We start from the raw sequence: 60,948 nt of genomic DNA, 5'->3' as shown, positions 1-60,948 counted from the left end.
TGCCCATGGCAGGGGGTTGGAATGGGGTTCAGGCTATGGTGGGTGTCAGACCCCCCGCATCTGTATTTGCCTCGTCATCTGCATATGCAAATCATATTCAAATCACCTCCTGCGCGCGGCCAAGCCCAGCTGGGCCTACTGCGGATCTTCCCCTCGGCCCCCGCGTTGCCATAGTTACCGGGCATGTCAATCACCGCGCCTTCTCCCGCCCCGACCAGGCAGCGCCCTCACTCATTGGACCGATGCCGTGCCAATCTCGTCCCAAAGGGAGCCCATAGGCCAGCGCTGCCGCATATCGACCCGCCCCCGCTGGCGCACGCTTCCCATTGGACAGCCGCGCTTGTCACTATACGCGGCCGAGCGCGGGGAGCTCCGAAGCCGCCCCATTCCCGTCTCCCATTGGCGGAGCCGCCTGTCGCTCCGCGCGGCGGGGGGCGCGGATTGGCGGGCGCCTCACGGGCTGTCCCGCCCCGCTGGGCCGCGCAGCGCAGGCGCGCCGGGGGCGGTGGCTGCGGCGGCGGCGGAGCGGGAGCGGGAGCGGGGCAGGAGCGGGAGCGGGAGCGGGGCCGGGTGGCCCATGGGGCCGGGCCGCGCTGCCCATGGAGCCGCCGCGCAGCTGCGGCGATGGCGCGGAGGAGGAGAAGAAGCCGCGGCGGCGGGGCGGCGGAGCGGACGCGGGGCCGCCTCAGCTGCGGCGGCGGAGCAGCGGCGGCGCGGACGGTGCGGCGGGGCCGCAGCCCCGCGAGCGCGGCGGGTCCGTGAGCCGGCAGCGGCGGGACTCGGTCCGCAAGAACCGCCCGCGTGAGTGAGCGGAATGAGGGGGGGGGGAGCGGGAGGGGGCGAGGGGCGGGGCTTGGGGCTGGGTGGGCGGGGCTGTGGTAATGAGCGAGGGGCGGGGCTGCGGGGGACGGCAAGGGTGGGGATGGGGACACTGGGACAGCACGGGGGGCTGGTGGCAGGGACACGGCGTGGCCGGTGCGGGGACAGCACGGTGGGGACACGGGGGAGTGGTGGCTTGTCCAGCATGGCCAGTTTGGGGTGGTGGCATGGGGACATGAACAACCTCGGGACAGCACAGTGGGGTAGTGGCGTGGGCACAGCATGGCCAGTCTGGGGACGACACCGTAGGAACATGGTGAGGTGATGACTTATCTGGCATGGCCAGTTTGGGAACTCAGTGTGGTGGTGACATGGGCACAACATGACCAGTGTAGGGACAGCACGGTGGGGACACAGTAGGGTGATGACTTGCCCAGCATGACCAGTCTGGGGACAGCACAGTGGGGTGGTGGCATGGGGACACCATGACCACTGTGGGAACAGTGCAGGGGGGCTGATGGTTATGGGCACAACATAACTAACTGGGGGCAGTACGGGGGGACACAGTAGTAGTGGGGTGATGACTTGGCCCCAGCATGGCCGGTTTGGGGACAGCACAGTGGGGTGGTGGCAGGGGCACGGCATGGCCACTCTGGGACAGCACAGGGGGGACACAGTGGGACAGTGACATGGGCTCAGCAGGTTGGGGCAGAGGGTGGGTCAAGCTGAGCTCCAGGCACTCTGGGAGTTTTAGGATGAGGCAGTGCCTGGCAAGGTGGGGCAGGACATGGGATGGGGCTGTAGCAGGTGCTGAGATGCCCAAATTGAATGGGAGGGAAGGTGACTGGTGACACAGAGGGCAAGGAGAAGGGCACAGAAGGACAGACGGAGGGATGGGGTATGAGGGTGTGGGGCTGGACTGGTAACTGGGAAAGCAAATGGAGAGCATAGGGAATGGTGTCAGTTTTGGGAGGGAAGAGCCCCAAGGGGTTGGCAGGGGTTGGGCGCAGACCAACCGAGCTTTGTGAGGAGGTAAAAACCATCCCTAAACCCAGGTTTTTAAATGTCCTATTGGAAACTGCAAAATGGATGGCAGCCTTCATTTTGGGAGCAGCAGGAGCTGCCGTGCAGGTGCCGTGGCTGTCACTGCCTTCAGCCATGTTTGAGGAGGAACCGAGCGATTATTCCTTGACTTTCGCTGGAGTCCTTCCCTCCTCCTGGAAGGGAACTGCCATTCCCTGAAAATGAAACAGCGTCAGTGTAATTCCTCAGTACCTGCACAGCTATTAAGAGGATGTGAGCAATGAATCCAGACTGAAAACAGGGATCAGGATTCTCCTACATCTCGTCTCCTGGCTGACAATGCCGAGACGTTGTTACCATATCTGTGTGAAGTTTTAATGGTGTTCTTGCTCTTTTTTGGGGTGCAGGCAAAAAAGGAAGCCTCTCTTTTTCCCTGTCTCAGTGTGAAAAATAGGAATAGGGATCTGTGGGGCTGTTAATTAGAGACCTGCTGGTTAGCAGGCTGCAGGGACATGAAGGAGATGTCTGGTACGAAAATGAGGGAGGACTCGGAGCTCTGCGTTAGGTGATGATTCTCCTCTGCCTTGCTCAGGGCAGTTTCTGTGTCTCCTGTGGAAAATATGGATTAAAGTTGGTCACTGAGGTTCTGGTTTGTTGTGGTGGAGTTAAATGCAGAGAGTGGTGTGGGATGCTTTAAAGAAAACAGGTGTTCTGGCAGCTTCCAAGAGAGGATTTGGATCCCGTCTGGAAGGTCAGCGTGGCGTGACTCGGGATTACAATGTAGCCTGTCCTTCCTAAATGATTCTTGGGATAATTGGAAGAGAAATGTGCATCCCTTAGCAGGGACAATGCCTGGTGTCAGGGTAAATCACATTTTGGAGTTAAAATGCTTGATCCCACCTCAAGGAGGACTTGAGCCGAAATGAAGGCAAAGCACTTAATGGGCATGGGATCAAAAATGTCCTACTTAAGCTCGCACTTGTCTGCTGCTGGCATGTGGCAAACGGGCTCAGTGACCTTGAGGCTTGTCTTGCCTGGCTGTGCTGGCAGATGCCCTGGCAGATGAGCCCCCACTTCCCCAGGAATGAAAGGATTTCAGCAGGCTCGTGATCCTCCTTCCTCGTCGTCCCTCTGTGCCGGGATGTGCAGCCAGGGCTGTTTCACTGCGGAGATCAGGGAAGGTCTGAGACCAAGGGGGGCTGGGTTTGGGATAGACCTGAAATAAGAAGTGCAGCCCATGTCCCAGTCATGTGCCTTCATGCACCTCGGGCTTTTAAATCCCCTGGAAATTTGAATTCCCAGTGATGTGGATGTGGCACTTGGGGACACGGTTTAGTGGTGAAGATGCCTGGGTTAATGGCTGGACTCGATGATCTTGGGAGGTCTTTTCCAACCTAAAGGCTTCCATGATTCTGTGAAATGTTTCTTGGTGCACTTCAGGAACTGAAGAGCTTTCCTGCAGCATTTTCCATGTGCCACAGGCGGAAGGGGCAGAAGTCAAGGACACTGTTGCTCTCAGAAGGGAGTGAGAAGTGTCCCTGAAAATGAGGAAATTTGTTGAAGCTTTGGAGTATTATGTTGGCAAGAGGAGCCTGACAGGGTTATTAGTGCAGGCAGATATTAGTTCTCCAAGAAAAAGTATTCTTTCCTTTCAACTGATCCCTTTTTTTTTGATAAGTTTTAGTATCTCCTGTCAGAATCATGCAAAGACAAAATGGACACATGGCTTTAAATTCTCAATGTAAACAGTATCCAAGCAGAGGTACAAATAAAATGCTGTTTTGACACCTCTTTTGTCATTCAAAATTCAAACTGATTTTTTTTTAAATACCTTTTTTCCCTTTTGGAATGGTGTAAGAAATATGAATTCCTATCAGAGCCTATTTTTAGGAATGGGAGGAGATGTAGACTTAGTGTCACTTTATATTAAATGCTAATTAATTGTATTTTTTTCCCAGCTGTAGAATTTCCAGCCTGGTATAACACTATTAAAATAAAATATTGAATATTTTAGAGAAAGCCTAGAGGTGCTGTCACATACTCAACTAAATCATCAGCTCCATGGGCTAATCTTTTTAGCTCCTGATATAATTGGCTCAGAAGTTAAGGATCACTCTGAAATACAACTTGAGCTGCTTGTTTTGTGAAGAAAATCCACCATGGAGATCTTTAATTATATCACCTCTTTCATCTTGACAGTTCTGCAGCTTCCAGAATAAGTCTGTTGAGGGTTTTTTTTTTTATTTATACAGTGTCCAATTTTATGAAGTAATTTACATATCAGACAAAGGCATTTTCTTTTTCTTGCCCCCAAGATCTTGCAGACTGCAAAGGGGATTTGAGGGCAGGGTGGCAGCTCTTGCTGTGGGCACACAAGTCTCCTTGAGCTTTTCTGTGATTGTTTAGTCTGAGCTGTGATTCCCCAGCTTTGCTGGCCTTTTGTTTGTTGATGTGTATCTGTAGATCTGCCCCTGAGGAGAAGGTCTGTTTTTAACACAAAGAGCTGTGTATATGAAAATATTTATAGAGAGATGCTTTTAAAATTGTCTGTGCTCAGGGAAATTGAGGCTTTGTCAGGCCAAAGGATGAAGAATTTTTTTCTTGGGGGAAAAAAACCCCCGTCTTCAAGACAGTTGATAGCTGCTGTTGGGATGTGTTTCCTTAGAGAAGGAAATGAAAATAAGGCTCGTTGTTGTGTGTCTGAGCAACACGGTCTGAGTGGAAGGTGTCCTTGCCCATGGCAGGAGGGTGGAGTGAGATGATCCACAAGGTCCCTTCCAACCCAAACCATCCCACGATTCCATGTGCTGAGCGGTGCCACGGTCCCTTAAGTCACATTCCTTGTACCCCATATGTTTTCCCACTGAATACCTTGGGTTCATTTTTGTCTTACACACAGAAGAGGTTGCTCCAAGCCCTGTCCAGCCTGGCCTTGAGCACTTCCAGGGATGGGGCATCCAAGCTTCTCTGGGCAACGTGTTATCCAATGTTGAGAGTGGGATTCATGGCTCTCATCCCATAACAGGGCAACAGGGGTTTCTTTAAGGAGAAAGACTGTGGGAAGTTTTGAGCTGAGAGCAGAGGATTTCCTATCTTTCTTGTAAATGCCCAAACACCCAGTGAACAACTAAACACTTCCCAGGAGGTGCTGGACAACGATGCTCTTCCCATGCCAGCCTGCAGGTTTGCCATGCTTCCCATCCCCGCTTGGAAAGGAGACCTGCAAGGCTCTTCCCCAGAACGGAGGGCTCCAAGTAGCTGCAGGGAGGAGGTGAGGGAGAGGCAGCATTTGCATTTCCTGCCTTGGCCATTAAAGCTGCTGTCTGGTTATTCCAGCAGAACCTTCTGACTGAGCACAATCAGCCTCGGGGATGCCCAGGGGCTCCGGGATGCCGCCAGTTCTGCTGCTGCTCCTCGAGATCCGCGGCAGCTCTCTTGGAAAAATTGCTTCGGAGGATTAAAAGGGAGAGATCTCTGGATGGCTTTCAGCTGCTGGGGAAAAAAAAATAAAAAATCAGTGTTTTAAGAGAAATCTCACTAGCAGATGGCGATGGCGTTCATCCAGGAGAGCTTCCTCCTTCCTCCTTCCTCCCTTGGATTTTTCTAGCTCTCAGACATGGAAGAGCTGTCGCTGCCCTCCATGTTGCTGTTGTCTGACTTCCTGTAAGAGTCAGGAAAAAAAAATGACATGGTTCTCCATGTCGTTGAAATAATTTCCTCCTCTTGTTTGTGTGCCACTCCCCTTTCCTACAAAAACAGGTTTATAGGGAAGTTTTGTCCCTGTCCTGGATTATTTGAGTTCTCTGACAGGTGTTACTGCACAGGGAATCCTTTGCAGGATGGGAGAGAAGTACTTAATTCTGAGCTCACACGCTGCTTCCTTGGATTCTTGACCTGTGGCTGGGATGTATATAATGAGAGATCCATAATTAACAATCATTTGGTGTGAGTTAATTACCTTAATAGGCTGTCTTTCAGAATTTATCCCTGGTGACTTAGGGAAGGTACGGCCGATCCGCTGGCAGATGGAGAACACCAGCTGCTCCGTGTGGAGCCTTTCCAGCTGGTCCCACAGGGGTGTGTGAGCCGGCTCTGGTCAGAGGTTCCATCCCAGCTCAGGGGGTCAGATCCTTTTTGGGGCCGGTGCTGAGTGGGGATAGCGAGCCCTGAGCCCAGCCTGTCTGCAGTTACTCCCAGCTCTGCAGGCACCATTCCTGTTTCCCTGTTTCTGGTGGGACAGACTGTGGATAACTGGCTGGTTTAACCCCACGCTTGGTGTTCTGCTCATTATAACAACAGCCAAATAGAACCTGTATTTATAGATATTAAAAAATGGAAGATCTCAGTGGCACTGAGGATGGGATGAAATTTCCAAGGAGCTGCTCCCTCTTTTTGTGGCTAGGAAGCTTCCTAAACAGATGGACCCAGCTGCTGCTCGCTCTAAGATCTGGAAGGTTTGAGTGTAGGAGTTTGGTGTGTGAGCTTCACAAGAGGCTTTAAAACAAACGTTTTACTGAACCCATCATGTGCCACCAGCTGGGTGCTGGGAAGCAGGAGCCCGTTAGCCTGTGATGGAGCAGCCCCTGTGGCATTTCTAGGCATGTGGATTCATGGAGCCACTGTGCCTTGGTTTTTGGATATTTGTCTTTTCTGCTGCACCTCAGTGATGCCATCTCCAAGTTCCATCCTCTGCTCCCTTCCTGGTTTTACCCTTGTGAGTTTGGGGGAAGGTTGTTGTCTGAATACAACAGTGGGGATGCTTTGAAAAAAAAAAAAATCTGATGTAGGCTTCATAATGCAGAAACCAAATTGCATGGCCAGACAGGAACAAATATGTTCCAGAAATCACAGAATCATGGAATGGTTTGCATTGGAAGGGATTTGAAAGAGCATCTCATTCCAACCCCTGCCATGGACAGGGACACCTTCCACTAGCCCAGGTTGCTCCAAGCCTGGTCCAGGCTAGCTTGTGCACTTCCAGGGGTGGGGCAGCCACAGCTTCTCTGGGCAGCCTGTGCCAGGGCCTCCCCACCCTCACAGGGAAGAATTTCTTCCCAATATCCAACCTAAACCTACTCTCTTTCAGCTTACAGTCATTACCCCTTGTCCTATCACTATCTACACGTGTAAAAGTCCTTGGATTGCTCTTGCTTTCTCCCTCTGCTGGGCTGCCATTCAGATTCCTTTCCCTTTCATTCATGAAAAGTTATTTTTATGTCTGTTCTTGTTTGCAGTAAATGCCTCGGTAATGGGGAGTGATTGGGATTTGGACGCGTCTCCAAAAATAGAGCTCTGCATCTCCTTTCAAGATTTCCTTTGGTGACGGTTGGGGGTGGCCTCTATGGAAATATGTAAAAATAACTCCGTGGGTTAAAAATACCGTGGGGAGCTGCCGGCTCCAGCAGCTCCTGGGAGCTGGAAAGCTCTGGAATGGGCTGTACAGCCACCAGGTGAACCTGCTGAGGAGAGAATACGTCCTCCTCAAGCCTGCTGGGCTGGTGGCTGTGCAAAGATCATTCCACAAAGAGCCTGACCCCAGGGATTCCCGCTGGAAAGGATGGGAGGAATGAGGGCTTCTTTGTGTTCCACCCTTATCTCTCTGCAGATAAGCAAACATATTGTGCACAAATAACAGCAGTGTGTTATCACCCCTGTCTCTGACCTGTAGGAGTTATACTAAAATGCAAGATCCTTCTTTCAGATCCTTCTTTCAGTTGGTAATGCTGGAGCGTGCCTGGGGGAAGGAGCTGGAGCAGCAGGAGCAGCTGAGGGAGCTGGGGGGGCTCAGCCTGGAGAAAAGGAGGCTCAGGGGGGACCTTCTGGCTCTGCAACTCCCTGACAGGAGGGGGGAGCCGGGGGGAGTCGGACTCTGCTCCCGGGGAATAAGGGATGGGAGGAGAGGAAATAGCCTCAAGCCGTGCCAGGGGAGGGTCAGGTTGGATATTGGGAAAATTTCTTCCTGGAAAGGGTTGTCCAGCCCTGGCACAGCTGCCCAGGGCAGTGTTGGAGTCCCCATCCCTGGAGGGGTTTAAAATCCCTGTGGATGTGGCACTTGGGGACATGGGTTAGTGGTGGCCTTGGCAGTGCTGGATGATCCCAGAGGGCTTTTCCAAACTTTATGGTTCTATGATTCAGGTTTATTTTCTAAGCATTCCTTTTTTCCTTCTGGAACATACTGTAAGGGTTTAATCCTGCTGCCGAGAGCCTGAACATGTGGCTGCATTTCTCCCTTTGCCGTGGAGCCCGTGCATCTCGTTAGCTCCAGCCTCTCCTTCAGCTCATTAATAGTGATATTAATCTGTTCCAGTTCCCAGCTCTAATCGCAGATTCCATCAGATCAGGGGTTTCTCTTGATCTTTTCCAAGCAGCTCATTATCCAACACAGCTGCAAATGTTGCTGGGCCTGACACTGATGCATATTTGGTACCATGGGGGAATTTGACTAATAAAATAATCCAATTAGACATTTGTTTTTGTCTCCCTGGGGCATCTTAGATTACTTGTCTACCTCAGCTCCGTGTTGTAATTAGGGAACGTTTGTACATCCCTTTGATGTAAAAGCACTGGTGTTATCCATGGCTCTGGCTCCAGTTCAGAACTTGGGAAGAGGAAGAGCTGGAGATTAAACCTGCAGCAGGATCTGGTGGTGGGGGCTATGGATACTCAGATCCTGGGTGGGAGAGTGTCAGTGTTTTGAGTGTTGTACAGCAAATATTCAGAGCTCCTGAACTCCAGGGATCTCCAAACAGGAGTTGTGCTCAACATTGGAGAAATCTCCTGTCAAAGGCATTTCAGGCTGCCAACATTCATGTCTTTGCTTTCCACTTGAAACTAAACAGACCCCACGGGTCCCTGGAGAATTCCATGAGTTAATTCAGTTTATAACTATTTTCACAGCATCGTGGAATGCTTTGGTTCGGAAGGGACCTTAAAGATCATCTAATTCCAGCCTTTCCACTGGAAGGGTGCTGCTGCCGTGGCAGCACCACACCCTGTTTCATTTTCCCCTTGTCTTCTCTCTCTCTAGTCTTTCCCTGGTTTGGCCTGGACATCGGAGGGACCCTGGTGAAACTCGTCTATTTTGAACCCAAGGACATCACGGCGGAAGAGGAAGAGGAAGAAGTGGAAAACCTCAAAAGCATCCGCAAATACCTGACATCCAACGTAGCCTATGGCTCCACAGGCATTCGGGATGTGCACCTTGAGCTCAGGGACCTTACCCTGTGTGGACGTAAAGGCAATCTGCACTTTATACGCTTTCCTACTCATGACATGCCTGCTTTTATCCAAATGGGAAGCGAAAAGCACTTCTCGAGCCTCCATACTACCTTATGTGCCACGGGAGGTGGAGCGTACAAATTTGAGCAGGACTTTCGCACAGTAGGCATTTTTGGCTTCTATACCGTTAGGATCTGGTAGTGACGTTCCTTTGAGGGCTTAGAACTAGAAAACTCCCTCTGCAGACTCTTTGAAACTCCTCTAAATCTTGATTTCGGATGTGTCTCCCCCCCTAACTCCAGTCAGGAGTCAGGTTGAATTGTCCAAATTAAAACACTTTCTTCCCTGAGCTTTCTTCCCCCATGTGCATGTAACGTCCTGTCACTCCAAATTAATTGCTCACCAATGTTCTTTCTTACAAACCTTCCTCTCTATTTTTAATCTCTGCTGCTGCCGGTCTCAGTCTTGGGGGTTATTTTTTTTTCCTCATTGCTGTCTTTTCGCCTGCTTTATTTTCTTTCTTTGCTCACCTGGTTTCATTTCTGACACCCGTGTGTGAGTGAGATGGTTGAAGTTCAGTCAGGTTTGGGGGTGAATTTAACTGTCAGGAAGTTCACAGTTGGGGTTTGACTTCATCGTGTGGCTTCGTTCTGGGTTGGATCCTTGTTCACAGGTGAAAAACATGTGTGATAAATACTTGTTTCATCAGGGCTTGGAAAAATGCAAATAAGTGGGCTTTTCATGGAATCATTGAGGTTGGAAAAGGCCTTTAAGACCACTAAGTCCAACCCTTAACCCAGCACTGCCAAGGCCACCACTAACCCATGTTCCCAAGTGCCACATCCACAGGGATTTTAAATCCCTCCAGGGATGGGGACTCCACCCCTGCCCTGGGCAGCACAACCCTTTGAGTGGAGAAATTTTTCCTAATATCCAGTTTTGTGCAGTTGAGGCAGTGGCATGAGGAGAAAATAATTTTGTAACTCCTTCACCTTTTTTTTTGATGTTTGTTTGGATGGGTTTTGTTGGATATTTTGGTCAAACAAAGAAGCCCCTCCTCACTTCTCCTGACTTTTCATGCCAGTGCCTCAGCGTCAGGGCCTGAATCAGGCTTGTGGGAGTTTGTGGGATTCTCTCTTGTGTCCATCTGTGGATCCAGGTGTCTCTTTTTCCCTGTTTCACACCTGCACACCAGAAGGTTGGGATAGCTGGGACTCCCTGTGCTCTCCTGTGACCTGTTCTTCCCCAGGCTCTGCAGGGAGCATGGAGATAGCTTGGATTGAGCTGGCAGTGAATGCATTTTTCCAGCCCTGACCATGAGCCCTTCACATCCCTCCCTGCTCCTTCAATATTCCTCTTTTTCCTTCCCACCAGATGGGTGACCTTGAGCTTTGTAAGCTCGATGAACTCGATTGCCTTATTAAAGGGGTGTTGTACATCGACTCCGTGGGATTCAATGGACACTCGGAGTGTTACTATTTTGAGAACCCAACGGATGCTGAGAGGTGCCAGAAGCTCCCATTCAACCTGGAGAATCCATACCCTCTCCTCCTGGTGAACATTGGCTCAGGGGTCAGCATTCTGGCTGTCTACTCCAAAGAAAACTATAAACGGGTAACGGGCACCAGGTGAGCGCTGAGGGGGGAAAAAAGGGAGTTTTGTTTTGGAGTCTGGAACACGTTCCTGCCTTGTAAATCACATTTTCAGGGACAAACTGCAGTAAAGGTGGTGTGTGGAATGACCAAGCTCCTGCTTTTACTGCAGTCCCTTCTCCCTGCCAGCAAAGATCCCTCCTGGAAGAGAGGATCTGGATTTCATGTTTTGGTGTCTTTACTGCAGCCAATCTCTGTCAAAGCTGGTTTTTCAGTTGCCCTGCTGCAGGAATTTAAGGGGTTTACTGATCTGCTTGATTAGATCACCTAGTTTGGGATTATCCCAAATACAGTGATCATCTTAACAACTCTTAGCCTTGATCCAAGCAGTCAAGATTTCCATCCTGACTTCCAGAATTTGCCTGATTTTGGTGGAAGAGTTGATGACTTAGCAGTAATTCCCCAGTTCTTGCCCTTCCTGAAGATGTGGCTCTTGTGTCCAGGCAAAGCAAAATATTTCTGTAGCTTTAAGCTTTCCTGAGGACCCAGAAAGTTAGCAATAATAATGAATAATGAAGAAATAATATAATATTAACAATTGTAATAATAATAATGATTGTAAAGCCCCTCAGTACAGTTCCTGCTCTTACTATAGATCATTATTGGGATCTGTACATGATGAAGTGAACAAAGTTTTTTCCCCAGATTTTGAATGGCTCTGCCCTGACACTCCAGTTATCCCTCAGAACTAATATTTATTTTAAGATTAACATCTCCTGAGTGCTGGGAAGAAGGTGGATGGTGTGAAATAGAAAATTAAGGTCTCGTTTAGCACCAATGGCCTGTGCAGAAGGCTGTGAGGGATTCCTTGCAGGCTGTAAATTATGTGAAAGGAACAGATTTAAAGGAAGTTATTTAATTCTGCTTTACTTGCAGCCTCGGAGGGGGAACCTTTTTTGGTCTCTGCTGCCTTCTCACGGGATGCTCCACCTTTGAGGAGGCCCTGGAAATGGCATCCCAGGGGGACAGCACCAAAGTGGACAAACTGGTGCGGGACATCTACGGGGGAGACTACGAGCGGTTCGGGTTGCCAGGCTGGGCTGTGGCATCCAGGTAAACCACCTCCCTGGATTTTATTTTCACTGGAGATCCTGCAAGCATGAAAATCTGGACTTAAGTGGCTCAGGAGAACAGCCATTCCTGAGAGATCTGAGTTACTGATAGCAACGCTTTTTAAAGTTAGAAATCATAGGAATCAATCCTTCAAGATATATTGCTTCGGTTAAATTAGCAGTTCCCATTATCTCCTGGAATTCTGATGGGACCTTTAACCCTGAAACTGTCTTTACAGCTTTGGAAACATGATGAGCAAGGAGAAGAGAGAATCTGTCAGCAAGGAGGACCTGGCCAGGGCCACCTTAATCACCATCACCAACAACATCGGCTCCATAGCGCGGATGTGTGCGCTCAACGAGGTATTTTGGGGGATCTCTTCCCTTGCTCCCTGACTAGAACATCACCTCTGTGCTGCTGCCTGTTTGAGGGACGTGCCTCTTGTTTGAGGAACAGCTCTGGGAGAGGAGGAAAGGAGGGGTGGAGGATGTGAAGGCTGGATGTCTCCCCTGTGTTTTTTTTACGAGTTGCTCTGGATTTCTTGGCCAAGCCCCACCAACCCCACGGCCGTTCCTGTATCTTTGGGCTTTCAGCTTCTTTACAGTGCTGCCTTGTTGCATTCATGTCAAGCAGCATTGTACAGGGCTATGAAAGAACAGAGACGTCCTCTGCACTGCATCCTGAGCCTGCTCCCATGGGATGAGCTAGGGGATCTGGCATCCTCCTGACTCCTGGATCTCTCTTTACCTTCATTTGCTGATAAAATGATGCAAGACATGTCCTAAAAAAGCCCTGAACTGACTTATTTTCTTGTTGGAGAACAAGCAACTTCAAAGCTCATTGCTTGGCTCAGGAGAACTATTTTGGGATTAAAGTTAGGCTGGAAATCTGACTTGAATCTAATATATTGGTTGGTCTTTTCCTTTCTTTCAGAATTGTGTTGGTTATGGGCTTCCAAATAGTTTTTTTCCTTCAGTTTGACAGTAGAGAGTCACTCAACTGTTTAATGATGAGTCAAGGGCTGGAGTTCAGGGGAGAGAGGGGAGATGGCACTTGGTGGTCAGTGTTCCCAGTCAGTATAAGGATTTCATAGCAAAATCAACTATTCTGTTCACATTCCTGAGCTGGGAAGGCTGTAGTTCAGCCCGGGGATTTCTGGGCAGCGAAGAAGAGCCAGGGTTAAAGTGACCTGGCCTTGCTTTCTGAGAGAATTGTGGGTGTTTTTAATGTTCTGCAGATCCTGCCCAACACTTTCAGCAGACAATTCATGCGATCACAGAGTCATTAAGGCTGGAAAAGCCCTCTAAGACCATCCAGTCCAACTGTTCCCCCAGCACTGCCAAGGCCACCACTAACCCCTGTCCCCAAGTGCCACATCCACAGGGATTTTAGATCCTTCCAGGGATGGTGACTCCACCACTGCCCTGGGCAGCTGTGCCAGGGCTGGACAACCCTTTCCATTAAGGAATTTTCCCAATATCCAACCTGACCCTCCCCTGGCACAGCTGGAGGCTGTTCCCTCTCCTCCTGTCCCTTGTTCCCTGGGAGCAGAGCCCCCCCCAGCTCCCCCCTCCTGTCAGGGAGTTGCAGAGCCAGAAGGTCCCCCCTGAGCCTCCTTTTCTCCAGGCTGAGCCCCCCCAGCTCCCTCAGCTGCTCCTGCTGCTCCAGCCCCTTCCCCACATGGGGTTTTCACCACTACAAGCAGAAAAAGGAATTTAACCTTAATACTCCCTTTTTTTTCCCTTAACACTTGCAGAACATCAACCGCGTGGTGTTCGTGGGCAACTTCCTTCGGATCAACACCATCTCCATGAGGCTCCTGGCGTATGCCCTGGACTACTGGTCAAAGGGACAGTTAAAAGCACTTTTCTTGGAACATGAGGTGAAATTTCCTTTTTAAAATCTCTTTCCTCTCATGGGAAAATGCGAATGCTCTGGAAGCAGCCCCGTGGAGCTGTTGGTGGCACCCACAGTGCAGCAGGTCCTCAGGGTTGGGTCAGGAAAAACAGGGATATTGTTCCAGTAGCTGATAGTGGAATTGTTTAGCACCAATTTCATCTTGTCTGTGAACTGTATAACCATTTGTTCAGTTTAGATTTGTAACTGTTTTGCAGCTCTGCTTCCTGATACAGCCATTGAAGTCAGATTTTTGTATTTTATTTTATTTCTTATTTTACAGTGTACCTACCTGCAGTTTTGTCTTTCCTTTATATACACAGTATGTGTAATAGCCTGGGGAAGAGAAGGCTCCAGGGAAACCTTTGGGCACCTTCCAGGGCCTAAAGGGGCTCCAAGAGGACTGAAGAGGGACTTTGGATAAGGGCCTGGAGGAACAGGACAAGGGGGAATGGCTTCCCACTGCCAGAGGGCAGGGTTAGATGGGATATTGGGAAGGAATTCTTGGCTATGAGGGTGGGGAGGTCCTGGCCCAGGTTGGGCAGAGAAGCTGTGGCTGTCCCTGGATCCCTGGAAGTGTCCAAGGCCAGGCTGGACAGGGCTTGGAGCAACCTGGGCTAGTGGAAGGTGTCCCTGCCCACGGCAGGGGGGAGTTGGAACTGGCTGATCTTTGAAGTCCCTTCCAACCCAAACCATTCCATGATTCTGTGGCTGTGACTGTTGTGTCAGGTGTGTGTCCACGTCTGAGTTCTCAGTGATATTCCCGTTGTTCCTCAGGGTTACTTCGGCGCGGTCGGTGCTCTCCTGGAACTCCTGGACTCCGCCTGACCCCCTGCAGACTCTGTGTTGGACCCACGGATTGGGGGCACTCCCTGGGCTGCTGGTTTGGAGGTCACTGAGCCCACGTTTCACCTGCTCAGACTGTTCTCTGGGGTGCCCTGTGGGGTCAGCCCAGGGCTGAGTGTTTGTCTGTGAGAGCTGAAATCCATCTGGGATGCCAGCGAAGGTTTGTTCCAAAGGACGTGCGTGGAAAACACTGACTGGATGTGAGGGTGTATGGGAAGGTCTGTGGGGCATTTCAGTCACATGAAATTGCCCTTTTTAGGTAGTTTATTCCATGTTTAATGGCGGTGACAAAGGAGGGGATGGGCACTCTGCTCCTCCCACCGGGATCCCTTGGAGTGCTGAGTGCCCTGGTCACAGTTCTGTGTTCACAGTCAAAGCTGTCGCGTTCTCCATGTGCTGGGAATGGTCTGGGAAGAGGGAAGAGCATCAGCATTAGCCCTGTTGTGTAACTCCCTACAGAGCACTTGATCCGTGGTGGCCTGTGGGACACCCTGTGCTGGCAGCCAGGCTTTGTTCCTGTTCCACACGTCCTTATCTCTGTCCTAGGGATGGAAGGTACGGCACAGCACGGATCTGTGCCTTGGGGGGATTCCCATTTCAGCCTCCAGCACTCCTACACAGCCCCTTTGGGACAGTGTTAGGGGTGTCTGCCTGTCAGCCTCCAACCTTGAGATCTAAAAGCAAATTTGAGGATGAAACGGTGGGATTTGTTGTTTGTTTGTTCGGGATTTTCCCTCCATTGTCAAACTTGGCTGCACAGAACTCCACCAAAGAGACGCTTCCTTCGGTCACACTCGGATCTCTGTCATGTTCCATGTTGCATTTATTAATGGCTGCACTCCTGGTGTTTTTGGGGAATCCTCCCCCTTCCCATATGCGTCCTGTGCTCCCAGTTTTCCCTGTGCCTGCTCCCACACAGCCCGCGAGCGAGGTGGAACCCCTGTGGAAGCTGCACCCTTGGGATGGGGGTTGGGATGGATCCTGCACGCTCAATAAACGCTCTCTCAAAGCAACGAGGTATCTGTACCTTCCCTCAGGATGGGAACTCACGGAGACACGGCTTTGGAGCTGCTCTGGCTTCCCAGGGAGCAGCTCTGTGGAGCAGCTGCCCTTCCCTGAGCAGGGGAAGCTGTTCAGATCCTTCACATCAGGTCACACTTGTCGGGCTTTATCCCAGGATGTCGGAATGACCATCACCCTGACTCCAACACACACTTTAAGATCCTGGTTTCTTTCCAGAGAAGCTGAATTCCAGCTCCTCTGATCCCCACACCCCTCATGAGCCCAGGTGGAAGGGCTGGGAGCTTGTAAGTCCCATCCAGCTCTGCCCATTGCTGCATCCCGAGATGGGATCCTTGTGTGGTGCTTCCCTCTGGAAAGGGAAGAAACTCTGGATTCAGGGGGTCTTTGCTTTGCTGGTTAGATCAGTGTGGTGCCCCTGTCAGCTCTGCTGGGTAAGTCCAGGCCATGGACACGGAGTGGAGCATCTCCCAAACCTCACCTGAGTCTGGACTGGAATCTGGGACACAGCCACAGATTTGACAACAGTAAAATAGGGGGAAAAGAGCACAGAGCTCACATGGAAGGTGATCTGTGCTGGATGGGAAAGAAAATGTGCTTTTCCTGCAGTATAACAGGTTTTGGTTGTGTCCTGCTCTGTGTTCCATAATGTGGTGCTTCAGAGGTGAGGGCTGGGAGCAGGATCATACAGGTCATGGGATGGTTGGGGCTGGGAGGGACCTTAAAGATCATCCAGTTTTAACCCCTGCCATGGGCAGGGACACCTTCCACTAGCCCAGGTTGCTCCAAGCCCCATCCAACCTGGCCTTGGACACTTGCAGGGATCCAGGGCCAGCCACAGCTTCTCTGGGCGCGTTGTTCACTTTCTCATTTATTCTTCATTTCTTACAAAATCACACAAAAGGTGCCCAAACTCAGTGCATTAAAAACAGCTCCACTTCCCAGGTGCTGCCTGAAGAGTGTCCAGGCTCGGCTCTTTCTGTACCACACAAAGTCTGACACAAACACACACACACCCCCACACCCACACCCAGACACACACCAGCTGCAGCTTTGCCTGCCCTCACGGCCAAAACTCATGGAAAACTTTGGCTTTTTGGAATGTCTGTGTGCCTGGGACCTGTGTGGCCCCTTGGTGTATCGGCTGGGCTGGGCTGGGCTGGGTGCGTGGGGAGGGTGTGAATCCTTGGGATACACAGGGGAAAGCCTGAGCTTTGTTAAAGCAGGAGCTGAGGGCTGGGGATGGCAGAACCACCTTGGCTGTGGAGAGCTGGGAAACCTCTGCAGGAGTTCCCAGCACCAATCCCACAGCCTGACCCACCACAGCCCCTGCCCCCAGGCACTGGTGTCCCTGGGCACAGCATCCCGTGGCTTCTCCTGTGTTCATGTAACTCCTTTTTCTCTGGATTTGGAGTAGATCCAGCACGGTCTGATCCCAGCACCAAAGTCCCTGGCATAGTGTTTGTCCTTTTTTTTTTTTTTTTTTGCAAGCTGCTTGTTTTTTTCTTCTTGTAATAAAATATCACAGTTATTTTTTACATGCTTTGAAACCCTTGTTTGCTTCCTGTCTCGTTCTTGGAGCTCCAGTGCAATGGGACAGACGTTGGTGGGAGTGAGCAGGAATGTGCTGGGGGAATTGGGGTTTTAGAACCTGATTGAAAAGAATCATTGGCAATCTTTGATTGTTCTTCCCTCCCTGCCTGTTCCAGGCTCTGGGAATCAGGCGTGTTTCAGAGCATGTTAAAGGAGAGGGGGGGAAAAAAACTTAAGAGCATTATTCTGGGGCAAATTGCATCATTTTTGGGTTTGATTAAATATTTGCTGATTGTTGCTTTGGAGGCCCTTTGGCCTTTGATGTAGGAATGATATGGATGGGATTGGAGGTGGAGGTGCAGCATCAAGCCAGAGCAGGAGCTGTGGGGTGGAAGCACCAAAAATAACTGTTTTGTTGCAGCTTGGTGTGAGATCCAGACTTTGTCCCAGCAGCAAGAATTATCCTGCAAGATCATCATCCCAAAATGGCTGGGAGGGCAGCCAGTCCCTGTGGATTCTTTTGGAGAAGGTGAAGGAGAACAGTGGAGGAAAGGCTTTAAGTTGAAGAAGGGTAGATTTAGACAGGATTTTTAGGGAGAAATTCTTCCCTGTGAGAGTGGGGAGGCCCTGGCACAGGTTGGGCAGAGAAGCTGTGGCTGCTCCTGGATCCCTGGAAGTGTCCAGGGCCAGGCTGGACGGGGCTTGGAGCAACCTGGGCTAGTGGAAGGTGACCCTGCCCATGGCAGGGGTTGAAACTGGAAGGGCTTTAAGGTCCCTTCCAACCCAAAGCATCCCGTTCCTGTGCGATCTCCAGGTGGGATGCGGTGCCGGGAAGCAGCTGGCACTAGAGGGCAGCAGCCCCTCGCGCCGAGCAGGGTGGGGGGACAGCGGGACAGGGACAGGACAGGGACAGCAGGACAGGGCCTGGTGGGGTTCCTGCTTCCTCCTCCACACCAGGGTCCTGCAGGGATCCCACCCCGGGATGGCTCCAGCTCAGCCACCCCCGTGGGGACAATCCAAGGGGATTTTTCCACCCGTCTGGTCACACTTGGGGGAAGAGCAGGGATGGAACGAGGTGAGCGGCTCTGACCTGCACCCCAGGAGATCCCAAAGCACACAGGCTGGGAGCTGAATCCCCAAATCCTATGGAAGCTTGGCCTTAGGGAGTTGGGCCGGAATTTGGGCTGGGAAGGTTGGTTTTTGGAGGAATATCCTCTTCCTAAGAAGGGAAGCCCAGGCTGTGCCTGGAACCCTCCAAGTCTCCCTTGGCTGGGGATTTTGGGATGCCCTCAGGGAGTGGTGTCCCCATCGGCAGTGGCCGGGAGGGATGATCTGCATGGGGATAGGGACATGCTGGGGCAGGGAGACATGGACAGCAGGATCCCCAACCCCAAACAAGCCCTTCTTCCAGCCCCTCTGGGGTCCCACTCCCTTTGGAGACATCCTCGTGGTGACACAGGAACGAGGGATGGGGGGGACAGACCCCCCAAACACACCCCCGCTTCCAAAACCTGCTTTTATTTACATTTCAAGTCAAATCACATGTGAACTCTTGGTTTTTTTTTTTTGTATGTTTTTTTTTTCCTTTCCTTAAGAAGAGTGTGATTAGCAAAAAAGACGCATTATTAGAATTTCCAAATAGCAATTAAATATACAAAAATAGAGCTTACAAAAAAACCAAACGAACAAGAGGAAAAAAAAAAAAAAACCAAAAACCAAAACAGCGAATGTTTTAAAAAATATTCTGCTGCAGAATCCGTAGTGTACAAACACGTCTATGAGGCTCCACGCTCCATAAACAGTCCTGGGAGGAATTTACGGGATGGGGGGACGGCACCCGGAGCACCCCCAGCCCTGCACCCGGGAAAGCTGCTGCCGTGTAATACTGACACCCTCCCTCCCCAAAATCCAGGGAATACGAGTTGTGAGGATGGCGGGGGACACCCAGATCTGTGGCTGGAGAGGTGAGGGGGTGGCCCAGCTCCCCACCATGAGGATGGTGGGTTTGGGGGGCTGCCCAGAGACCCCCAGGGCCAGGCTGGAAGCGATGGGATGATCCCAGAAGCCAGGATTTTTGCCTGCCCCCTCCATGCCATGGCTCTCACTGCTATTGGGTGACACCAAGATGGTGCCCATTCCAGGGACTCCTGAGGTAGCCGAGGAGGGGGACAACCACCCCCAGGCAGGGCAGGTGGGGAATCCAAACCCAAGAGACCCCACACAGCCACCACCCGCTGCCCCCCGGGGGTGACACCGGCGCTGAGGGGGCACCCAACCGCACGATCCCGGGGGCCAGACCCCATTTCCTGGTGGGAATGGCAAAGGCAAAGGAACCAAAGACGAAGAGGAGGGAGAAGGAACCGGCCGTGGTGCTCCAGGGTCCCCCCAGTGTTTGGGGCACCGGCGGCGGGCGCGGGAGGCACCGAGAGCTGGGGGAGGACGTCGAGGCGTTCCAGGTGCCACCGCGCTGCTTCCCGGCGGCCACGGCGCTGGAGAAGGGATGTGCTGGAAGAAGGATGTGGTGCTGAGGATCCCGAGCCCCCTCCTCGCCCCGGCAGAGGAACCGAGCCTGGGCTCGAGGGTCAGGCCCTTCATCCGTCGGGATTTGGGGCTCCCCGGCTGCGTCCCCGGTGCTTTGGCTGTGTCCGAGTGCCGCGGGCGGGAGCGGCCCCGGCCCGGCCCCGGAGGGCACTATACGATGTTCTGGGCCCCGGGCAGGGGGCCCTGGGGGGGGCCGGGATCCGGCTTCCCGTGGAGCTGTGCCAGCTGCAGCACCGGCATGTTACACAGCGGGCACACCTTCCGCACCTCCAGCCACTTGATGAGGCACCTGCGGGACACGGGGGGACACCGGCGTTAGTGGGGACACCTGGAGTAGTGGGATCACACATGGAATAGCGGGGACACACCTGGAATAGTGGGGACACACCTGGAATAATGGGGACACACATGGAATAGGGGGGACACACCTGGAATAGTGGGGACACACCTGGAATAGCGGGGACACACATGGAATAGTGGGGACACGTGGAATAGTGGGGACACACCTGGAATAGTGGGGACACACCTGGAATAATGGGGACACACATGGAATAGGGGGGACACACCTGGAATAGTGGGGACACACCTGGAATAGCGGGGACACACATGGAATAGTGGGGACACGTGGAATAGTGGGGACACACCTGGAATAGTGGGGACACACCTGGAATAGCGGGGACACACATGGAATAATGAGGACACAAGTGGAATAGGGAGGACAGACCTGGCATTAGTGGGAGGCTGCAAAAATCCCCCCCTAAAACCCACTGACCCCTCCCCCTGGGGCTTTGCTGCTGCCTCCAATTTTTAATTCATCATTTGGGTGCCTTTATATTTTATTGGGGTTTTTTTTTTTTTGTGTGTGTGTGTGTATAAATACATGGATTTTGTGTAGCTAGGTTTTACATGTATATATATATATATAAAATTTATGTTTATAAAATAGATAATAAATTTATAAATTTATAAAAATAAAATTTATACATGTACAAAAATTAAATAAAATATATACACTAAAGATGTCTATGATACATAAAAATATACATAGAAATTATACATAAGCTATGAATAATATACATAATCATATATATAATGTATATATAAATTAATGAAAATATAAAATATGTGAATAATTATATATACTATAATACTATTACATGTTATATATTCTATTATATAATTATATAACATATACATATAGAAATATACAAAACATACAATACATGGATAATAATATAAAATAAAAATAATATAAAAATAATATATAAAACACATGGTGTATAAGTAAATATAAAAATGTATAATATAAAAATTATTATAAATATATTTATATTATATACTATAAATATATATAGTATATATACTATTGTATATATACTATGTATATATGTGTGTACATATATATGCATATATATATAATATATAGTATATATATTATATATACTCTCTATATAGTATATTATGTATGTATATATAATAGAATATTACATAGTACTGGATAACAAATACATATATATAATATATATAGTATATATATTAATATAGAACATATATATTATATAGTGTTATTATATAAAACACAACATTATTATGTAGTAATGTAAATTTTAGTAGGTTTGCTTTATATAAACCACACATATATAAATTATATATATTTACATTTTTCATGGAATTACAGACTGAACTGGAAGGGATCCATGAGGATCACCAAGGCCAACTCCTGATCCAGCATGGGCCAACCTACAAGTTGAACCCCAGACCCTGGAGCGATGCCCAAATGGTCCCTGCAGATCCCTGGGGAGCTGTTACCGTGGTTCTGGGGATCTATTTTATAAATTTATATAAATTTTATAGATGTAAATACACACACACAAGGGACATGAAGAGCTTGGAATATGTAAAGTGTGTATATATGTCTATATATACATACATATATATCTAAAAATATATATATATAAATGTGAAGCACTTTTGCCAGCTTTTGACTGTATCTTTGCTGCTCCACATGCTCTAATTCATTCAATAAGGGGCTGTGATTCCTGCCCCTGGAATGGGGGTGGAAAAAGCCCCCGGGGAGGAGCAGCAGCACCAGGAGGCCTCAGGCCAGGAGCCCCCAGCCCCAATCCCAGTGCCCACACTTACTTCCTGTGGAAGGCATGTTTGCAGGGACAGATGCCCAGCTCGTCCTTGGGCTTGAACTCCTCCAGGCACACGGCGCAGATCTGGAAGGGTTGGGATGCAGAGGGAAGGTCAGTGGTCAGGAAGCAACGTTTGCACATAAAAATACACAGATGGCTCTGAACCAGCCAAAATCAGAGAATCATGGAATGGTTTGGGTTGGAAGGGACCTTAAAGATCATCCAGTCCCATCCCTTGCCATGGGCAGGGACACCTTCCACTGTCCAGGGCTGCTCCAAGCCCTGTCCAACCTGGCCTTGGACACTTCCAGGGATGAGATAGCCACAGCTTCTCCTGGCAGCCTGTGCCAGGGCCTCACCACCTGCATCAGAGGGGTGAAATCCTCCCTAAAACCTTCCCAAATTTTACTGGCCAGGCTCAGCCTGGGGTCTCCCTTTCCTGGCAGAAGGGACCCTGGAGCCTTCCCAGAGCAACAGCCACGAAGCTGGGATGTGTTTGATGTGCCAGGAGCTTTTAGGGTGCAGGGGGATGGACACTGCTGCTGTCCCCAGGCCTGAGCTGCATGCACAGGGATAACTCTAGGAACAGGAAAAGGCAAAGGGTGCATCTATCCCAGGGCTGGGAAAGCTGGTGGCTGTTTTCCCAGCAGGCAAAAGACTCAGCTGAAAACTCCTTCCCTGCTTAGTCATGACCCACTTTGGATATTCCTGGAGATTTTGGGTATTCCCGGCTGGTTTTCCCAGCCCCCTTGGCCCGGGATCTGTGCCTGTCCACAACAAGGGCCAGGCGCAGCTGCCGGGACCATCCCCCAAGGAACACACACATCCCGAGCTCCCCCAGGGCCTGGGAGAGGCGGAATGATGGAAAAAGGGGAAAACCAAACCCAGAGATGGGGGGAAGGGCTGGCCCCCCCAGGGCTCTGGGTGGCCGCCCCATCATGTTGGAAAATTCCCACCCCATGCTCTGCTTTCCCGAAACACTTACTGTAAAGGCCAGGATCCAAATGCCCAAAAAGGGATATTTTGGAGCAAAACCCTTCCAGCCTTTTGCAAACCCCAGGGAAGAGCCTGAGCTGCTCTATGTCCTTCCCCACAGACTCCTTGTCCTCCCCAAAAGCTGGGAGAGCTGCGGAGAGCTGGGAAGAGATGTAGAGGAGGAGGGACGGAGCAGGACAGAGCGTTACTGCTGCTGTTCCCGACTCTGGCACATTCCCAAATCCCTCCTACAACCCCGGGAAGTGCTTTGAAGTCCGTCTGCCGACAAAAAAAAAAAGCACTGCAGGTCGATTGCAGGGAGGGGATCAGAAATAGGGGCCTCCAGCGGGGACTGCTCGGAACCCTGGGGCCCTCGGGATTTACCCCCGTCCGCGGGGAGCGGAGGGTGAGGATAAAACGTGGGATGGGCTCTGCCCAGGGAATTAAAGTAAAATAAGTAGTGGCTTATAAACAACTGGAGCTGGCACTGAGCAGATGAGTGGCCTCGTGCCCGGGACGTGGGTGGGCATTTCTGTTGTCTTTAGGGGAATAAATAAATCCAGCCCGTGTTTGACATGGGATTCGAGCACATTCCTGCTCAACTTCAGCGGGAAAAACGGGCTGTAAGTAGGGACACTCAGCCCCAAAAGGCCTGGAAGATCATGGAGAACAACGGAGGTGTCTCAGACCTCACGGGGCAGGGAGGGAGAGGTGGATCTACCTCTCCCAGGGGCTGGGGGAGGGTGTTTATCCCAGACTCCAGTTTTCCCTGCCCAGAGCTGCGCTGGATATCGTCACGCTCCGGAGGGGACGTCCCCGCCCAGGGACACTGTTTATCCAAGGCCCAGCTTTCCTTGGCCTCCCCTTATCCACAGCTCCTTATCGCTGCCATAATAATAAGGCAATAAATAATAATAATGGTGCAGTGAAAGCTCGAGGGGAGCCAAGAGGAGGGAGGTGGTTTAATCCACGCCTTTGCAGAGGTGCTTTCCTCCTTTCCAAAGCACACCTGGCTGTGTGCCCTGCTCCCAAGGGAGTAAAATTTGAGGATTTTTCCCCTCCCCAGTGTGAGGAAGAGGAGGGTGAGGGAGCCTTTGCTGCCCAGGATGTGCTCACCTCGTGGAGGTTCAGCTCCTTCACCTTCTCCTTGAGTATAACCTGCAAGACAAAGTGCTGGGGTCAGGACAGAGCTGCTGCTGTGAGCATTCCCAGGAAAAATCTCCATAAAGAGATGCAGTTGAGTGTCCCAGTAGAATTGGGAACCTCCCAGCAAACCTGGCACCGCCAGGGAGTGCGTGGGGCCTTCACCCCTGAGCAGGGACAGGAGGAAGGCAGTGCTGGCACAGACAAAACCACGAACACAAGGACCAAATCCAGGAGGTCTCTTCCCAAATTTAACCCTCCTGGGCTCCCATACTCTGCCACAAGCCCCTGCATGGACATCTGCCACTTCATTCTCACTCCATCCAGGCTGAACACCTGGAGAGGGCCATAAATCCAGGACAACGGTTTGCTACCACCCTGACCCCACCCAGTTTCCTGCTTGAACAACGGATCAGAGGCAGAAAAATCCCATCAATCCTGGAGAAAACAGGACGTGGAAGCAGCAACTTGACACCCACCTCTGGGCCCTGTTTATTTTAACTGGGTATCATGGGTGTCTGCAGGGTAGAGCTGGGATTGCCAAGGGGACATGGAGCTGTTCCCTGGGAGAGCCCTGTGGGTTCGGAGCAGCCGGGTCCGACCCTGGGAGCAGATTCAGACCCCACAAAACATGGTTTGGTGGCTGGGGATGTTCCCACTGCTTGGTAGAAAACCTGGAGACCTGCGGAGGAGCAGGTGAGGGATGGTCCTGGGGGGCCCAGCTGGTGGAGAACAATTAAATCACCAGGGACAGAGATTGTTACAACTGCTCTTCCAGGGCCAAAAACCTCCCAAGGAGAGGATCAGCACAAGGAAACCTGATGGAGTGGCTGCTCCAATGTGCATTTGGCACTAGGCATGAAGGGAAGGAGAGGGAAACTTCCTGAAGGTCATCTCACCTGTTTGTAGGCGTAAAGCTCTTTGTGTGCCTGGTGCCTGAGCCTGCAAGGAAACCAGGGAGAAAGTGAGGACAGGCAAAAAAACCAGGATTACTGTAACACCTCAAACGTTTCCCTTCCCTCCTTTCCAAATCTAATATATTAATTTTTAATTTTTCATTTCAGAACTGAGAATGGCCACATGAAACAACGTGTTTAAGAAACATCCAATTTTCCCTGTTGCTGGGAAGGGAATGTCTCCATCCCAAAGCACACAACTGTTCCCCTGTTCCTCTTTTGAGGACATGCAGACATCACCCACACTGTTAAGACCAGTAAAAGCTGATGGGTAAATCACAAGCTGCCACAAATTTCCCTCAGTTTCCAACCCCTTCTGCTGCCAGCAATTCCTAGACTGGACAGAGTGCTGTTTTCCAGGTGATGGGGACTCAGACCTGAGGAGAGGAAAGCTCCACTCCTACTCCAGTAAGGATGGGAAAGGAGACCTCCCTGCCCCAAGGTTTCCCACCATCCTGCTGCTTGGGCAACGTTGGGTTCCTCAAACTCAGCGTTATCCTCTCAATTCTACGATCAGTTGAACAACATCCACTCCTGGAGCAAACCAGGGGATGGAGATGAATGGGATGAACCTATTCCAAGGACACCTGCTGCAGCGGGAAGTCCAGCTGGTGGCAGCAGGAATTTGAGGCCACAAGCAAAGAGCTGGTTCCATCCCCTCCCTCTCCAGACTCCCCTTTCCAGAGCCAAAACCAAGAGCAGCCTGTTTTCCACAGCCCAGGGCAGCGCTCCACAGGCATCCACTGGCTGGAGAAGCCCATTATGATCCCAAAATAAATACATTTAAAATAAAAAAATAACTAATATTTCCTCTCATTACCAGACATGGCTCTTAGTGAAGTGCTCTGGAAGCTCAGGAGGGAAGACATTTAAGGTAAAGAGTTGGCCAAGGACTTTCCATAAGGAGTCAGCGTGTGGCTGCAGGGCTTGGAGAGCTGTAGGAGTATTTTCCCCAGCCAGTCCTCACTGTGAATTCAGAGGGAAACCCCCTTGCCTGGAATTTAATTTCTCCGAAAATATTATTCTGGGGGCTGTCTCAAACCCCTGGCTGAGCTCATGGGGGTTTTCCAATCCTGTCACGCCGCAGTGGGTGAGTTATAAAAATAGGATGGAAAAATATATCCTTGTGCTCAGATCTCCCCATAAAATGCGGGCCTTAAAAGTTGAGGAATGGGTAAAAACACACCTTAATGCTGCAGAGAGAGATGGAGAAAGTTGGCTCCCGAGTCCCAAATTCTATGGGGAGCCATTCCTCCTGCTCCAACAGTGCTGCCTGGCAGGAACCTTCCTGCAGAACCACGGAAAACACTGCAGCAGGCAGGGAAGGGGAGGAGGAGGAGGAGGAGGCTGGGGTCGCATCCCTCTGCCAGTGACCCCGAGCAGAAACATGAGCAGAAGATGCAGGAACAATAGAGAAAACAGGATGAAACCGGCCCAATCCGCAGGGATCCGGTGGCTGGGAAAGCAGTTATGAAACACAGATGGAGAGAGGCACGGCGTGCGGCTGCAGACCACATACAACGGGAAAACTCTCCCGGAATGGGAATAAACACCCGCCTGACGGATCCTTGGCCACCAAGGATTTGGTGAGCCAAAGCCACTGGAGTATCTGGACCAGCAATGGGGAAGAAGGAGCCACCTGGCCCTGGATCTGTGCAGCTCCGTGCTGTCAGCACAGGCGCTACGATGCCAAGGGTTGGTGCTGAGCTAGACAGGGAGTTTTTCCCAAAAAATCCCTCCCTGGAGGTTATGGGGAGCAGCACGAGCACATCTGGTGCCGGAGCGTGCGAGCTCTGTCCGCTCCTCCACACTTCCCTTTCAAAGCCAGGATCCAGAGCCAGATGGATCCTGGTCGGGCCTGGTGCAGCTGTCGTAAGGAGACCCCGGATCCTGGCAGGCCCAGGGCTCCATCCATCTCGTGTCAAGCGCTGTGACTCCGGAGGAATTTCTGGCAGATGTCTGCCCGAGATAAGGGACCACACAGCGCGTGGCTGCGGATCGTGTGTGTGCGCCGTCACCCAGCCCCCAATTTAATATCCACCTCTCCTGGGCTTTGGGATGTCTTCCTGCAGGAATGGGAGTGCCCTGCTCCTCTGGGGGACTGAATCACCTATAGCAAGGGAACGACTACAGGAATAAAATGCAGAGGGAACACTTTTTGCAGATTTACCTCCAAGATCTGCTTATTTCATGCTCCATAGTAGAAGGAATAAATAGAAAGGTAGGCACTGACTCTTCGCCCCATCACTGTCGCTGTTCCCAGCCCAGCTGGGCTCCTTGGACTCTTCATGGAATCACAGAATCGTTTAAGTTGGAAAAGCCCTCCAAGACCATCAAGTCCAACCATTCCCCCAGCACTGTCAAGGCCACCACTAACTCATGTCCCCAAGTGTCACATCTACGTGGCTTTTAAATCCCTCCAGGGATGGGGACTCCAACACTGCCCTGGGCAGCTGTGCCAGGGTCGAACAGTCCTTTTGGTGGAGAAATTATCCCCAATATCCAACCTGAACCTCCCCTGGCATGACTGGAGGCCGTTTCCTCTCCTCCTGTCCCTTGTTCCCTGGGAGCAGAGTTTGACCCCCTCCTTGCTCCCCCCTCCTGTCAGGGAGTTGCAGAGCCAGAAGGTCCCCCCTGAGCCTCCTTTTCTCCAGGCTGAGCTCCCCCAGCTCCCTCAGCTGCTTCTGCTGCTCCAGACCCTTCTCCAGCTCCATTCCCTTCTCTGAACACAAAATCAGCATTGGATCCTGGCAGGTCTGAATGCAGAAGGAAACAGCCTCACAAAAAAATGGTCTTTTTAGGGGCTGCATTCCCTGCACCTCCTGGAGACTTTGAGCTGCCCTAAGCTGGGTGGGATGAGCCCCATGTGATCCTGCAGAAAGCATGGAGAGAGGATGCTGCAGCCTTCACTCAGGGTGAGTGTGGCATTGCTCAGCTCAGCATCCTTCTGGACTGGGTTTTATGGGACCGAAGGCAACACGATTTTATCACTTTCATTAATTCAGCAGAGACCAGACACAATCAGCCACCTGCAAAACTTAATTTCCTTGTTCTTCCCTTTTTTATCTGTAATTTTTCCAAGAAGAGGTAGCAGCCAGGAGGGACCCCAGCTTTGGCCTGAGTGGTTTGCAGCAGCAGAAGAGCTCGAGATTCACCTGGACAGTGCACAGGTAACGACGATCTTTGCTGTGCTTTGTGCTGAAATCCCCGTAAGACTCTTTTTTGAGCCAACCCAATTAACTAAAAATGCCACTTTCCCTCCCTTTGGAGCTGGCAGCATGTTCTGTATTGACACAGCTGAGAAGCACAGCCCATGTTCTCTCCTCCCCTGGTACATCCTTTATTTAAGGCCTCAGCTCTGGATTTGGGGTGAATACACCAGACACTGGTTTTTCCATGGATGCAGAGGAGAGCTGCACGGGATGCTCTGATTCAGAGCAGGCCATGAGAACCAGGGTGGTGTCACCAGCCTCACTTGGTATTTGCCAAATATTTGCAGATGTGGAGTCACAGGAAAGCAGGGAGAGGGAAGGTGTGGGCTGTGTTGACTCTGCACCTATGGGGATGCTGTTATCTGCAAATAACCCCTATGGATACAAGTGGAGCTCCTGAGGGGATCGTCCTGGCCCTCTGCCTGGGTTGGTCTCTCTGCCCTTGCAGGTGGGTGGTCCTCATCCTGCTCTCCACCTACAAGGCTCCCCAAACCCCACCAAAGCTCATTTTATATCCTCCACAAGCTGTGATTACACAGCAGCTTCCGTGGAGGCGGATGCTCCTGGGACACTGGCACAGCTAAAACCCACAGCACGGCAAAACCCTCCAAAACAGGGGCTGCAGGATCCTGTTTTGGTTCTGTTTTGCCAATAGAAGAGCTGAGGGAGGAGGTCTGAAGAGCCATTTGTAGAGTCTCTATAGAGTTTCAGGCTATAAAGGGATCACTGGATGATCTAATCCAGCCTCCCATCTATCATAAGTCGCTAAATAGCACCTCGGGAACAGGAGCCAAAATGTCTCGTCCAGAAAGGTCCTCGGTCTTGATTTAAAGACGTGAAGAGACACAGGACTTGCCACTTCCTTGCTGGCTCCTTTCACCGGTTACTCACCCTCTCTCTTACAACACGCCTCCAACTTCTATATTTAAAGATTTTCTGGCTTGACCTTCCAGACATTACTCCTTGTTATTCCTTCTTTGGGGCAGAACACACCCAGCGAGACCTGGTGCCCAGGAAAATACTCTCAAAAGCCCAAAACACCACTTCATTTCCCAAGCGAGCTGTATGGATTCGAGCTCCACCTGAGCCTTCTGAACACCTTTGGTCTATTTTTTTTATTTTGCATCCCCTCCCACCGGTGTCCCAGTTAAAATGCAAACACTGGATGCAAATCCCAGCACAGACCTTGTTAACATCGAGCACCATGATGTTAATGTGAACAACCACCTCGTCTAGCAGGAGGGACAATTGTGGTGCACCTTAAAACACCTTTTTCTTGTGCATAATTGTGGGGAAAAAATTAAGATGTGATGCCCATGCAGCCCAAATCACCCCTGGGTAAACCTGGCTCTGGGCTCATCTGCATGTTTTATGAGGTTTTGCTTCGTACAGAGCTGAAAATGGGTGGAAATTATCAAGTATTTAGAAGGTGACATGGAAATCTCTCTTCCCAGGTCTACGAAAGCAGGACAAAATATTTTTAGCACCTTCTGGATAGAAAACCTGGTGGGAATGGCTGCTGTGAGCAGGGCTCCATGGTGCAAGGAGAGACTGGGAATCCGTCTTATGGAGACAGAGGGAGGGGATGCAATGGATGTATGACAAGCAGGGAGCTGGGGCCAGCTGAAAAGCCAGAGAGAAGGGAAAGGGCATGGAAAAGCTGGAGAGGAGAGCTCTGGGCACACAGGATTTTGGGTGCCACTGCTGGCAGTGATGCCCTCTGCTCCCAGCCACAGGGAGTGGTGTAGCCAGCCCCCCATCCCGGGTTCTCAGCACACCTCACCCCCATCACCACCTCAATCCCCAGGCACTGCACTTTTCCCCACTTGGCTTTTGTTTTCCCTCTGGTAGGAAGAGTTTTCTCCTCTCAATTAGCAGCCCAACAATCTCCCCAACAGCCCATAAAATAATTAAAATAAACCCCAAACTGGAACAACCTTTGGCCCTCCCGTCCCGCTCCCCATCGCTCAGATTAACACATCAACTCTGCATCATTAATCTCCAAACTGCGCTGTTGAAGGAGCAATTTGTGTCCAATAACCAATGGAGCAGGTATTAAACATTCCTTAAGCACATGGGACACGAGTTACTCATTACAGAGGCAAACGTGTTGAAACATTAAGCAGAAAGCAGGGACCGTAAAACGCCCCTTCCCAGGCTTTTTGATTCCATGCCTGCTTGAGCACACGTGTGTCTCCTGGTTTTTTTAAGTGGATAATGTGACTGCCTTGAGGGGCGTCAGGTTCACAGGAAGACAAGATGACGCCACCCTCTTCTTGGGATGGAGAGGGATCAGTGGCAGGCTCAGAACCAGGGAAGCTCTTGGGGAACACTCCCCTTACAACCTTCCCTTACCTGATCAAGTAGCAACAGAAGAGCAAACTGAGGATGAAGACGAAGATGGCCGTGCCGAAAACCACGATGTATATGTTGAGAGGAAGGTTCTGGAACCCGATGTTCGGCATCCTGAAACTGTAATGCTGGAAGTCCGAGCTCATGGGTAGGCTGTGGAGACAGGAAGAAAACACATGGATGTGAGGCTCTTTCAGGATGCACTCTGGAGACCAGCAGTTCCTCCAAAGGGAGGCGGAGGGGGAAGAAGGTGACTTCTCACTCGTCCCCCTCTGAGGTGAAGCCATCCTTGCCCAAAACTGAGCCCCCAGCTTGGTAAACCTGAAAACAAAGCGGGCTGGATCAGCCAGGGCTGGGATTTTCCCTCTCCCGCTGTGAGCTTCTCCTCCAGCTATTTTCCTTACACACGTCACCCTTCCAGTTAAACGCTGCATCAGATGGATGGCTGGGAATTGCATCCAAGCAACCCTAGTGTCCCTCAAACCTCTCAGTAACGGGGTAAAAATACTGAAAGCAGCCAGAAAGCCTTGGAGCAAGGCAGTTTTTCCTTCCTTTCCCCTCCAGCAGTTTCCAAGACCGATTCCTCATCCCTTACAATCCCCCCTCCAAAAGCATTGAGGGTCTGGCATGCAGTGCATCGCCAGCAGAAGGGAGAGGACACGGATATTCCCAGGCCATGCAGCAGCACCGCCGAGCGAAATCACAGGGAGACTATGGAGTCTGTAAAAGAGGCTTTGTTTGTTTTCCCATGTGAGATCCAGGTTTGGTGGTTTAAGAGCATTTTTGCAGGTTTCAGCTTTAACTCCCCAGCACAACCCCCCAGGAAAACCCCGAGGCACCGGCGGCCAAGAGGAAGGCGCGGCGATTTTGGCTGTCACGTACCACGCCTGGGACGCGTGACCAGAACCTCCCTCCCCTCGGAGAGCCCCGGTTAAACCCCGAGCAGCTGCCTGGGATAACGACTGCAGTGTATCATCTCCCCCCCCACCCCCCAGGATTTTAATTGCACTTATTTATTATTCCTTATCTTTCCATCGTTTTCTCCGAGCCATTCGCCCTCGGATGAGCCCAACCGTCGCTGGCCAGGCACAGAGTTCCCCCACCCCCAGCTCAGAAAAGGAAGTTACAAAATACACCTTGTTTTCCCTTCTGCCCACGGGAGAGGGCTGGACGCGGCGCGCGATGAAGTTTGGCAACAAGCAAGGAAAGTACCTGCAGTCTGAACGCTGTTTGCCAAATAAAATCACCGAGGGATAAAAAAAGCCTCCCCTGGAGCGGGGAGTTTTTGACGGCGCAGCAATTGTACAGCTCCTTGCTTTGCACGGGGTGAGAAGACAATGGAGAAAATGCAGGATCTCAACCCAAATGTGCCAGGGAGCGACGCTCCAAAATCAGAGTGTCCTCTGAGTGTCCCTTCAAGCAGCATCCTCACTTCTGAATCTCTTTTTCCCCTTGAGGTCTCTTTTTTGCTGAACCCTTTGGGCTTTCCTCTGTCTTCCCATCATAATCTCCAGGTCTAGACTCACCTTTCATCCCGGCTGCCCCACAGGCTCTATCCCCTCACCACAGGCAGCATTCCCACAGGCACCGAACACCCGCCCGGGAGCCTCCTTGCTCCGGCTGCTTTCAGTTTCCTCAGCTCGCTGGAAGTTTCGAGGCGACTTCTGGTAGAGCCTGGATTTGATTAAAGCCTCCAGAGACCAACACGCATGTTCAGAACCTCTCCCGGCCAATGTGGAAACGCCGCAAGAGCTCGGGGAGCCGGCACATCCCCCTGCCAGCGCCGGTGGGGATGGGATTTTATAGCCCAGCAACCACCCGGCAGCTCCCGCTCCTCCACCGACGCTTGTTCCGCTCCGCTGAGCTGGTTTGCTTTGCAAATAAATAAAAAAAAAAATCTCCCAAACCAGCCCCCAAAACCTTTGTTCCCGGCTCCGGCAGAGTTAATGCGCAGCTCGGCGTCGCGGAGCGGGGTTGGGTTTGGTTCTCAGCCCTGCTCCGTTTCCTGGGTCAAAGGGGTCTTTGGACGGTCACGCTCAGAGCACGAGGATGTGTCTGCAGGATGAGGCTCTGGCTGCCCCACCTCGCCCTGGGGCTCGTGCTGATAATCACCAGTGTCAGCCAAGGTTGGCCGCCTCCAGCCCCTCAACCACCCCGGAGAAACGTCCTCCATCTGGGAAAGTTCCGGATGGTTTTTTTGCAAGGAAGAAGAGACCACTCTTGGAAAAGAGGCAACAAAACCAACCGGCGCAGGACTTTCATTTTTCTCTCCTTTACAACTCCTTTAACTTCTGATGCTCTTCTGATCAGAGCCAGGGTTTTGGCTCAGCAATTCCACCAGGAGATTCCATGGCAGAGGCGGTGGGTAAGGAGGATCCAGGCTGCATTTAGGGCAGCAAATCCCAGGAAGTCTGAAAAATTCCGGACGGTTGCGTGCACCTGAGCTGTGCCGCTCTTGTACCAGTCCCCAAAACCATCACAACCCTTGGCAAATAAACAGTTGGCAGAAACAGAGTTCCGACCCACTCCCAGCATCCTACTCTTTCTTTCCAATGGAACCACTTCCCAAATATTTTGTCTCAAAAGGACATCACCGATGCAGCCATGACCTACCTGCCGGCCATGCCGTAGGGGCTCAGCCTCCCAGGACAACCCTTCAGTCCCCCACGGTGCAAGTCCAGCGAGTCCCACACCAGATTCATCCAACACCCACATGGAATAACCTTCTCCACATCGGAGCTGCCCCGGTCCTCCCTCCCTCCTGCTGCAACAGCTGAGAAATGTTACAGCAAAAAACACAGAGGTTAAAGGGGGAAAATCAGTTATCCTGCCCAGGATCCAGGAAACTGTTAACTTTAAAAGACTCCAGTGAAATCTGATGATTCCAAGCAGCCAAGCTTTGGGGTTGGGTTTTTTTAAGGCGAGTGTGGGGGGGAGGAACTGTATTTTAATCTGCTTCAGATTTGCGAGAGAGCAGCCAAAAGAAATAAAAAAGGAGGCATAAAGAAGGATGAGAAGTTTCTGGTGCAGAACAAAAGCCTCCCTGTTGCTCTCTCCGTGGCCAAGGAATCTCAGAGCGGGGAGATGATGCTTGTGGGGCACCCATGACCCCCAGGAGGTCCCTGCATCCCCCACAATGGGGGGCACAAGCTGCATATAGGAAAGGGGCACTGGCAGAGGTTTCCCAGAGAAGCTGTGGCTGTCCCATCCCTGGAAGTGTTCAAGGTCAGGTTGGATGGGGCTTGGAGCAACCTGGGTAGTGGAAGGTGTCCCTGTCCATGGCAGGGGGGTGGAACAACATGGTCTTTATGGTCCCTTCCAACCCAAACCATTCCATGATTCTGTGATTCTGTAGCATATAGAGCATAACAAGGAACAAGTATGCTGGGATGCAGAGAGCCAGAGGGGGCAATGCCACAAGGAAGAACAACCCGAGCTCCACGTCTCCTTCCTTCCACCCTCCAGTGTCTCAGCCACGTGGGGCCAAGCACGTCCAAGTTTCTCCAGCGAGGACAAAACCGGGCTTTAATTAAAAGCCAGGTTGTGGTTAATGGGCTATCGAGCAGTCAGGAAGGGAGTGTTACAGGTCAGCCTGAGCTCGCCCTTTGATTACACCTTGGGCTGTTAAAGGCAAACCTCCAGAAGCCACGTCGCCAAATTAATCCCCATTAGAGCCAGAGCGGGCACTTAATGCGCGGGGCCAACCTCTCACCCAGAGCGTCCCTCGGAGATGGCAGAGGGATTAATGAGGGAGGCAATTATCTTCTCACAGGTAGAGACACTGAGGCAGGGAGGAGGGGAGTGAGGCAGAATCCCTGAGCAGGGGGGGTGACACCAGGGATGCCACTGTAGGTGATGCCATGAGCATCACCCATGGGCTGAAAGCCGCAGATTTTTGCTTTCCTGCTGCTTTGGCACATGGATTTGAACTGCGTGCTCCTTCTCGGGGTTTTACTTATTAAAAGGAGCTGCTTGTCCTCTTTTTAAAAATTTTATGATTATTTATTTATAACATCAGTGCACAAAGGGGCCACGCAAGTGCTGTGCATCATCATGCCTAAATACAGTCCATGCACAGGGTGGAGGGGTGGCTTCTGCCTCTGCTGTTGTGAACAAAACCCCATTTTTAGAAGGATTTAAGTTATGTTTTCAAGAAAAACAACTTTCTCTGCAGGGATTCAAAGCAAACTCAGACTGGATCTCCTCAGCCATTAACTGGGGAAACTGGATGAAGCTGTTGGTCTGAGCAGCATCCCATCGGCCAGGCTGGCGAGGCCAACCCATCTCCAGGAAACACTGAGCTTTAAAAATACAGCAGAGCCAGACACAGGCAGGTCTGGAATCACGAATCTCAGGGAAGAGCCAATGCTAAGCCATGGCCAAACTCCAAGTTGAAACATTTTATCGATGGGAAAGATTTCAAGCGGGCGTGAACAGCGTCTCGAGTTTCAAAGGCGTTTCGCAACGTGTTTCAGACAGGTTTAACCAAAAGCCTTATTAACTCGGTTGAAAGTTAAACTGGGAGCAGCTGACAAGACCTTTCTGAAACAGCCCAAGTTGCGCTGCAAAGCGGGGTATTCTTCCATGGAATGATTCCACAACAGGAAGGTTATTTAATGGCTGTGAGTAGCAGGATAATATTTAAAAGAAAAGGATTTTTCCAGGTGTTAAGAAGCAGCGGCCGGAGATGCCTGCATTTAACTCGCAGGCAAAAAAATCCCCCTCGTGAACCCCAAAAGCAAAGCGAAGCCCTGACCTCAAGCAGCTGGAAGGAATTTCCTTCAGCTCCATCTCTGGAGCTGGTCCAGCGCCAGGATCCGCAGCGATGGGAAAATCACAGGCAGCTGCAGAGCCAGCCCCGAACCAGCACCGCTGTCGCCCTAGAGGTGCCACGCAGCTGCACTGCCTTTTCCTGGGATGGAGCAAGGGGAAATCTCAGTGCTCCAGGTGGGAGTGATTGCCTTTGCTGTCCCAAACTAGGGAACAACTGGATTAAGAGTGAGGGGAAAGCAAAAACTCTTGGCATGCTGTGATTTTATAGAGCTACGATGGTACTGTGGGGATGGTGCTGCATCCAGCGCCAGCTCCGAGCATCCAACCTGACCCACATCCTTCATTCCAAACATCTGGCAGTGAGTGAGGAGGAGCGTGAGCGATGGCACAGGGCTTGGCAGTGTTAATGATTAGTGGGATTAATCTGCTGGGAAGGGGGAGCATCCCAACAAGTCCCTCACATCACAGGTAGAGTCGTGCAGACATCCAGCAAAGCTCGGATGAGGCGATGCAGCACCACCAGCAGCAACAGAAACAATTTTTGGGTGTCAAATGGAACAAAAACCTTTTTGTTTCACCCATTTTGGCCATGTGCAGGCCTGGGGGGTGGTGGTGGGTTTTTGTTGTGTGCCTGGACAACCAAGAGACCAAACCAACCTCCAACCACAAATCACTTCGGACTTTTGATCCCTTCTCCCCAAGAGCGGATCCGATGCTTTTTTTGAACGAGAATCAGGAAATTTCCTGGCTGCATTCCCTGGCTGGCCGACACCAAACACAAAGCCTTAACCCTCTCCACTGCCTTTGGGCAGGGGACACAGAGTGATGTGACAATGTGCCAAAGCAATCAGCCACTGGAAAAGAATAGGGAAGTCTTTCTAAGGAAAGAAACACCCGGCGGCGCAACTGGTACCACTGCCATTTCCAGCAAGTCCTTTTGATTCCGGGCAGTTTAACACACAAACAATCCCAGAACCTGAAGACTGAAGAGAACCCTTAAATGGGAAAATGTTTTTGCTGCCATTGGCAGAGGAACGTGCAGACGTGGGGCAGCTGCAGCTCCCATCACCCAATTTAAAGTCAAGTTTTCTCCCAGAGCTGTTGGAAAAGCAAACCAAAGGTTTGCTCAGGGCTGATTTTGCAAGTTCCAGGAAAACAGGCAAAAATAAACAGAAAAAAAAATAAAAATCAATGGCGCTTTTTAATCCTCTCTGGAGGAGGGGGAAGCAGAGTTTGGAGGACAGCCCTGCTCGGGCTCCCATCAGAAATGGGAGCTGGAAGTCACTTCTCAGGAGGGTGTGAAGCAGAGCCGGCAGCTCCTCGCTCGGAAGGGCACACACAGGCTGCCCCAGGACGGCTCAACTCGCGGCTCAGAGATGAAATAACACTGGAGGAACTTTTCCCCTTTGGCCCTGGGGATTTGTAATTACTTTTTTCCCCTTTTTCCCGGCACGCAGCTCCAACGTCACGACCCGCTGAGCTCACTCTTCCTCCTGAAAGTGTGGTGGGAAAGGATGTGCCGCTGCCTCCTCCTGCCCCCAGTCCTGCTCGTGCTCACGGGGTGAAAGGAGAAAGGCAGCAGCCCCTGGTTCCCTGTAAGGACTGATGGTAATGGGATCCCATGATAAAAAAATTTAATATCACACATGTTATTAATTTTGGGTGCCTTTTAGCCCAAGCAGAGCAATGAGAGCACAGACATCACCATAGGGGTGGGCAGCCTCAGACCACACCTTTGCAGCTCCCTTGTCCCTATTGCTTAATTTGGTGGGAATAATCTTCCACCTTCATTTGTGGCTGCTTTTCCTGGTTTGCAGTTTTCCTCAATTAAGAGGATCCTTGGGGAAAGCAAGCTGGAAACTCCATGAGAAACACTCAGCCTAGGCAGCTGAAGGGTCAGAGCAGAGAAACTGGTGTAAAACGCTCCACGGAATTCGAAAATTCCCGGGTGATGACACAGAGCTGGGGGAAGCAACAGGGACTCCCAAAATATCACATCTGGAAGAAAAAAAATCCCACTTTGATCAAGTCTTGAAGGCTGAACCAAAGCCAATCGCTTTCCATGGAGCCAAAGAGTAACTTGCCCTCTCCACTCTTTCATATCGAGAAGCAGATGGACGACACAACTTCCTGAAACCCTTTTCCCCCTCTGTTTTCTAAGCTCCTTTAATGGGGAAAAAATAATAAGTGCAAAAAATAATAAGTGCAACACTCAGGACTCAATAATCCTACAAAATCCTGCTGGAGACAGGCACCCTGTGCTGGCGATGGGATCACAGCAGCCGTCCCATAAAGGCGGTCGGAGGAGCCAGGCACAAATTTGGAAGCAGGAAGGCATAATGCTCTCGTTTACACTAAATAAGGTTGCTAGGTTATGGATTTTTGGGAGGGGGGGCATAATCTGAAAGGGGATCCAGATGGCTGTAAAGCCTTGTGGTGGAAAAGCAGCATGAGGCCAGAGAGGGAAGAATTCCTCTTTATGCTGCTGCCGTCTGCTCCCAGATCCTGGATTTCAGTCCTCAGGAATGCTCTCCACGGATCCTTTTAATTGCCCCATTTATATTTGTGGTAAAAACTAAGGAGAAGAAGGAGCTGGATGCGGAAGAGTGACAAAACTGGTGACTGGATACCGGGAAAAAGTCACTAAAAAAATCCCACAGAGCAGCCATTCCCCAAAACCCATGCTGATCCAGCCACTTTGTATTTCATAATGCTGAGAGCCTGAAAAAGCCTTTGGGAAAACCTAAACCACCCCAAAACTCAGCCTGCTGGGAATTCACACTAATGCCACGTCACTGCCATTGGCAATTTTTCCTAATACTTCCAAAAAATGAGCTGCAGAGTCAGCCTATCCTTCCCTGGTTTTAATCCAAGTACTGGGATTTAGGGCAACGTTTTTTTTTATCATTCCTTCCGCACTGCTAACAGAGACTGGGAAGGTTTTGCAATGCTTTATAGAGTCCAGCAAAAAAACCTCCTGGGAGTCACAGATAAAGGACACAAACTGCTTCACTTCTGTGGGATTGCCACAAGAAAGGTGGGTGCAAGGATGGCCAACCCCTCAAAATTTAGCTGGAAATGGAAAGTGGAACTTTTACACTGCCAGACCTGCATAGCCAAGTGAAGTGCTTGGAGAGAAACACTAACAAACCCAATGTGTATCTCTTCCTCTGTCAGTCTCAGCACTGAGTGTGATGCCATGGGATATTGTCCTTCTTCCCTGTTCTCCCAAAATTGTGGCCAGACCTTAGTGGGATGTATAAAGTCAAGGGACCTCAATGAAGTACTGGCACAGGGTGCCCAGAGAAGCTGTGGCTGCCCCTGTATCCCTGGAAGTGTCCAAGGCCAGGTTGGACGGGTCCCTTGGCAGGGGGTGGGACTGGGTGGTCTTTAAGGTCCCTTCCAACCCAAACCATTCCATGATTCTAAAATCCAGGCACACCTACACCCTGGGGAGTCTAACCAGGAGGTGATGGGACAGCCAGGTGTGAATTTTCAGCACCACCTACTCCCACCCTTCTTTTGCCCAAGGATGCTGCTTCTTACAGGAGTCCTCATAAACTGAGCCCTCAATAAGCAAAACACCAATTTACAGCTGTGCTGCTGATGTTTAAAAATGAAAAGGGCAAACAAAACAACTTTTGAGAAAGTTACTCAAAATTTACCTTTTTCTTGCAACCAACTGAACGAAACCTGCTAAATATTTTCAAAACAACTTCAAAGCTACAAAGCTAAAAACTACCAGTGGGAATTTCAGGCGTGTAAGAGTTTAGTGTCAGATCTCTACAAATTCCCAGGCACTGAATCGCCTCCTAGAAGGGAAAATATATGAGTGGCACTAAGGAGGGGTCTTAGCAACGAGCAGGCTGGCGGCTTCAAGTGGCTTTTTAAAGGTCAAGAGAGAACATGATGTCTGGGAGCCCTCACGTTCGGTTTTTTACTGTGATTTAATGATATTTCATGCCAGCCTGGTTATTAAATCGCTGCCTTGCACCAACCAGACACACATCTTTTAAACCCAGTCTTAAAGACTTTACCTTTCTAAAATATCATTATACCTCTTTCCTACCCTTGCCCATCTTCGTCAAGGGGAAAAGCCATGTTGAGATGAAACACAAGGAAAGGTCCCACCACCAAGGGGATTTTCAGGAAGCACTGCCAAGCAGCATCATTGAAATTCAGCGGGAGAAGCCAGTTTTCCTCTGCTCTGTGGGGGCTGCCATGTTAAATCACATTTGGATTCACAGTACAAGGCTGCTAAAATACCACCACGGCAGCTATTGGCACATTTCAATGAAAGCGCCGTGGCCTCATTAGTAGAGTGGAAATTATGAGCTTGTCTTTGTATATATTTAAAAGCTCGCCTCTGAAACTATACTGGGCCAGGGCCAGGAATTCCTGGCTTGGAGCTCCCACCACTCGGCAGCCTGGGATCACTTTGCTCACACAGGTCAAGCGACGGCGCAGCCACCGTCCCGGGACAGACGGCGTTGAAAAAACACCCTGCGGGGAAAGGCACAGAGCAACAGGGTTTGAACCAAACCCTCCCTCCTTTCCAGCTGGTTTAGGGATCACTCCTAATGAAAGTACAGGTTGTAATTAAGAGGATGCAAGAATGTGGGTGTGGGGAGTTTCATCCCGCTCCCGTCGCTCCCAAAAGCCGGGGTGAGAACATCCCGTCGGCCCAGAAGCGCCGTTCCCCTCTGGGGATGGACCACAAAAACCTGAATCCTTTGAAATGAGGGGCAACCTCATGAAAGAACATCGTTTTGGGGATCTGATCCTCTCGAGATGTGATTTTGCAAGTCTCTACCAAGGAAAGCTTCGGGCTCAGCTCCCAACTTACCCGCACGGGCGCCGCAACGCAGCCAAGCCACGCAAACCCAACGTATCTGCCGAACGGCTACCGCGGTTCGGTGCCAGGGATGCTGGAAGAAAAGAGAAAAACACCCTAATATTGCACAAAAATCCAGAGGGAGCGAGGGAGAGGATGAAGACATTGGGGTTTAAGCGTTTTGATTTGCAGAGGCTCCTAGAAATTGGTTCAGCTCCTGGTAACAGCACCGAGATCCCCCTCCTGAAACGCGGCGATGATGTTACGTGGCATAGAAAGAAAACGGGGGGAGGCTCGGCTAATCCTCACAATTTTATAAGCATCTGAGACACTAATCCGTTGATCTCATTGAAAGGGATTAGAATTACTCCCTTGCCAGGAAATTTAAGAAGTTTTCTACCAGATGTAAACAAAAGGAGGGAGCAGCCCGCAGAGACGGCTGCCACACAGCGAGGCCTCATGGAGAAATCGGGGCTGGTTTTGGGGTGGAAGAGGGGAATTTCCAGCACAGCTTCACTGAGGGTTGTCTGGAGTGATGTGGGCAACCAAGGCAAGCCTGGTCAGCCCATCCAGAGTAGCCTAAGGGAAGGATCCCATCCTGACAAACAACTTGCAAGGGCATCATGACCCATCTTTGAGGTCCAATCTTATGGGAATGATGCTCCAGCTTAAAAAAAAATCCACCTCAAACTCCTGACTTGTTCTGCACTGGCTTAGGAAAATATTATTTTAATAATAAGAAAAAAAGAGGGAAAATTTCTGAGCAGCAAATTGGGTATTTCACACAAAACCTAAGTTGTGCCCAGCCTGGTAGCAGCATCCATCTGCACGGCTTTGCAGAAAGGACTCAGGTTGATAAGGTGGGAAAATATAACACAGCATCCTCATGGAAATAGTCTGGGATCTGCTGCTACCCTCAAAATGAATAATTCATAATACTGAAGAATAAATTAATTGATTTAGAAGATGAAGTAGACAACATGCAACCTGGGTTTTGAGACCAAGCACGGTTTGCTCCTAAGTTGGATGTTCTGGTTTAGAACGTCAATAGCAGAGATAAATCAAACCTAAAGGAGGCAGAAAGGATTCAGGGGATCCTGGTGAGGAAAAGCCACTCTTGTTACAAAACAGATGTTTTCTAAGAAAGAAACTAAACTTTTGTTAGTGCTTCCTTCTTTCCTCTTTTAAATTCCATCCAAAAAAGAAACTTAAAGAGATTCAAGTTCCAACCTCAGTGTAAACCAGGACTCATCACCTTGTCTTAAAAACACTCCTTTTGGAGGTGCCTCACGGGACAGCAGCAGAATCCCTCTTCTCCAGCCCATTTTTATGGAGTACCATATCATTTTTAGTCCTTAGGCACAGACAATACCCGCTTGGCTTTGGGAGAACACTCACCATCCCCGTGAAGCCCAATTCCTAACTCCCTGCAACATTCCTGCTCACAGCTTTAGCATCCAAGGCTGGAACAAACGACCTGATGCCAGGCTTGTCTCCAGCTCCATCCCCCTCACCTGGCTGCAACTCATTCCACCCCTTTCCCATCACCTCCCTGACTCGTTGCTCCTGCTGCATCAATAGCAGCTGCATGGGGAAGATGCTGCAGGAGATGGGAGGAAGAGGAGGACACAAAGAGGAAGCCCCAAGAGCCGTCAGAAGCACATGACAACTCAGCACCCCCAGGCAAAGCAGCAGACGAGGAAATGATCCATTTTTCCTGCTTTTACTGCCAAAGTGCCGCCCCCAAACAATGCTCAGCACAATGGTGAGGGTGTTTTGGTGTGAACGCCAAGCGAGACCGGGGTGAAGGGCTCAGCTGACAGACATCCAACCATGAGAGCTTCCAGCAGACGGGCTCCAGCTCATCCCGATTTATTCAGCCACTAAACCACCCAGCGTCGCACAGTCCCATCCCACTTTGGATGGCCACCACTGTCACAGCCTCCAAAAACATCGCCTTTTATCTCACACGCCAAGAGAGAAAGATGTCGGGTCTTAATCCGGCACTTCTCAGCTGAAAAGCGAAAGAAAAACCCCAAGCCGGCAGCTGTGTTTAGAACTGAGCCAGGAAATCGCCCCGGGGGAAGCCCAGCCTGGCGACGGGTTTTTATAGGGAACAATAGGAAAACGAGAGTCGTTAAAGCGCCGCGGAAATATTTGCCTGCTCGAGACAAAGCTCTGCGTGCAGAGAAGTTTAATTTGATCCTTACGATACGCCAGCGATTTAATTCCGAGAGCCCGGTCGGAGGGAGGCAGGACGGTCGGGCGGATTTGTTGGGGTTGGAAGTTGTCAGGTGGGACACTCCGTTCCCTCCCACCCAATTCGGATGGGGCATTCGGCTTCTCCCACTTTCTTACCTGCCAGGCTGCTCTTCCTGGATTCAAACGGACCGACTGGAGAGCTGAAACCCCCTGCTCCCAGTGCTGGGAAGCTGCACGGCCACGGAGCTCTTGTATTTTCCCTGAAATACTCCTATGAGCCAAGAAGCTGGGAAAACCACTGTTATTCCACAGGCAGAGAGAGCGACAGTGGCACGGCTGGAACGGGGAGGGCAGCTGCCTCCTGCTCAGCACTTTCGGTTTCTCTCTCCAAACACTCTCCTGGCGCCGTTTCCTCTTAAGGCGCTTTGCAAGTGAAAAGCTGCATTAGAGGCGAGATTAATCCTCCGAGGGGATAATAAAATCACAGAATCATGGAATCGTTTAGGTTGGAAAAGCCCTCTAAGGCCATGGAGTCCAACTGCTAACCCAGCACTGCTACGGCCACCACTAAACCACGTCCCTACCAGGTGTCACGTCCACATGGGTTTTAAACCCCTCCAGGGATGGTGACTTCAACACTGGCCTGGACAGCCTATGCCAGGGCTGGACAGCCCTTTCCACGAAGCAGTGGCGTCAAAGGCTTTACCAAAGTCCAGGTAGACACACCCACAGCCTCGCCCTCATCCACCAAGCAGGTCACCTCGTCATAGAAGATCAGGTTGGTCAGGCAGGACCTGCCTGTGCCAAACCCAGGCTGGCTGTGCCTGATCCCCTGGTTGTCCTGTACGTGATGGCTCAGGGTCATCTGCTCCTGTCACCGGACTGACAGCCCTGTAGTTCCCCAAATCCTCCTTAGAGCCCTTCCTGTGGCAGTGTCACACCTACTCACTTCCAGTCAGCTGGGACCTGCCCAGTTAGCCAGGGCTGCTGGTAAATAATGGAAAGTCTGTCCCCATCCATTGCAGCAATCCAGTTGTATGAGTCAATCCCACATGTCTCTGTGACAGCAACTGTGTCACAGCTTTCCTGATGCCCAGTGGCTTCCAGCTCCTCCTGTTGGTGCCTACGCTGTGGATATTGGTGCAGATGCACTTCAGCTGGGTTATCAATCCCAACACCTTTTTGGGGAAGAAGTCCTAATTCCTATGAGACCATTCTCGGTCGCTTCCATATTTTCCAATACATCGATGACATCTGTGCTGCACATGGATCTCCATCGACCCCCTCCATGGAAAAGGGCGACCAAAGGACCTGGCTAGTACACTATCCCTCCACCAGGATTATCCAGCACAAAGATCCTTTTCCCCCTCGGAGCCAGGGGTATCCCACCTGTTGCCAGCAGCCCTGGTGTCACGTAAACCCACACACAACAACAAAAAAAAAGCCAGAATAAACCTGGAGAAGTCATTCCTGCTTGCTTCTCACATTCACAGTCCCAGAGCTGGAGCAAAAAAAGCAGGATTTCCCTGCCTAGGCTTCCCACAGCCCAGCCCTTGCTCCTCCTCCTGATTCTCAGCATCTTGCCTGCTTTTTCCCCAGGCTGATCCAGCTTTAGCTCCAGCATCGGAGCAACCCGAGACCTGTCAGCCTTTGGCTGCGCTGAGGCAGCTGGTTGCAGCTAATTTGGTCCATGAGCTCCTGCTGCCCATCCATGCCTTGCCACTGGTGCTTTTTACTTCTCTTGGAGCACTGAGGCCAGGGTGGGCTCTTGTCTCCCCTTGCCATCCCTCCGGCACTGCATCCGTTTGTGAGCAGGACATGGGAGCCCTCCACGTGTGGCTGGAACCGTTTAGGTTTGGTTTTGTTCTCTGCCGGAATTCAAACCAGACAGGCAGAAAAACAGCACTTTGGATGGCTCGTGTTATTGCTCCAGCAGGGAAAGGCATCCAAAACCAAGGCAGCTCCATCCCTGGTGGGTACTGCTGTGTCCCAGCATGAAGGAACAATACGCTGCCCGTGGAGATGCCAAGGCTTTCCCATTCCTAAAGTCAGGAAGGAAATCACCACCACCTGTGGCCGTGGTGAAGCCACGTGGGTTTGGATCCTCTCCTGGAGCGCGTTTTCCATGGGATCACTGGCATTTCTCACCCAAGCCAGGGCACCTGCCAGGCTCAAGCGATGACTGGGCTCACTTGCAGATAAGCCCCATATCACATCATCACTGATGCCACTTCAGGGCCCTGTCAGCGAGTCGAGTTGGGGTGGGGACATGGGCAGGAAGGCCACTCCCAGCCTCACTCTGAGTGGTTCCAGGGTAACAGGGACCGGGGAGGTTTGGTCTGTGCCCATCGATCTTATCTTGTGTCAACAACATTCTGGAGAAATGATTGCAGGAAACAAAAACAAACAAACCCAGCTGGGCCACACCAACCACAGCTGAGACCAGGAGAGCTTCAAGGCCCAAAGAAATGCCCTCCAGGCTTCCACACCGACATTCCAAGGTGGCTGGACCACCAGAAGGATCTGCAATTCCTGCCATGGCCCAAGGGATGGAGTTGCTTGGGTTTACTGTGCAGCAGGAGTCTGATCCAGTGGGAGAGGACCTTGTCTCAGCCATGTCATCCCAAGGCAGAAGGTTCCAGGTGGTGATGGTGGGAGTGGAGGAGATGAACACCAGCTGTGCCTCTCTCCACCCCTTCCACAACCATGTGGTGTTTTATGGCTATGAGTGAATCACTCAACACATCTTCTGCCACGCAGCCAAAGTGAAAGTGACAACAGGTCGTTGAGAGGGGTGACCCAAGGGGAAACACCTGGGGAGATGGTCCATAAGCACAAAAGCCCTCTTAGCAAAGCCAGATGTCCTATCATCCCACACATCATTTAGTCCAGGTAAGCAGCTGGAAGTCAGTCCTTCTGAATCTCCAGGCTTGGTTCAGTTTCAGTCTGGAGCAGCTCTGCCACTTTCTCGCTGTGGAATCCTTCTCCTTCTCCTCCTCCCCATCACTGCCTGGTCCCCAGGACATGGCCAGGAACACCCGCTGGCCAACAACAGTGGCAGCAACCAGCAGTCATCCTCTTATTTCCATTTGGCACAGTTTGAAGGTCTGTCAGATCTCAGAACATCCAGAGCAGGCTGAACCCAAGGTGTCCTTCATGGCTGGTCCATCACAGGTGTCTCCAGTGACACCTGGAGCTGAGTGGATCTGAGCCTGGGCTGCAGAAGCGAGAGGTCCCAGCACAGCCGACCCACATGCACATCTTGTCCCCCCAAATCTGAAACAGCCTTTGACCAACCAGCAACGCCAGTGACCCAACCAGCAGACCTGGAGTGTCCAACTCAGCTGGAGAGGAGAAGGAATCCACCCTTGGGACGCAGCAGCCATGGTGTAAACTTTTACCAGGGAACAAAAATATACAAGCCTGAGCTGAGCAGGTGGTGAAGCAGAGCTCTGGGAGGTGGTGGAGGGGTTTCCTTCAGCAGCAAGACTGGCAGATGAGGAAGATCACCACCACACCCACCTCCAGCAGCTCCACCACCCACTCAGGACCAGGATGTCATCTGTGGGCATCAGCCCCGTGATTTGGTAACGGGATCACATCATCCCTCCTGCCCACTTCCGGCACGCAGCGCTGGGAGCATTATTTTCCCTTTTTTAATATGTTTTAAATACCTCAATTAGTGCATTTTGGGCTCCTTCCACATTGCCCCCAAGCAGTTCTTCTGTCAGGGGCTCTATCCTTCCACTGCCAGTTCTTAGCAGGACACAGGGTTGTTATTTTTCCGGGCCAGAGGCCAAATTAGTATTTAATTTTTGCTCCAGATGGCACAGCACTTCAGATGCATCAGCTGGAGCATCGAACCTGTATGAATAAAGTAATAGAGCAAACAACCTGATTTACTCAGGGGCTGTTTGACGCGCTCAAAGTGCTTTGTGTACACCTGTCATAAAAAATAAAAAAGCATTCAAACAAATTCAGGTGATGGTTTTGCTATCACACCCAACACCTGAGGGAAATGAAACTGCAACAGGAACCTAAAAAATAATGATAATGACATTAAAACTTGTACTTTGATTTCTATCAAGTCAAGGATAAAAAAATTAAAGGCTGATTTCGGCCATCAGGGTTGAGCCTGGACCTGGGTTTTGTTCACCTTCCCCTGTGCTCACCACCCCCAAAGCCCCAGTCATGCAAACTGGGGTCAAAGTTCTCCAGGAAAAGGGCTGGTGATCTCAGATTTTAGCGTGGTGCTGAGAGCTTATGGCTCTGCTCACCCAGGGAGGACACCAGAGGACAACCACGAGATGTTCCACTTACACTTCTGGTGAATTCACCCCGTTCTAGGAAGCTGCCGCATCCCTCCGGCACAGCCTGCAGCTGGGATATGTTCCCTGCAAACTAAATCACCCAAAATAACTCAGAACAAAAAAAAAAAAAAAAAAAAAAAAAAGACGTTGAGTAGTCGGTTTATCTGCCTGGGCGCACTAAACGCCGCGTAAAACCAGCTGAGCCCGCAAACGCCGGGAAACAAAGGGATGGGAGGGGGGGTTGTGCTCGGCTTTGCTCCGTTCAGAGCATCCTTGGGCTGTGAGAGCCCGTCCTGGCGGCACCCGAGACAAAGGAAAGCCGGGAGCTGTAGGCAGGAGTCAGCTGGGGAAAACCGGGACGAGGAGGCACCCGCATCGCCCTCCCCGGCAGCTGCGGAGCCGGGCTCGCGTGTTGCCGAACACGTTATCCATGGCAGGAAACTGGAGATCAAAGGCGAGGAGCGTGCCAGAGCAAGATGTCATCCAAACCTCCTGCCAAAGGTGTGCACGGGAAGGGGGGGGGAACAACCCCCGGACACACACGCTGGCACATCCCACGGAGCCGGCGCCGCTCGGGGGGCGGCCAGACCCATGTGTGTGCTCTCCGCCGCGCACCCCGGCTAAGACAAAGACAGGCTGAACTAAACAAATATCACACAAAACCGCAGGAGGTGCATTTTTACCCGTCGGTTTTCAGTCCCCAGCGACCCACGCACGTCCCCTGCCAAAGCGGCGGGTGCTGGGAGGGCACGGACGTGCCGGCACGGCAGGAACAGCAGCCCCCGTGTAACTCCAAAAAAGCAGCTTTTCCCATTTCTGGGTGTTAGTTTTTTGGGTTTTTTGTTTGTTTGTTTGTTTTTGGTGGGTTTTTTTTTAAAGCTGAAGAAACCCGCAGCGTCCTGTCTCGGCCCCGGGAAAGCAAAGGGACGTGTCTGATTCCCAGCCAGCTGCTACCAGGAGCAGAGGTGACCTGGGGACTCCGAGCAGAGCGTGGGGTGGGACCCCCGGGAGCTCCCCCTCATCCAGGGGGTCCAGGCAGGATGGGTGGGGACACGTCCCTTTGCTTTGTGCCCCTCCAGCCCCTCCTGGGGGATGTGGTCCCAGGCCACGGCCCAGTCCCTGCTGTTCCCCACTCCAGGCTGTTCCCCCTGCCCCACAAAGGGGACCTTATGGCACCCCTATAGTGCTATCAGGCACCCCAAAGGCACAGCCCAGACACCCCCTGAGGGTCTCCCTTTAGGGGTCTGCAGGGACATGGGGGCTGCTCCATTGCCCCATGGAGGTCCCTGTCTCATGGGTCAGAGAGGGAGGGCAGCCTGACCCCCTGATGAGGAGGGGGTGCCTCTGCCCCACGGGGGGAATGGAGGAGGAGCCCTGTCCCACAGAACAAGGCACAGAGAGGGGTCTCATCCCATAGAGGGGATGGAGAAGGGACCTTTCCCCACAGAACAAGGCACTGGGACACATCGCAGCCTCACAGAACAAGGCACGGGGAGAGGGGTCCTGCCCGAAGAGAGGATGGAGGAGGGACCCTTCCCCACAGAACAGGGCACAGGGAGAGGTCCCAGCCCCACAGAACAAGCACAGGGAGGGGGCCCACCCCATAGAGAAGGGACCTTTCCTCTCAGAACAAGGCTCAGGGAGGGGTCCTGGCCCCACAGGGGGTTTGGAGGAGGAGCCCGTCCCACAGAACAAGGCAAAGAGAGACGGACCTGCCCAAAGAGGGGACGGAGAAGGTGCCCTTCCCCACAGAACGAGGCACAGGGAGAGATCCCGGACCCACAGGGGCGTCGGAGAAGGGACCCAACCCCACAGAACAAGGCACTGGAGCGGTCCCAGCCCCACGGAGGGACTGAAGAAGGGTCCCTTCCCCACAGAACAGGGCACAGGGAGAGGTCCCACCCCACAGGGGGGATGGAGAAGGGACTCTGCTCCACAGACGGGTGCACAGGAAGAGGGTCCTGCCCAAAGAGGGGATAAAGGAGGTGCCCTTCCCCACCAGAACAAGGCACAGGGAGGGGTCCCAGCCCACAGGGGGGGATGAAGGGGGGTCCCTTCCCCACCAGAACAAGGCACAGGGAGGGGTCTCACCCCATAGAGGGGTCCCGCGGGGGGGTCCCCGCCCCCCTCAGCGGCGCTCGGGGGGGTCCCGGTCCTCCGGCCCCCCAGGGGGCTCCCTCCCCCCACACTCACCCGCCGCCGCGCTGTCCCGCCGGGGCTCGCGCCGCCCGCACCGCCCGGCCCGGGCAGGACCCGGATGGAGCCGCCCCGCCCCGCCCGGCGCCGGGCACGGCTTCTCCGCGACTGCTGCGCATGCGCGAAATGGGGGGGGTGTAACGGCACGGGGAGGGGCGGGGCCAAGAGCGGGGGCGGGGCTAAAGGAGGGGAGAAGGGAGGGGGACACCGAGGACAAGGGGGACGGGGGGAGGTGACACAGGAGGGGGTGACACGGGGGGACAGCGGGACGGGATGGGACAGGGAGAGGTGACGAGGGAGGGGGGTGACGGGAAGGGGGTGATGGGGTGACAGGGGGACTGCGTGGAACGGGGGAGGTGACAGGGGAGGGGGGTGGCAGGGGGTGACACGGGGGGACAGGGGGAGGTGATGGGGGGATGAAACGGGGTGACAGGGGAACGGGATGGCACAGGTGGAGCTGACACTGGGGACAGGGTGTGACGGGGGGCAGAGTGACACGGGGGGAGGTGACAAGAGAGGGGGTGACACGGGTGATAAGGGAAGGGGGTGACAGGGGGATGGGGGGAACAGGGGGAGGTGACAGGGTGACAGAGTGACAGGGGGACGGCTCGGAACGGGGGAGGTGACGGAAGGGGGGTGACAGGGATTGACAGGGGAGGGGGTGACACGGGAAGACGGGGTGGTGAAGGGGGGGTGAAACGGGGTGACAAGAGGACGGGATGGGACAGGGACAGTTTATAGGGGGCGGTGACGGGGCAGGGAGTGACTACGGGGGCATGAGGAGGCATTGGGGACATGCAGTGACACTGGGCAGAGGGTGGCACTGGGGGCAGGGGGATGATGTAGTGGGGGCTTGAGGTGACTGTGGGGACGAGAGGTGGCACCGGGGACAGGGCAGTGTGACACTGGGACGAGCATCCCGCGCTCCCGGGCGCTGTGACATTGGGATGAGCATCCCGCGCTGTGACAGCAGGGACACCGGGATGAGCATCCCGCGCTCCCTGACGCGGTGCCGAGGGAGGACTCGCCGGCCTTTCCTGACCTCGGGATTCCTGAGCGATGAGATGAGTTAGGGAGCCGATCTGCTGGATGTTTTCGCTGGGTGAAGCCTTATTCCCACTGTGGGAATCCCCGCTCCGCATGGCAGGGATTTGCCTGGACACGCTGGAGATGCCTGTAGCCGGGAGTCCTAGGCTTGGGAAGAGGCTGTGTAGCCGGGGCCCCGCGGGGACCTACTGCCGGCAGCTGACGGGAGGAATTTGGGAAGCAAATGCACTCGGAGATCAAGTTCTGTCGTTCCTCCCACGCTGACCAGCCCCGGGCACCCCTGCAAAGCCCAGAGCCACAGCCGGAGGGGAAGGGAAGTGCTTCAGGCCGGAATTCAGCTTGTCCTTGGCACAGATAGAGCCATGGAATTGTTTGGGTGGGAAGGGATCTTTAAAGGTCATCTCATTCCAACTCCCCTGCCATGGGCAGGGACACCTTCCACTAGCCCAGGTTGCTCCAAGCCCCGTCCAACCCAGCCTTGGACACTTCCAGGGATACAGGGGCATCCACAGCTTCTCTGGGCAGCCTGTGCCAGGGCCTCCCCACCCTCACAGCCAAGGGTTTCTTCTTCCCAATATCCCATCTAACCCTGCCCTCTGGCAGTGGGAAGCCATTCCCCCTTGTCCTATCCCTCCATCCCTTGTCCTATCCCTCCATCCCTTGTCCCAAGTCCCTCTCCAGCTCTCCTGGAGCCCCTTTAGGCCCTGCAAGGGGCTCTCAGCTCTCCCTGGAGCCTTCTCTTCTCCAGGGGAACCCCCCCAGCTCTCCCAGCCTGGCTCCAGAGCAGAGGGGCTCCAGCCCTGGCAGCATCTGTGGGGCCTCCTCTGGACTCTCTGCAGCAGCTCCACGTCCTTGTGCTGTTGTTCCCAGGGCTGGAGGCAGCTCTGCAGGGGGGTCTCACCTGAGTGGGGCAGAGGGGCAGAATCCCCCCCTCTCTTGCTGCCCACGCTGTGGGATCAGCTGAGGACATGGGGGGTCTGGGCTGTGAGTGCACATCACTGTCTCATTTCCAGCCTTTCATTCACCTTTTCCCTGGAAGAGAGAAAAAACCCCCACCCCAAACTGGCCTCACAGTCATGGAGGGCTGTGAACATGGGCAACGCACGGTGTCCATCAGGACTCAGTGGTGGCACAGGGCTCACGGACTCTGCCTTATTCCCAGGACCTGCTGCCAGTTGTAGAAAACAACTCTTTGATGTACCACCCTCCCTGCCTCAGTTTCCCTTTGGGAAGCACTGCTGCCTGCCTGGGGACATGACCGAGAAAGTCCCCTTGGTGGAAGGGGAAGGGCTGGATGGGCAGTGTCCTGCCTGTGAGGATGTGGGGTGGGAGGGTGTGGGGATGTGTCCCCACACAGACCACTGGGGGTGTGGGGATGTGTCTCCAAGCTCTGATTCCCACCCTGCCCACAGAGGGAACTTCACTGCTCACTTTCTCCATATTCCTGCTGATAACCCCCTGTGGTATGTACACGAATTCCAGTTTTTCCTACTGGATGTGTGAAGGCATTTGCGATCCAGCCCAGCTGTATGTCCAGACCTTACAGAGATGGGATGATCTGGGAAGGTGGGTCCCTCCCATTAAAAAGGTGGAAGACTTCTCCATTCTCTTCTCTATTCCTCTGTGGTGGTGCTGGACCATGAATGCTGTGGCAGATCTGTTGCTACCCCAAAACAGATGGGGTGACAATCACAGGGGTGGGACCTGCACATCCCATGGAAGTGAGTGGAGGCTGAAGTGGTGGCAGAAGTCCTGAGTCACCACCTCCTGCATCCTGCCTGGATCTCCTGCTCCTCTGAGGCTGCCTTGGGCAGATCATGGCTTTAGGACAGAGACAGGCTCTTTCCTGGTGGTATTTCACCTGTGCTTGCAGGTGGTGGCAGAGTTTTGGGTTCCCTGTGGTGAGTTAGACATACAACAATCTGTGGACTGCTCTGTGTGTCTGGTAAACCCAAAGGAGTCACAACAGAAAAGTGAGCAGGGTGATCCTGCACTTTAATGCGGGTACTCTCAATCCCTCTGGAAGGAGATGCTGATCCTCAACTGGTTGCTGTGTTCAGTTTTGAGCTCCTCATGACAAGAAAGACATTGAGAGGCTGGAGCGTGTCCAGAGAAGGAAACAAAGCTGGGAAAGGGTCTGGAGCAGCAGGAGCGGCTGAGGGAGCTGGGAGGGCTCGGCTTGGAGAAAAGGAGGCTCAGGGAGGACCTTCTCACTCTCTGCAGCTCCCTGACAGGAGGGGGGAGATGGGGGGGGGGGGGGTCGGGCTCTGCTCCCAGGGAACAAGGGACAGGAGGAGAGGAAATGGCCTCAAGCTCTGCCAGAGGAGGCTTAGGCTGGATATTGGGAAAATTTCTTCATGGAAAGGGCTGTCCAACACTGGCACAGCTGCCCAGGGCAGTGTTGGAGTCCCCATCCCTGGAGGGATTTAAAAGCCATGTGGATGTGGCACTTGGAGACATGGGTCAGTGGTAGCTTTGGCAGTGCTGGGGGTGGTTGGACTGGATGATCTCAGAGGGTTTTTCTAACCTTAGTGATTCCATGATTCTCTGATCTATCCCCATATCTTCTGTCTGCTGGTCAAGAGGACCTTCATCCTCACCAGCCTGGCCAGGCCAATCATGCAGGTGTTGTGGGTGGGAGATGTGGTGGGCAGAGGAAGAGGTGGGCTCCTGCTGACCATCCCCTTCTCTAGTCCCAGCTCCCATGGCATAGCACTGCCGGGTCCTGGACACCTTCATAATCCAAGCATCCTCCTCCAGCTCCTTCACCAGAAAAAATCCACTTCACTCTTCCCTTTTTCTCCTTCATCCATCCTGACTTCTCAGTGCCCCCACTCCTTGCCTCCCCTTCCCCCTCCTTTCACTCGAGGTCTCTGGGGTGGCCTTGCCAGCCGATCCGAGAGGGAGCATGTCCAGCCATGGACACTTGTTGGTTAATGGTTGGACTCGATGACCTTACAGGGCTTTTCCAACCTTAATGATTCTATGATTCTATAAATATCAGAGCGTGCCCATCCCGCCTCCGCAGCGGGATGTGGGGAGCCTCCCTCGCTCCATCCCTGCTGGGGTGGTGTTGCTCAGCCGGTAGCACCTGTGTTGCTCCACGCTTGGGCTGCAGCTCTGCTTCCTCAGAGCTCTCCTGCCCCCCTCCCACGGTGTCAGCAGCACTTTGGTTCTGCCCCTGGCCAACCCTCTGTGGGGTGGGTGGAGCAGCGCAGACTCTTCCTCGTAGCAGCAGCGATTACCCGGGAGCTTTGACTCAGGGGTGGCTTTGTGAGTCAAGGAAGGACGCTGCTTTGGCAGGGCTTGCCCAAGGGTGGCCCACCTCCCTCCTCGGTCCTTTCACCCGCCCAGGGTGATCCCGCTCTGGGCATCACATCCTGCTGAGCGAGCGGAGCAGGTACAGCTCCTGGGTGGCAACCAAAACTCTCTTCCTCTCTGGGATGTGCTTGGCTGCAGCACAGGATCCTGCCAGCCCAAATAGCAAAGGGGAATCCAGGCAGTCACTGCTCACATCCATGAAGTAAATTGCTTTGGAGCCTCAGAGGCAGCGTGGCACAACCTGCATCTGTGTGGGTCCATCCTCATCCTCCTGCTCCTGCCCCTGCCCCAGCCCATGCCAAAAATGTACCAGGGAAATATGAACAGCCTGGATATCACTGGGCAATGCTGAAAGCTTCAGCTGGGGGAGACTGGAGCTACAGGCAGGAACTGATCCTGCTGGGAATGTCCAGCCCCTGGCAGTTAGGGGTGTTTGGCACAGTCTGGAGCTGGGATCAGCGCCATGAGGATGGAGAACTGATTGCCATGGGGATTTTCCTGAGGTCAGGAAAACTTTTCAAGTGGCTTGTGCTGGAGCAGAGACCGTTTGCTGGTGGATGCAGGTGGTTTCCTGAGATGTGAGGAAGCAGTTGGGAATTCCTGTCTGTCGGCCAGGCTCTCCCTCACCCCATTAACACCAATGGGCTCTGCCTGCAGTCTCCCACTCCAGGAAAAAGACCCTCATTGAGGATGAGTGCCCTTGTCCTGGCACAAGTCAGTGCCAGCACAAGGATGGACTGACAGGGAAGAGCAGAGGATGGGTGGAAAATGGAAAAGTGGGCTCAGGTGGATGCGGCCCCAGCGACGGGCAGATTGCAAAGGGAAGAGGGCAGGACTGCTCTCACTCTCTGATCTATGGACCACAGAGGAATGAGGGGGAAGAAGGACATAGGAGGGATATCTTTGGGAAGAAAAGAAGTAAAAAAATCTATTAATAGTAAATGAGGAAGTTTCCTAAAGGGAGGTCAAACCGGTTTGTCCAAGACACCGTGTGCTTTGGCTGCACGGTGTCTGGAGCATGGGAATGTGATGTCCTGCTGTATCAGTGCTGCCAAACCCGTGTCCCTGTTGGGGATGGGACACCAGAACTGTCACTACAGGGACCAAATCAGAGCCAAGAGCTGAAGGAGGGAAACCAAATTCCCCCTTATCCCTTAGGAGTGCACCAGCACATCACCCCACTCACCGAAGACACAGGCAGGGAGTGAGACCAGCTGGGTCCTTGGGTTCTATAAAATCCACTGAAAATGGACAGTATGGACAAGCAGCATGCATGCACAGTGGGATGAGAGCTCCCCCTGGCTCAGAGCCACAGACCATCTCTGCTGGTCTCCATCCACTGGCTGGGACCGAGGGGAGCTGCTCCGCAGGAATGCAAGGCGAGGGCCAAGCAGGGGAATGCTTTCCACATTATATCCTCTCAGTTTCCGGCAATTTGCTGCCTCGGGACTTCCCGAGCCAGAGGTTGTATCCGTATCTTTCTGTTTAACAGCACTTGATGGGCTTGTGGAGACGGGATGATCACTCGTGTGGTGTTTCCTTGGGAAAAAAGAGTTCAGAAGGAAGGGCAGGCACAGGAATATGCACTTCTCTGGTTCACCTCAGGGCTGCTTTATGCTTTAAGTATAATAAATGATGTGGATAGAGGGATGTAAAATCCCCCCCTCCTCCCCTCTGCTGTGTGTAATGTGGAGGGCTGAGCAGGATTCAGCCCTGGGGCCAGTGGGTTTTCACAGGAGGCTGCAATACAAAACATCTGGAGAACATCAGCCATAAAGAGACAGGAATGCTCCAAGCTGGGAATGGGTCCAAGCTGTCCCTTGCAGGCTCAGACAGTCACACACACACTCACTGTCTCACCCTAGAGCTCTGCCAGCCCTTTGGTTGGGTTTTTGCTATGCCTACATCCTGTCCAGGAGTGTTTGGGGTTTGCAGGTGGGATCCATCCCAGGCATATTTTTGGGGCACACTTGGTCACGAGGCCATGCAGGAGCTGGAGTTGACAGCTCCTGTGATCTGCTGCTGGACTCAGCAGTTTCAGGGATTTTACACCCCTCTGAGCAGCTGTGTTGGGAATAGAAGGCAATTCCCACCTCACCAGGAGCAGCCACTTCCCTCTAACACATGGATTTACTTGTAGGGTGGAGTGATGGACCAAAATTTTGGTTTTGAGGGCATATTTGCTGTTTGGATTTTTTTTGGGGGTGGAAGTAGGGATCTTGAAATCAACAGCAGAGAGCCCAGAGCATCTTTATTAAACAGTGTGTCCCTTCCTCAGATCCTTGTGGTGATGGCTCTGCTTGGGACCACACTTGAACAGCCAGGATTGATATAAAATTAGGCTGGGGAAAACCTTGCAGGAGCATCCATGGGGAGAGGGGCTCCTGGATAAATCCAGGGGCAACTTTTACACGAGGGACAATTTCCCAGTAGATGAAAATTGGAGGAGATAGATTTGCCATGTGCAAGGGAAGGGCAAATAGTTATAGGACAAAGGGGAATGGTTTTAAACTAAAAAAGGAGAGATTTAGATGAGACAGTATGAAGAAATTCTTCCCTGTGAGGGTGCTGAGGCCCTGGCACAGGCTGCACAGAGAAGCTGTGGATGCCCCTGGATCCCTGGAAGTGTCCAAGGCCAGGTGGGACAGGGCTTGGAGCAACCTGGGCTGGTGGAAGATGTCCCTGCCCACAGCAGGGGGTGGGACTGGATGGGTTTATAAGGTTCCTTTCAACCAAAACCATTCCATGATTTTGTACTTTGAGGGGATTCAGAGAGGAGCTCATATGATGGACAATATCTAAACTAAATAATAATAAAAAAACCCAAAGGAAAATAAATCCTGTGGAACCTCTGCGAGAAATGTCATCTCCAGCCCTGTTCTCTTGGCTGCCACTGGCCCGAAACCAGAGGGACTGATTAACTTGCCTCTTCCACATCTGAAAAATCCATGGAAGTGGTCATCTAACGCCTGCCCTTGTGCACTGAGGAGAGGCAGAAGCTGAGGCAGCTCCTCTGAAGTTGTCTTTACGTTGGGAGGAAGGAAAGTTCCCACCCTTCCCACTGAATTGGATTTACCTCCTGCAAGTACAGGCAGAGCCTGGACTCCTGATGGCATCACACAGGGATGTAAACACAGGGAGCTGGCCAAGCCTTCCCTGGAGCTGGCTGAGCCTGGCTGGGAGAGCAGGGAGAAGGAAATGCTGAATGCATCACCAGTCACCTGAAAGGGCTGTTCTCTAGTCCTTCCTCCAAAGGTCTTGGCCTCTCTCAGAGTTTTGTGGTTACAAGAGCTTGCTGAGCCAGCGAATCCTGCCCACGGGTCATTTTACGGAATCACAGAATATTCTGTGCTGGAAGGGACCCACAAGGATCTCCAGCTCTTAAGTGAATGGCCCATCCAGAGACTGAACCCACAGCCTTGGCATTGTTAGCAGCAGGCCCTAACCACCTCAAGTCTAATAGTTTTTTTCCCCTTGCTGAACCTCCACACTGGAGAGAGACACCAAACACCCAGAAAACACGGTGCTGTGCTGGCAGCAGGATGAGGTGCTCACCCCAACCATCTGAGCTGTCTTTAACCCCAGTGGGGGTTTGCACCTCCTCACACCACTCCTCTCACCAAAGTGGGGCGAGAAGGGACCTCCCAAGCCACCTGCACACAACAACGATGGTGCTCCTGCCAAGTTACCCCAGTCCTGGGAACCACGGAGGGGAGCAGATGTTTTTTTGGGAAGTTGGCTTCGGTGTCACAGAGGAACTCAGATATTTTCGTGGCTGAGCAGGTGGGAAGTGGCAATGCTGGGTTTGCAACGTGAGCCTGGGCAGAGCAACCCAAATGTCTCATGGGAAACGATCCCAGGCGACCTCCCAGGCCTCTAACAGGAGAAGATTGGCTCCTTACTGGGCTTAAATCAGGTAGAAGAGGCTCTGGGTGAGGAGGGAGTGCTGGGGTCCTCCACTGGAGCTGTAATTAGAGTAGTTCTCCAAGGAGACAATAGATGAGGAGGTCGGCATTGCTTGCTCTGCACAAGCTGGGCAAGACAGTGAGAGAAGATGCAAGCCCCTGGCTTCACCCCAAAATCCTCCAGTGCTCTCAGAGGAACACCACAAGGTGTCTCTGAAGCCACCACAAGGTCTAGGAGCCCTCTGGCCCAGCTGGATCCTTGTGCCTCAGTTTCCCCAGGTATAAAATATGGACAAAAACCCTTGAGGGGGGTTTCTTGCTCCTAGGTTGACTTGGGGCTCCAATGACAGGGGGATGGGGTGATGGTTACGGTGTTTTCTTTATTCTGCTGTGAAATGCCCTCAAACACCTCTCCATCAGGACAAATCCCAGCCCAGAAGCACCTTCCAGAATGGAAGACATTCCAAGAAAGGGCTTCACTTGTCCTCCCACTCTGGTGGGAGGTGACAGGTCTCGGAGGGCAGATGTGTGGCATCAGGTCTTTGCCCGTAAACCCTCTCTGTGTTTAATCTCCAGATAAATGGGGAGATGGGAAGAACAAGGACTCAGTAATTGGATTAATTTCTGGGCAAAGGGAAAGCCAGCACAGCCCGTGTCCGCACCCGTGATGTCCCTGCCTGTCACCAGGCTAATTGGGGAGGTGATGCCTCACCAGATCTCCTCATCCTGGGCAGTGCTGGGAGCAGCCCAGATAAGCTGCTGCCTCTGTAGTGCTTAATCCTGCCCCAGCAGTGTTTATTCCTGAGCCTCATGCGATCCTGGAAGCAAAGTAATCCCCTTCTGATAGCTGGGGAAACTGGGGCACGGCCCACTGGGGTGACCTGTTCTCCCTGGGGACATCCACCTTTGTGGTGTTGTCCCCCCAGGGCACCAAGTAATGCTTTTTCACGTTGCCCTTGGGAATAGAGGGGCAAAGATCAGCAGCTCCCACAGGAAATGTGTGGGACACCATCACATGGAGAGGAGAGAGCAGGAAGCTCTGGAAAACGTTGCAGCTCCCCCAAAACTGCAGAACTCAAGGTCAGGGCTTTGGCTTGAGCTGTAAGAGGATGATTACCCCTGCAGAGCAGGGCTGGGAGACCTGCAGCTCAATGAAAGGTTGCCCCAAGGCCTTGGGAGAGGCCAGTGCCACAGGCTTGACCCAGAAAACCTGGGATGTGTCCTCAGACTTCTGAGGCTGGTGTTGGGCAGTGGCTTGGGTGACCTCACTCAGCTGTTGGCCAAAGCCCACCCCGGGCCTGGGTGCTGCTGCAGAGCCATCCTCTCTGGGGGCTCCAGAGTGCTCTTCAATGTCTGTCCCACCAGCCCCAGGCAGAGCCAGGAGGGCTCGTGGTGCCCTTCCAGCCACTGGCTTTTCCATCAGGCAGCAGGACTTTTTGAGCTGAGCATCTTTGGGATTATTTAAGATTCATGGAGAAGGCTGGTCCATTAGAGGAGGCTCCTGACTCCATTCACATATCTGATGCCCTGTTTTGTGCACGGGTGAGGAGCATCTGACCTGGGCAGTGCTTCCTATGCCTCTGGCTGGATGCCTTTCCCAAAAATCTGGGGCGGATCACATCCAGCTGGCAAGCTGGGAGGGAGCTTTGACTCAGCTGGACTTGGCTCTAGCTCTGAAGCTTCAGCCTAGTCCCTCATGAAAACCTATCCTTCACGCTGGAGGAATTTGCTGGATGAACCTCAGGTCTTGCTGTGTCTTTTTATAACTCTCTTCGGGTGGAGAATGCTGAGCCACCATGTGGAAATTCCCACCGGAGGGAAAAGGGGGTCTGGATGCTCAGTTAGATGATCCATGTGAGGGTGGCAGGGGACATCGAGCTGGGGACCCCTCTGAGAAGGCACTGCAGGGTGGGAGACCATCAGTGTTCCTGCTACCACCTGCCCCTTCCCGTGGAGGGGAATCACCTCTTCCCAAGGCCCAACAGCTCCAACAGTCCCTCCTGTGCCTGTGCCAGGCTGGGGGCCACTGGCATGGCTGAAAGGAGGGAGGCAGGGAGCAGAGAGCCGGAATTTGGGGGATCTATTTCCATCCCTGCCCCTGATGCAACATAACCCCCAGGTGTTATGCAACTGCTTGGCATCAAAACACCGTCGTCAGAGCCTTTAATTAGCAGCAGAAAAGTGTTCCAGGGATACTGTGGGTGGATTCTGCGCCACTGGGTCCCCCTCCCCAGGGCTGGGATACGTCCTGGGAAGGGTGAGGTATCCCTGTGCCCCTCTGGACCCCTGAATCATCCAAAGGGCTGGTACAGATGGCCAAAAAAAGTGTCCCCGTGCGTGTGGGGCACTTAAAGGAGCTTTATTCCTTTCTTTCCTCAGCCTCTGAGGTTTGTCTTGGGGATTCCCAGAACCAACAGGGAGTCTTTGCACTTTGTGGATAACACTAAACTGGGGAGCAGGGCATCCATTCAGTAGGATGGAGGATGAGGCCAGCAGGACCCTCCTGAAGTTCAGCAGAGGCAGATGTCACTTCTGCAGAGCAGGACCTGGAATCAGGGTAAGATCAGGTCTGGAGTCCATATCCCATTTGGGGCTCCCCAGTCCAAGAGAGACCTTGGTGTACTGGGACCAGCCCAGTTGATCCACCAGGCTGGCTGGGATGTGCTTGGCACAGCTGGGCCTATCTTTGGTGGGAGGGAAGGGGAAAACCAGAGGTGACCTAAGCTGGGAGAAGATGTCACCACTGCTGCCATTATTCCCTGTAAGGAGACAGGAGTAAATTCCATCTATTTACATACTGAGAGCTACTTGCATATTGAGATAATTAATTCTTCCTGATGTCCTGGTTGCTTGGCTCAAACCCATGTGGAAATAGAGATTTTCTTCTCTACTTGGAGCAAAACAACCTACTGGGCAGAATTCAATCCCAGGGGGGTGAGGATGTGCTTTCCCAGTGGATCACTGAGGATCATCTGCTCTGTGTCCTCAGCAAGGTGATGTGCACCCATGAACAAGGCACACACAGCCTCAAGTCCCATCACACTCATAACTGTGGTCTTATTTTGATATAACTAATGATGTTTTATTCCCCAATGAGTCCTTGTTCAAAGCTCATCTCGTTCTGCAGCTCAGCTTGCCTGTTATGCTTCCTAATGAGGGAGAATATTCCTCTGAGCTGTGGCTCAGACAGGATATTTTTGGCATAATTGGGTTTTTGCTTTGGCATTCATCATTTCCAGTCATTTGCCTTGAAAATTCCCCGGAAGTGTCCTGGGGGGACAGTGGGATTGAAGTGCTGGGCTGCCTCCATCTCCTCAGCTCTTCAGGCTCCCACTTTCTGCTGGAAATTATGGCCCCATGGAGAGCCCAGAGGGTCATTGCTCCAGTCAAACCATCTGATGGTGGATGCAGGAAAACTGTGGAGGTGGCAGGGACTTTCTGATGACATGACTCTGGTCATCCCATGGTCACACAAACTGGGGAGGGGGGACAGTGACAGCTGGAAGTGCACCAAGTAACTCAGCAAAACACCCACCCGCCCATGTCCTGAGGGGAACAGAGGACACGTAGGGGCTGATCCCCTGTAAATCCCAATTACTGGTCTCTGAAGGGGCTGCCTTTACTTGGGATGCAAAGCAGAGCTGAGGGCTGAGGATTTCCAACTTGTGATTAGTTCTGGAGTGACTAGGGATGGGTATTTTTGGCAGCCCCCGGCGCTGGTGAGATCCCCTGTACTGCTGTTTTCCAAAGCTGGATTTGATCTTTCCCAGCGTGTGGCGGGTGGCCTGGGACATTGCCATCCTCTAGTGGCTGTATCCAGAAGCACAGGAGTGCTGGTGTGCAGGAGAAGTCTCTGGAGCCACAAGCACCAGGAAGGGCCCACGGCTCTTCCCTGGGAGCTGGAGCGTGGATTTGGGAGGACATCCATGGATGTACCCCCTTCCCCCTTCCTCCATCCACAGCAACAGCTCAAGGGCAGCTTT

At 52.3% G+C, this 60,948-nt stretch overlaps 2 protein-coding genes across 10 annotated transcripts; one reads left to right on the top strand and one right to left on the bottom strand.

Moving 5' to 3' along the window:
* Positions 1–278: 278 nt before the first annotated feature.
* On the top strand, positions 279–15,520 carry PANK2 (pantothenate kinase 2). Of its 2 annotated transcripts, none has more exons than XM_064653561.1 (7): positions 279–801; positions 8,870–9,222; positions 10,435–10,688; positions 11,589–11,765; positions 12,004–12,127; positions 13,522–13,647; positions 14,439–15,520. In XM_064653561.1, the coding sequence occupies exons 1-7, from the start codon at positions 600–602 to the stop codon at positions 14,487–14,489; spliced, it is 1,287 nt and encodes a 428-aa protein (XP_064509631.1). In that variant the 5' UTR covers positions 279–599; the 3' UTR covers positions 14,490–15,520. The 2 variants fall into 2 exon arrangements, with proteins under 2 accessions (XP_064509631.1, XP_064509632.1); XM_064653562.1 differs by having other exon boundaries at positions 552–801; positions 8,870–9,079.
* Positions 15,521–18,562: 3,042 nt separating this feature from the next.
* On the bottom strand, positions 18,563–48,774 carry RNF24 (ring finger protein 24). Of its 8 annotated transcripts, XM_064653565.1 has the most exons (8): positions 48,690–48,744; positions 46,507–46,587; positions 39,997–40,078; positions 30,381–30,530; positions 24,757–24,799; positions 23,831–23,872; positions 21,744–21,823; positions 18,563–19,890 (listed from the first exon to the last, which is right to left on the bottom strand). In XM_064653565.1, the coding sequence occupies exons 4-8, from the start codon at positions 30,521–30,523 to the stop codon at positions 19,752–19,754; spliced, it is 447 nt and encodes a 148-aa protein (XP_064509635.1). In that variant the 5' UTR covers positions 30,524–30,530; positions 39,997–40,078; positions 46,507–46,587; positions 48,690–48,744; the 3' UTR covers positions 18,563–19,751. The 8 variants fall into 8 exon arrangements, with proteins under 8 accessions (XP_064509635.1, XP_064509638.1, XP_064509636.1 ...); XM_064653568.1 differs by lacking the exon at positions 39,997–40,078 and having other exon boundaries at positions 48,690–48,745; XM_064653566.1 differs by lacking the exon at positions 46,507–46,587 and having other exon boundaries at positions 48,690–48,734.
* Between the last annotated feature and the right edge of the window lie 12,174 nt (positions 48,775–60,948).

This window comes from Pseudopipra pipra, chromosome 4 (assembly GCF_036250125.1).
Source record: "Pseudopipra pipra isolate bDixPip1 chromosome 4, bDixPip1.hap1, whole genome shotgun sequence".
NCBI lineage: Eukaryota > Metazoa > Chordata > Aves > Passeriformes > Pipridae > Pseudopipra > Pseudopipra pipra.
This window is presented reverse-complemented; position numbering and strand designations above follow the sequence as displayed.

Bases quoted from the DNA above. Each gene is read 5' to 3' on its own strand.
- PANK2 (XM_064653561.1), top strand. From the start codon at position 600: ATGGAGCCGCCGCGCAGCTGCGGCGATGGCGCGGAGGAGGAGAAGAAG. The intron at 11,766-12,003 runs GTAAACCACCTC...CTGTCTTTACAG, and splicing joins GGCTGGGCTGTGGCATCCAG to CTTTGGAAACATGATGAGCA. The intron at 13,648-14,438 runs GTGAAATTTCCT...GTTGTTCCTCAG, and splicing joins CACTTTTCTTGGAACATGAG to GGTTACTTCGGCGCGGTCGG.
- RNF24 (XM_064653570.1), bottom strand. From the start codon at position 30,523: ATGAGCTCGGACTTCCAGCATTACAGTTTCAGGATGCCGAACATCGGG. The intron at 21,824-23,830 runs GTGAGCACATCC...CAACCCTTCCAG, and splicing joins AGGAGCTGAACCTCCACGAG to ATCTGCGCCGTGTGCCTGGA. The intron at 19,891-21,743 runs GTAAGTGTGGGC...CGTGTCCCGCAG, and splicing joins AAACATGCCTTCCACAGGAA to GTGCCTCATCAAGTGGCTGG.